This window comes from Chionomys nivalis, chromosome 12 (genome assembly GCF_950005125.1).
Source record: "Chionomys nivalis chromosome 12, mChiNiv1.1, whole genome shotgun sequence".
NCBI lineage: Eukaryota > Metazoa > Chordata > Mammalia > Rodentia > Cricetidae > Chionomys > Chionomys nivalis.
Genome location: NC_080097.1, coordinates 57,990,793 through 58,062,881, shown reverse-complemented (window position 1 = coordinate 58,062,881; position 72,089 = coordinate 57,990,793). Strand labels below are relative to the sequence as shown.

At 40.7% G+C, this 72,089-nt stretch overlaps 1 protein-coding gene across 1 annotated transcript; it reads left to right on the top strand.

Moving 5' to 3' along the window:
- Positions 1–13,146: 13,146 nt before the first annotated feature.
- On the top strand, positions 13,147–41,629 carry LOC130884994 (uncharacterized). The gene is made up of 14 exons (XM_057786347.1): positions 13,147–13,177; positions 15,742–15,778; positions 17,435–17,496; positions 21,653–21,686; positions 23,537–23,598; positions 26,139–26,175; positions 27,932–27,993; positions 30,133–30,166; positions 31,950–32,007; positions 32,587–32,619; positions 33,279–33,422; positions 39,705–40,005; positions 40,190–40,427; positions 41,029–41,629. Exons 1-13 carry the CDS (start codon positions 13,150–13,152, stop codon positions 40,387–40,389), a joined length of 1,092 nt encoding a protein of 363 aa, XP_057642330.1. The 5' UTR covers positions 13,147–13,149; the 3' UTR covers positions 40,390–40,427; positions 41,029–41,629.
- Positions 41,630–72,089: the final 30,460 nt, after the last annotated feature.

The following is a 72,089-nucleotide window of genomic DNA, read 5'->3' as shown; positions in this document are numbered from 1 at the left end:
TCCTTAGGAATGGAATGATTGCAGATGAGGAAAAGCCTTGGACCAGGTATACTTAAGATATGTCTGCAAATGGAGGTGTTTGGGACTCCACTCTAGCTAAGGATGCACAGGGGAGGGCTTCAGAAAAGAACTTGCTACCCCTTGCTACCCCCTCTCGTGTGTGTGTGTGTGTGTGTGTGTGTGTGTGTGTGTGAAAGACAAGGTAGATATGTGGAGGTCAGAGGACACCATCTTGGAGTTGGTTTAATTCTCCTATCATGGATTCCAGGAATGGAATTCAGGTTATCAGGCTTGTATGGAATATGGTTTTAGGTGCTGAGCCATTTCAATGGCCCTTTTCCCATGTTTTCTTTCCATTAAAAAATAAAAACAGAAGTGTTTCTTATATTTCTCTCCTTCCCTAAATAAGCAAATGCTTGTAAAATGCTAGCTAGTAAGGAAAACATAGGGCTGTGCATGCAGCTTGGGGGTAGTGTGAGCTTGCCTCATACATGGGTCCAGAAGAAATCATTGTATATCCCCTGCTCTTTGAATTATTGTTATGTGTTGTATATAACCATATATAGGCCTATAGAGAATTTTCTTCAGAATTTAAGATTTCTTATAACTCAACACTAGAATGACAGCCCAGTGACACAGAGAGCAATAAATGGATCTGAAGAGAAATTTTGTTAGTATTCAGGCACATCCTCACACAACACCTCACACCATCTGCCTGGCTGTATAGCAAATGGTATCCTGTCCCTTTAAGTGACCCTCTGCTCACTCTCAGTCTCTCTAGTGCTCTCCCTCCCTTCCCCCTCTCTCTTTTTCTCTTTTTCCCTCACTGAGGCAAGGAGGTCTCAGCCTCTTTTCCTTCTCCCTCCTCCCTCTCTCTCTCTTTCTCTTTCTCTCTGTCCCTTCCTCCCATCCCTTCCTCCCCACTACACCTCCCCTTTTAATAAAACTTTGCACTCAATCTTCATCTACATGGCATATTTGTCTGTCCCTAACCAGCCGCGGGTTGAACCTCTCCCTCATACCATGGGACCTGGAAAGATTTCCAAATGTCCCACTGCCACACTGGAAGATGTTCAACATCATCAGCTGTCAAGTGTTACAAATCAAATTTCAATGAGATGATACTTGATACCATTAAGATGGTGAAAATATAAAAGATAAGTCAGTCCTGGTTTCACAGCTCTGCAATCCCAGCACTTGGTAGAGGAGTGTGTGTGTGTTTGTGTGTGTGTGTGTGTGTGTGTGTGTGTGTGTGTGGTGTCTATCACATATGAATTTGAAGCTGGACAGCAAAATATGGTCTAAATATTGAAAAGTACATGTTGCATGCTGAGGATATAAGTCTCAGGGAAAGCACTTGTCTAGCATGCACAGGTGCTGGGACACATGTGAGAGTGTGAACATACCAGAGAACAGGAACCTGCTGCTGCATTACTGCTGGAATGTAGATTAAAATGGTGCAGCCACCAGCACCTGAGCATTTATATAAGAAAAAAGGGAGAAACCCCAATTACCTACTGCTTGATGAGTAGGTAAACAAAGGGTGGTGTGTTAATAGAGTGGTCTAGTTTCTAGTCATGGAAAGGGGTAGAGAAAGGATACATCCCATAACATGAATAAATATCACAAACATTACTTTCATTTGAAAGTAGCCAAAGGACTGAAGAATGGGGCACTTCTTTATTAGATGATTTGATTTCTCTTTAATACCCAGAATGAGACACTTGAAACAGAAAGTTAGATTGATAACTAATAGGTGGTAGGGGTCTGGAGAAATGAAGAGTAACTACTAATGAATAAAGAGATTTTTTCTCGAATGAGAAAATTATTTTAAAAGTAAATAGAATGATGGTTGCATAATTTTAAGAACATAGTAAAAAAATACCTACTGGGTTATATACTTTAAAAGAGTGAACTTACTACATAAATGTATTACTTCTCAATATCTACAGATCACATTTCATGTCTATGTATGTTTTGTCTGCATATATGTATGTTCACTGTGTGCATGCCTGGTGCCTGCAAAGAGACAAGAGGGTGTTGGATCCCCTAGATATAAATATCTGTGAGCTTCCTTCCATTTGGGTGTGGTTGTAGGTTGAAGGGTTTGTGCTGAGAGGTATTGAGGACTACTTTTCTCCTCCAGGGGCATGTAGAGTACCTTCCAGGACAGTGATCTGTGGTTAGTAGGTGAATAATGTAGTTAGACACCAGCTCAACTTCTCCATATTCAGTGACAGAAGTGTTACCTCCAGAAACAAGTCCTTAACATCAGCTTGTGTGAGCAACCAAGAGACTTGGCAATAGCCTGTGCTATTTGATGGTTTCCATGGGTACCTTTGGTGAATGACTCAAAAGGCTGTAACCTGTTCTTGGCACTGGAGGTTTAATTTGGTGGCACAAGATATCTAGTTGAAGTCTTCTCTCCCTGTTGTTTTTTATCTCCCTGTGAGTTCCTTTCACATATGTATAGGAAGATTCTAGGATAATCAATGTCCATATAGTTTTTCAAAGGACCTTTAGTATTGATTGTCCCTCTCCATTTTCCTTCCTTTACCTTTCTGTCCCATCCCCTTTTCATTAAACCATCCAATTCTAGTTTTCCTTAATAGCTACATAACACTATAGACTTTTTCCTTTCCTTGAGAGATACTCTCCTCCCTCCTGGTCCCTTACTAGGTTCCATACCTCTGTGGGTATTCAGATTGAAGTTCCCATATCAGAACCATAACATCCTTAAAACAGAAAACATACAATATTTGTCTACATGTACTGAGCACTGTATGTTTTGTCGCTGGAGTCTGATATGGGCATGCACAGAACACACACTTGGTGCACAGCTGCTGAGTACCATTGTGAGGTCATAGCGTATCACTATGCCCCTAGAACTGTGTTGCTAAGAGTGAAGCAGAATTCAGCTCACACTGAACCAAGGATCTGTCCAAGCAGGACGCTTATTTGGTTCAGTGGGGAGTTTTAACCAGATTTTGAACGTTTGTTTACTGTTGGGTTTGGGAGGGTGCGGGTGGTTAAAGGGGAAGGCAGGGAGGGGCAGTAGGGCCAGTAGGGCCAGGAGGGCTGGGAGGGCCGGGAGGTCCCAGAGGGTGGAAGGGGGGCGGGGTTGTCGGGAGGGCCAGGAGGGCCAGGAGGGCCTGTGGAGCCTTGAGCCTCAAAATGCAGGAGGATATGGAATATGATGCCCTAACCATTCGGGCCCCTCAGCGGTCTCGCTGGTATACCCGCCTGTGGCCAGCATGCCTGGGTCATGGGTGCTTGGGTCCAAGACAGCAGCGATTTCCCTTGTACCTTATTGGGTACGATCCTGTGGGGCGGTTCCAAAGGGCGGCCAGTGTGGGTGATGTGGCTTTGGTAGAAAGATTGATCAATGCCAGTGAACACCATGTCAACGAATGCGACAGGAGGGGCAGGTAATGGGGCCTGAGGAGGGGCGAGGGGCAGGAGGGGCAGAAACTGTTGGGGACAGTCAGGGTCTACCAGGGAGAAACATACCTTCCAGATCTGCAGCCTGCGGGGGTGGGGGGGGGCAGATGTCATGCTTAAGGCTCTTCTTTCATGGAGACCTCTGGGTGTGTACCTGCTTTAGGCTCCTAGGCACCTGAAACCTGCACACCTTGGAAGGGCATCTCCGAGGCTTTCTTTAAGAGAAGCAAAACAAAGAACTTCAGTTAGTTTACAAATCCCTTTACATTGTCTCTTTTAGAGCACTTTATTGAGGGCTTTAAAGGAATTTCTCTAAGAAAACCACATACATCTTTTTATGTGTACACTTATAATTTTTTAGGTTTCAGTGTTTTGGCTGCATGTATTTTCAGTGTACCACACAAGCATAGGAAGAGGGTGTTGGATCTCCTGGAACTGGAGTCATGGACAGTTGTGATCTGCTGTGTGGGTGCTAGGAATCAAACCCAGGTCCTCTGCAGGAAAAACTAGAGCTTGTAAATGTCAAGCCATCTCTCCAGCCCTTTAATGTATATGTTTTTAGTGCTGTTATATGCAACACAGAAAATTGTATCATAAGATAAATTTTCACATAAAAAGCCAACTCAAAGCCAAAAAACCCCACAAAGAATTAACAAGAAATCTTATGTCTGTTTCATGCTTGCTGAGGTATTTCATAAGGAAATTTTCAACTTGAACTATAACTCTGTCCCCCGGCCCCTTATATACATGTTGTGTGTGTTTTGGTACATACATGAAGGCTAACGGTTGACATTCTCTTTGAAAATTTCTTTTCATGTCATTAAAAAAATCATATGTGTGTGTGCACCTGTGCCTCACACATGTCAAGTAAGTGTGTGAAGGTCAGAAGAGAACTATCGACAGCTGTGTTCTGCTGTGTTTTGGATTCTGGGGATTGAACATAGGCCATTGGCTCTGCCAGTAGGTGCCCTCACCTGATGAACCACCCTGTGGTTCCTCCACCTCAGCTTTTTAGACAGATTCTCTCACCCAAATCCCCGCTGTGTTTGACTGATTGTCTTGGAGTATACTGATTGACCTAGACTTGCTGGCAAGATAGATTTGGGGATCCTCCTGTATCCACATCTCCAGCACCAGTTTCTCAAGGTGCTGGGGGTTCTGAAGTTGGGGTCTCAGGCTTGCAGGGTGAGTGGTTTTCCAACTGAGTTGTAACAATCACTGCAGCCCTCTTTCCTAGTCCTTGTTTCCTGTTTCTTGCTAGATTATAGGCAGGAAACAATGACCCTCAACAGTAGATTCTCCATAGCTCACATGCTTCTTGATCATGTCTATGGTTGTGAGGTTATTTAGTCTATAGTTATTCAGTCTTCCAAATGACAGCTTCATACAAATATTAGAACAGTAAATTATTGTTTCAAAGTATTTTTGCTTAATAAGTGTATTCTTTTTTTTTATTGAAAAAAAAATTTTCCGCTTCCTCCCTGCCTCCCATTTCCCTCCCCCTCCTCCCGCCCCTCTCCCCCTCCCCCCACTTCTCTTCTCCTCCCTCTCTAGTCCCAGGAGCAGTCAGGGTTCCCTGCCCTGTGGAAAGTCCAAGGTCCTCCCCCCTCCATCCAGATCTAGGAAGGTGAACATCCAAACTGTCTAGGCTCCCACAAAGCCAGAACCTGAAGTAGTATCAAAACCCAGTGCCCTTGTCCTTGGCCTCTCGTCAGCTCTCATTGTCCGCCATGTTCAGAGAGTCCGGTTTTATCCCATGCTTTTTCAGTCACAGTCCAGCTGGCCTTGGTGAGCTCCCAATAGATCGGCCCCCACTGTCTCAGTGGGTGGGTGCACCCCTCGTGGTCCTGACTTCGTTGTACATGTTCTCCCTCCTTCTGCTCCTCATTAGGACCTTGGGAGCTCAGTCCGGTGCTCCAGTGTGGGTCTCTGTATCTATCTCCATCCATCGCTAGATGAAGGTTCTATGGTGATATGCAAGATATTCATCAGTATGGCTATAGGATAGGTTCATTTCAGGTTCCCTATCCTCAGGTTCCCAAGGAACTAACTGGGGACATTGCCCTGGGCATCTGGTAGCCACTCCAAGTTCAAGTCTCTTGCCAACCCTTAGGTGGCTCCCTTAACTAAGGTATGAGTTTCCCTGCTCCCCTATCCAACCTTCCTATATCCCCAATCATCCCGTTTCCCCAAGTTCCCCTCATCCTCTCCTTCACACTTTTCTCTCTCCATCTCCCCTTACCCACATCCCACCCCACCCCACCCCCAAGATTCCAATTTTTTGCCTGGCAATATTGTCTATTTCCCATAGCCAGGAGGATAACTATATGTTTTTCCTTGGGTTTGCCCTCTTGTTTAGCTTCTTTAGGACCACAAATTATAGACTCTGGCCCCCTATCCATGGCTAGAAACCAATTATGAGTGAGTACATCCCATGATCTTCTCTTTGGGTCTGGGTTACCTCACTCAGGATAGTATTTTCCATTTTCATCCATTTGCATGCAAAATTCGAGAAGTCATTGTTTTTTACCGCAGAGTAGTACTCTAATGTGTATATATTCCACACTTTCTTCATCCATTCAAGTGTATTCTTTTAAAACACTGAATTTTCCAGCTGTATTTATCCATTCTGCCAACCTACTTATTCCCTGCACGTAACTTAGATATCTACTGTACAGCATACAAATCTACTAGCTCTCAAGACCCTCTCATTCTTAAGATATTACATTTCTCTGTCCAGTCAGCTTTCCTGACGTTCTATAAATTTAAATATTGAAAACAATGAATGATGCTCAGTTGAATCCCTAGTAATTTTTGTCTTTAAACTTTTTGAAAATCAAAGCAAGGGATCTATGATACCCATGGGTTATCTCCTTCTGTATAGATTTACTAAGTTTTGGTGCTAATTCATGGAGGTATAAGGCAAAGAGCCATTTGCTACCACCCGGTGTCTATATTAACATGGACATTCTGTCTATTGACTGAGGACTATGTTGTTGGCAAATATAGAAACATTAATTCTGGGCATTGAGAAATGAAAAAAAATTAAAGTATTGATGACTGAAATTTTAGGTTTTTCTTTGTTGTTATTGCTATCCTAAATATGTTTACATTTCATAGTCTTAAGAGCTGAAATTTACATAGATACATGTGACCTTTAGAAGTGTCATGGGCCTGTGGATTGTGTCATATTTCATTGGATGTAAGGCACAATGGACTGCATGGTGACCTTTTATTTTGTATGGTAGCAAAGTAAAAAACATTGCCAATTATAGTCATAAAATATCATGAATTATAAGTGGCAGACATCAGCGATGCTAAAGTGTGAAATAAAGAGTAAGGTGGGTGCAGTGGAACTGCCTGCATTCTTACCTACTGGGAGGATTACCTAGTTCAAGGCCAGCTTAGGGAATATAGTTTTAAAATATTGTAAAGATACTTGAGTAAAAACTTTCACATCTGCAGTAGGTATAATTCTGCTATTTCTCTTCATTGAAATATTGTGTTTGTTACCATTAGGAACAAACTGTAATTGAATCCAGCAAACACTGAGCTGTCAGGTGCTGGGAGCATTTGTACGTGCTCTTGAAGATGTGAGTTGAAGCATCACAGCAGCACTGTGTAAGAGAGCTGCAGTGTTGAATCCCCATTCTACAGATGGAGAGATTGATTTGTGGAGCTCATAGGAAGTCTGTGTTGTAACTAGAAACACTCAGTGATTAGAGTAGGATTCAGATCCAATCTGAGTTCAATCTCCTGGGCATTCTCCTGTTATCCAGAGAGGCTGCTCTGAGGAAGGATGAAGCTTGTGATAGAGCACTCGCCTTGAATGGGACAGCCATGCACTATATGCCTAGCACAGAAAGTGAACACCTGAGTAGAGAAATAAGTAAATAAGAAAATTTCCCTTTCTTCTCTTACATCAGAAGGAAATGCACATTGGTGTCTACTTGAGTGTGCCTTTACATAATAATCTGTAATTTCCTAAAATGTCCTCTCAATTTGTAGGAGTGCACTGCACTACGCCTCTGCCCATAATCATCCTAATGTAGTGACATTGCTATCGTCCAACGACTGTACCGATATTAATATGAAGGATGATGAAGGCTGCACACCCTTAATTAAGGTAGCTATCGCAAAACACTTTTGGTATAAAGTGGATTAGAAATCATCCTTGTTTGGTTTTTGTTGCTGTGATGAAACACTGGCCAAAACCATCTCAGGAAAGGAAAGGTTTATTTGGCTTACAATTCCACATCACAGTCCGTCATGAAGGGAAACCAGGTCAGGAGTTCAATCAGGACCTGAGGGAGGAAATGAAACAGAGGTCATGGGGGAATGATGCTTTTCCGTGGCTTTTTCCAAGGCTTGCTCAGATATCTTATACTACACAGGACAACCTTCCCAGTCATGCCACCACCCCTAGGAAGCTGTGCCCTCCCATATCAACCTCAATTAAGAAAGTACTATACAGGCTTCCCAGAGTCCAGTCTGGTGGAGGCAATTCTTCAAGTGAGATTCTTTCTTTCCAGGTGTCTTCAACCTGTGTCAAGTTATCAAAACAAGCAAATGAACAAGCAACCTCCCCCACTACAAAAATGGCCAAACAGTGCTGGTGAAATGCTTTAATATCTAGGTGTGGTGGCACACCTCTGAAACTCTACCACTTGGAAAACTTTGGTGGAGAGGTTATGAATTTAGGAAAGTCTGGTTACTTGAGGAACTTGTCTCAAAAAGAGAGGGATAATAGGCATGACCTAAACAATTGGTCTGATCCAAGGGTAACTATTCAATGGAATTGTTGGAATGCTTATTCAAGTTCTTGATTTCAGTGTCTCTCTCTTTATCCAATACCCACAGGCCACCCAGCGGGACAACATAGAGTGCATCTCTATACTACTCATGCACGGTGCTGATCCCCACATTGTAGATGCCAATGGCGATGCTGCCCTCCACCACGCCATTTGCAGAGGGAACATAACAGTTGTCAGCAAACTGCTGGAGTATAATGTAGATATTGACGCCGAAACAGAGGTAAGAATCATTCAACTTCATTCACAATGTACTTCCAGCAATGACACTCAGATCACTTTCCACCTTCTGAAGCTCAAGCAGTCTCACTGAATCTGTTCAGAGTAAAGCATTTTTTCCAAATCTGTTTTTCATAGTTTGTAGGTAACTTAAAGGAACTCTGCACAGCACATTTTGTTTCAGACTTGGGCTTTACTTTAAAATTCAACAATTAAAGGACTTGGGCCCACACATACTTCACATACACACAAACAATAGAAAAATAATTTTAAGATAAATGTCTGTAGAAAAAACAGAAATCTGTTGCAATTAAGAAGTTACTGATGTGACTTGTCCCTCAGAGATGAGGCTAGAGTGGGAAGGTCACAGGCACACAGGTAAATGTGGAAAATTGATCATTGAAGAAAACGTGCTGAGAAGACATTTTTACTTAACTTTTTCAGATTTTATATGTACATAACAAAGGGGCCAAAATGTGACTCTATCTTAGACAAGGAGCAACTCCATTGTAATCAATGACCTAAGCCTGAATCTAGGACGTTCCCCAGTCAAGTTTAGCCAATTGGCTAAACAGTTCCAAACCTGGCCTCATAAGGCCAGGAGACCAGAGTTGCAGGATCTGGCCGCTAGTGACTATATGTGACAGAAAAATCCCACAATGGATGAAACTGTTACTTATTCTGTCCAATCAACATGCCCCTCGTGTAACTGCTCCCTGAATGCCCAATTATTGAAAAAATATTTAAAGGATTAAAAAGATAGAATTCCCCACATTCACTTTAAAAGGGCCTGTATGTCTTTGTCCGTGGTCCTCATTATCACTTTATATGGGTGATGGACTGTTGCATGCGGGCTGTTTCTGAAGAATAAGCACTCTTTGTTTTTACATACCATTTGAGTCTGAGGTCTTCCTCCAGCATCTTTTGGACCACTACAACAGGAAACGATGTTTGGTTTGGGAGAAAATTTTTAGGTTAGGGAAAATAGTTTTGAAAAACAGGTTGAGAAACTGCTCCAGAGATGCCACTTGAGTTCACTCATTCAACAGAGGCATACCAAATCTATCTCTACGTTTTAGGATTGGGGCAATGGAGGCACATCTCCATGGAGCTAAGAAACTTGGAACTAGCAAGCGTTTGTGGGAAGTTCTGGAAATAGTGGTGTTCACAGGCATTGTTGGACAGGGAAAGATGTTTCAAAGGAAAGGGAAGCCCTGTGTGTGTGAATCTGCAGCAAGGGCTGAAGGAAAATCTATCCTTTTGTGACTCATTTTGTTTTCAAAATCTGTGATACATTTTTCATTTGAGAAGCATGTCAATTTATAAAATGAAATTTTTCCTTTCCAGTATGGGTTGACACCCTATAAACTCGCTTTATTTGAAAATCAACTTAAAATGGCGGAGTTTTTAATTGAGAACGGTGCAGATGCACCTTCAGAGCTTACACCAAATAGGTACCGTTTCTTTTTTACAATCTTAGTGCTGTTCTTGAGGGTGTCATTGCTTAAGTAATGAACACTAAAATGCTAGAGGGAAAATGGCTTCAACTCATAAGCATATATTGAGTAAGACTAGCTCACAGCGAGTGTGAGCTGGAAAAGAGACTGTTCCAACGTAAACAAAGGAACAGTGTGTGCCAGGGCTCAGCTTCCCATTTAAAAACAAGTTATCATTTCTAATCTGATTTGATTGGCAATTTTCTACTTGTTCAGGCAACTTCACATTAATGTTGTTTACTTTGAAAAGTGTCAACTTTATTATCAACACTGAAATGTATAATTTTATCATTTTTAGCCTGTTCCTTATATATTGTCTTCTTATATATGTTCAACTTAAATATTTGTTTTCAAATCATGTTGTCTCTTTGATCACTCACTCTGCTTTAAGTGAATTTGAATAAGCAAATAGTTTAGGGTGTCCATTAATTAGATGATATTACCAGATGCTATTGTTTTTCCCCTGTCCTGTCTGAAATATCTTGACACTGTGTTAGTCAGATATGAATCTGTACACCCAAACTCCTGAAACAGTTAATCTGGATAGGGACACTTGTCCAAAATGAGTACAAAGAACTAAGACTCCATTGAGAAAATGCCTCCATGAGATCTGGTTGTAAGGCATTTTCTTAATTAGTGATTGATGGGTAAGGGCCCAACACATCATGGGAGGTGCTGTTCCAGGGCTCATGGCCCTGAGTTCTATAAGAAAGCAGAATGAGCAAGCCAGTAAGCAACTCCCATCCATGACCTCAGTAAGCTCCTGCCTCCAGCTTCCTTCCCTGTTTGAGTTCCTGACCTGTCTTCCTTTAATGATGGACTATGATGTAGACATATAAGCCAAATGAATCCTTTGGTCCCCAAGTTCATTTTGATCATGGTGTTCTATCACAGAAATAGCAGCTCTAAATAGGACACTTGATATTTAAGACGATTTCAGCATTAAAAATCAAATGATTACCATTTTTGTTCATACATGCAAGTTTAAAGTCAGATGAATTAAAAAGTAAAGCCTGTGTGTTGTGTATTTTTTATTGAAAATACACTTTGTACATACCATATATTCTAACATGGTTTAGCATCCCTCATCTTCATGTACTTGTTTTTGTGTCAGAGGACACGCATGCACTGATATTCCCAACCAAGACACAGTACAACACTGTGTGATGGCTTTGCCTTCCATCTTATTTGAGGCATTTTTTTCTATTTTTATTTGGCACTTATCCACTTACTCCAGGTAAGCAGGCTGGGAAGCCTCTTTGGAATCTTACTACCTCCACTTCCTTTGTACTATAAAAGTGTCAGACTTTTTGTTGACAGTGTCAGACTTTTTGTTAAATTCCAGGTATTCAAATTCTGGGCTACTATGACCATTATGTATACCCACTGAGCCATCTATCTGGGTCTGAAACCCTCAATTTTAAAAAGAAGACTTTGAGTCTAAATTAAAGAGGTGGCTATAAGTGTATTGCTATTAATTATGGAACTAAGGCTTCTGAGTACAGAGCACTTTCAATTAAACCTCTAATCCAGCTAGAGGGCCTGTGTTTCCCTCTAAGAAGAGACATTTGAGGTCATTTATTCTTCCTTTATACACAATAGACAGAAATTTGTAGCTGGTACCTTTGAAGCAAATAAAGTGTGCTTGTGACTTTGACATGGAATAGCACAGTTTTAGGAATTCATGACTAGGAACATGTCTCAGAAATAAAGTACTTATCACACAAACCCAAGATTTCAGAGTTCAACTCCTCAGCACATAGAAAGGGCCTCATGTGCTGTGTGCATCTTTATCTCAGGGAACCTTGAGGGACTTGGGAGATGGAGACAGGAGACTGTCTGGAAAGTTATACTTTAGATAGTCTTGCTTTTTACAGCTGTTAACAAGAAACTCTGCCTCAAAACTAAGTTAGGAGGCAAGGACTGACAGTCAAGGATGTCCTCTGACCTAAAAAACATGCACTAGGATCAACAGACACAAATGCATACACAGATGTGAACAGGAACACATATCAAATATGAAGATGAAAAAGTAAATTTAGATTGTTGATCTAATAAGATTGGGGATCATTATCTGCTCAAAAGACATTGGAAATAGTGGTCAATGTTGAAGGTTTTCTTAGTTTTCTGGAGATCACTTCAGTAGCAGTGCTATTTTGGACAAGGTTCACACCGCAGGTGAAAAGTCCCCATGACAAGTTCCAAGACCGTGATGACAGCCAAAGCAGAAACTAGGAAAATAAAGCTGCTGGTCCAGAGTATCCTGGCAATAGGCCCTGAAGTGCAGCATTCTTAGCTCCGACCTGGGAAGAATATAACTGACAAAGGAGTGTTGCTTTCCTTGAGTTTTGAAGCTGGTCGTGAGTTACAGAGACTCAGGATTACACAAAAAGGCTTATGAACAAAGAAACAGCCAGGCAGTGGTTTCAGCATTCACACATGAAAGAACTGTTAAAACAATTTGAAGGTACCACAACTGTCATGGTTTCTGAGAATGCAGGCAGAAGGATGCTTAGAAGCAAAAAAAAATAAATAACTTTTACATATACTGACCATTGAGAGCATAGTACTCAACAAAATACCTCCAAAGAGTTCTGACTTGTGGGACCATAGGGACATGCAGGCAGATGAGTGGAACAGGAGCACTGACACCATGAGCATATAAATACAAGGTTACCGGAGCATTCAAAGAAAATCATGGAAAAAGCACTGCTATCATTCGTGTGTGCGTGCGAGAGAGAGAGAGAGAGAGAGAGAGAGAGAGAGAGAGAGAGAGAGCGCTAATCAAGAGCTAAATTTTCTCTGTTTCTTCTTATGAGGGAAGGTGGGAAGGACAGCAGTCATTAATCATCACCAACTGTTGAAGAATTAGTTTAGAGTTCTTAGGCTGGGTCTTGATGCCCATGCCTTTAATCCCAGAACTTGGAAAACAGGAGGCACAGAGATCTCTTTCATTTCAAGACCAACATGATGCATATAGTGGGTTTAAGGTCAGCTGGACTGCATAATGAAATCCTGTTTCAAGAAATTATTTGTAAATATCTAATGTAAGATATATTAGGGACTCAAAAATAAAGAATTTAGAAAACATGCTAAGTGTTTTTCTATGAATAATTAAATGATGATCACTTTTAAACATATGTCACAGTGGAGGAGCAGCTGCAGTAGAATCAGAACAATCAATGAAAAAGTATGCCATCTTCAACCAAGGTAAGAACGACTCCAACTGCTCCTACCTTCCCTAAAGAAAATAAGGAAGAGCGAAGATTTTAGATCCCCAAAAAGGAGTTAAGGAAATCCAGTATAAATGCAGTTCTGTGGTTTTCAAATATTCTGAAAAGTCAGAATTAATTAAGAAATTATTTCAAAGAACTTTCAACTGTGAAGATTATTGTCAAAACATTGCTTATTTTATATTAATGCTGATATCTGTACTCCCTTTGAATAAAGGAGAAATCAACTTTACGCACACATATCCTCCATAGTCCCATTGCAGCAAATAGGATTATTAGAAATGCATATTCTCCTTGAGTTTTATGACAAGAGCCTTGTATTTTGTACTGCATAACAATACACAGGTAGGTATCACTAGAATGTAATTATGTCACAAACCAACCTCAGTAATCAATAACTTTCATTAAATAATTTCCTACCTTATGATATAATTAAAATCTTCTGACCTCTTTAATGTGTGTGCAATTTCTCAATTTGTACAGTTTTGTCCTACTGTATAATTGTTTTCTTTAGAAATCTCCCATTTTAGGATGAAAGCTTCGTTCTGTAATGAATTTATGAAGACTTATCAATCCTGACATGTTTTCTTTTTCCCTTCCTTCCTTCCTTCCTTCCTTCCTTCCTTCCTTCCTTCTTTCCTTCCTTCCTTCCTTCTCTTCATTCCTTCTTTTTTGTTTTGGTTTGATTTTCTCAAGTGCTAGACATTGAGCACAAGGCTTTGGGAGCATTCTAGGCAAGCACCCTACCCATTATCCCTAACTTCAGTACTTTTCTCTTTAGTTTTTCTTATAGAACATGGTAAGGGTGAATATCATTTCCATGCTGCAAAACATGATTCAGGAATAAATATTGGAACAAAAAGCAGAGTGTAGAAAATGACATCATTCTGTATTTCAAGGAATTGTCTGCTTCTCCACTGAGTCTGGAGAGACTTTGTGGCAGTGGCAGGAACACCACATAGTGTTTACTTTCAGCAACTGTCACCACAGTGTCTTTTATACCTAAGTTGCCAGTGGCAACCACTCTAGGTAGTGAATCCAAAACCCTCCTCCCTCAAGAGGTAAGATGAAGAGAGTCAATATTATTGTAATGGAGACAGCGTTGTGTCACTTTATTATGAAGTTTGCTGTTCATGGCATTTGTGGTGGTGAGAACTGACTGAGGCCTCCTGCATAATAAGCATAGGCTTTCCTACTGAGCCGCAATCCCAGTCCAGTAGTTGGTTTCTCAAATGAACTTCCTGAGTTGTGGGGAATGCTATGAAAGCACATTAAGTTTCTCTGACTTTAATCAAGACAAAAAATAAATGAAGGTTTTTTTTTTTTTTTCATTTTTGTTTTCCCATGTTTATTTTGGTTTTGTGAGACAGGGTTTTCCTGTGTGTTGACTTTGAGCCTAACCTGAAATTCATTCTGTAGACAAAGCTAGGCTTGAAATTACAGAGATCTGCATGTCTCTGGTATCAAGTGCTGGGATTAAAGGGGTGCACCATCACTGCCCAACTCAAATGTTTATTTCTAAAAGCAAGCTGCAAGTGTCTAGGGAAGTATTCAGTGAGTTTATTGTTTACGTATGTAGACACATACAATGATCCTATGTCAGAAGGAAGCCCATGGAATTTGCTGCTCCAGTCTCACAGCTGCTTCTCTGCTGATCTCTCACCTGAGGTGGAGCTCGGGGTTATTACTACCAAGGGAGGGATCTTTCCAATAATTCATTTCAGGGGAGATGATGCCTGCTTTCATGAGCATCCTTTAAGCTGCATATAAGGCTGGGAACCCAGATGGAACTAAGGATATTCTTCCCTCAACGGGGATGAGGAGAGGAAGCCTGTTGCACTCCCTTGAGCTGTTAGGTAAAATTCTTTGCCCTTCTTCTCTTTTTTTCTGTTAGGTTATACCCTGATACAAAAGACAGAAGCCATACATCTAGTCCCAGTGGTAGCAATTTGCACCATAAAATGAACAATTGTAACTAAAAAGCTGAACAAGATTCCTTGTTTCCCTGAAGAACAAAAATGTGTATAGGCTCATGGATTTGTTTTTCCATTTTGAAATTGTTTTGTGAGACGCAGTCTCATTGTTACGTAGTTCTGGCTGTCTTGGGAATCACAGGGATCCACCTGCCTTTACCCATGTGCTGGGATTAATGTTGTGTGCCACCATCCAGACTCTAGAATTTTTCTCAAGTGTCATTATCCCACAGTCAAAGAAGAACCACAGAAGCTATTTTGTGACACAGTTAATTGATGCTTATACTGGTAAGGATGCTGCTCTCCATCTGTCTGAGAGAGATCATTTAGGATCATTTCAATTGTTTATGGGTGGGTGTTTACCTTTAGGTATTATGCTTATTAAATTTAAGTCTTCTTTGATTTGAAATATAAAGAAAACGAATGAATTCCACATGAAGAAATGTCTTACAAAGGAGTATTTACTCTAGAATAATCAAGATTCATCTCAAAAATTATACTGTATGTCTAATAATTTTATACGTTATAGTTTTCTAGCATTGTAATGAATTAATTTTGATTTTTTCAGAAGAAAATTTCAGCACTGACATAAAGTCTTCTTGCAGGTAAGGTCTAACAATATATAAAGACTAAGGAAACTCAAAGATAACAAGCTAATTATTGGTTGTATTCTCAGATAGATACTGATTTATACACTCAATTTTTGCTTTGTCTTACAATCCCCATAGTATTATCAGTGTATTTTAGCCAGAAATATTGTTGTTTTTAGATCGTGGACATGAGGTGTATACTCAACCATCATTTCCCAAGTACCAATTCTGCGTTTTGGAAAATGAGCCTACTGATGATAACCATACTCACTATGTCCATCTGACATTCCTTGCCTTTCAAAACTTCCTGAAATCAGCTAGTGAACTAGATCTTCATCGCATTTGTCTTTCTGAGAGCTGGCAGGATTTGGGATCATTCTGCATTATCACAGAGTGTTACAAGAAATCAACAAATTGTTTACCTCCTTTGACACCATCTCCACATGCAGAGGCCCTTTTGTTCTGTGTAGGACCCTTTCACAGATGGTGGAAGATCCCATGCCTTCCTCCTACCACAGTGCTTCATCCATCACTTGTCCATTCCTGTGAGCTGTTTTCTACAGTAATGAAGTCTCTGGATCTCAGTACATTATCTGAATATAGAGAGCCAAACTGTGGCATGTTTACTCTTTATGTGTCTATAAAAGGGGCTTTGTCTTCCCCATCAGTAGGACATGAACATAGAGTAGAAGGCCCCTTCTGTCAGTGATCTGCTATCTCAGACAGTGATTTGGTAGAAAATTAAAGGTGGTATGTCAAGCTAGTTCTGTGCTCATCTTAATTGATTACTTCCACAATAGAGGACAATTGTGTTATCATTTGTGGGAACATGTATCATAAAGCATTCTATACACATTAGTAAATTGCTTATTACTAATTATTTATTAATAAATTACTCCAAGTTAAAAGGTTCAAATGCATCACAGTTAATGTCCAAAGTGCAGACTCATAAATTACCGTAGCTACAACTGTTCAAAGACACACCTTGTAAAAACCATGTTCCTTTCTACTAGGAATTCTAAACTGTCTCAAGCTAATAACCTGAAATTATCCACTGAGTTTTATTGCTGTTTGTTTATATTTTTATCTCGTTAATAGCAATGCTCATTTGGCATAGAAACAGGCCGATTATGGTTTCAAGATCCACTCATGAGTGGACTACTAAGGGACAGCTTGAGCATATCCTGGCCATGTATCTTGTCAGAGTGCTAGCAGAAGCAGGAATCTATTCTATGGTCCACAAACAAACCTTGTGAGAGATAACAACACATGCATTGAGAGCCCACAAAATAACCTGAGAGAGAGGGGTTCTGTGATGCTCTATGAGCAGACAATGACATGACAAGTGGAATCGGGGCACTAATTACATTGAGCACAAGAGTAACCATCAGCTACTGCAGGATTAAAAAATGTGTTCTGGAGAAACTAGTGACTTTCTTCGTGTGTGTGTGTGTGTGTGTGTGTGTGTGTGTGTGTGTCTTTCTATGCTTTTAGTGGACCAAATTCTTTTTTCACATGAGAAAAAGTGTTAAGGAAATTGTCACCAAACCTAATCAACTGATTGAAGGGCAATTTAATGGCTGATGGTAAATCTCTAATGTATTTTAGGAAAACATTTGGTAAATGTTTTTATATGAATATTAAAATATTACTTTTTAAAACATGCCACAGTGCAGTAAGACCAGCAAGACAGCTAAAATCCCTATTGAAGAAGTCTTTCCAGATTAAAAGAGGTAAGAGTGATGGTGAATACTTTACTACCACCTCCCTAATTTCAAAAACAGCTTGGTTTTTTCAAAATATGAACAGAGGAAATTATATAGAAATGTAATTCTATCTTCTTTAAATTTGCCTTCAAATGTCCTTTGGATTCAGAATTATTTAAGAAGTAATTTCTGAGAAATTGTCAGTCTCAAACTATATCATCTGAAACATGTTTGTTTATTTAATGTGAGTCTCTGATGTACACAGTATCTTTGTATAAATAAAAAGATCTCTAACTAGTCCCCAGTACGTGTCCTCTATGGTCATGTAACCGCAGGTTGATTTGTTATAAATGGATTTTTTATTAAAACCACATTGTGTTTATGCTACATATTATTATATACATCCATGTCAATGTCAATAAGATGATCATGTTAAAAAACCAAAAATACAGTATTCAATTACTTTAAGTTTTTTGAGGAGTAAATGTTAATAAGTTTTCTGGGTTTTGCTCCTTTCTATAATTTCTCAATTTAGACATATTAGATAATTCACATATGGTATTATGTTTGACTTTAATTATCTGTTATTTAATCTGAATATATTTTGACAAAAATCTTGACCTAAGAAATAATAGGCTTGCTCAACATTTTAAAGAAATAAATGGACTTTGAGTCCTGTAGGCAGTTCGGGGGATTGAACACTGTTGTTATAAACATTCTCCAGTTGCGCATGCCCTATTGACTATATTGCCAGTACCTTTTTCCTTTGGTTTTCTTAGTTAGTTTAAGATATGATGATACTTGGTTTGTATGATGATAGACATAATTTCCATAGCAATTGCCATAATAGGAGGAAGGCTGAGAAAGTGCATCATTCTACAGTCGACAGCACTGATTGGTCCATTGAGAATATGGTATCTATCTAACAAAATTGTTCATTTCTTTTACATTTTCCAATATTGTGTAGTACAGGTTTTGTAGTATGACCTAATGGTTCTCTGAATTTCCTCAATGTCTGTTGTTATGTCCTTCTTTTCATATCTGATTTTGTTAATTTGAATGATGTCTCTCCATCTTTTGATTAGTTTGGATAACGGTGTGTCAATCTTGTTGATTTTTTTTCAAAGAACTAGCTCTTTGTGCCATTGATTCTTTGTATTGTTTTCTGTGTTTCTATTGTGTTGATTTCAGCCCTCTGTTTGATTATTTCCTGTCTTCTACTCCTTCTGGGTGAGTTCTTTATTTGGGGGGGGGTCGGTGTGGAGTGTTCTATAGATGTCTGTTAAGGCCATGTGATTCTTTGAAACTGTTCTCTTGTTTCTCTCTTAAGTTTCTGTCTGGTTGATCTGTCCATTGGATAGAGGGAGTGTTGAAATCTCCTACTATTAGTGTGTGGTGTTTGATGTATGATTTCAGTTTTAGTAATGTTTCTTTTACATATGTGGGTGCTCTTGAATTTGGGGCATATATATTCAGGATAGAGACTTCATCCTGATGAATTGTTCCTGTCATGAGTATAAAGTGTCCTTCACCATGTCTTCTGATTGATTTTAGTTTGAAATAAAGTTTGTTTGATATTACACCCGCTTGTTTCTTAGGTCCATTTGATTGGAAGATCTTTTCCCAACCCTTTACTCTGAGATAGAGTCTGTCTTTGAGGTTGAAGTGTGTTTCTTGTAAATAGCAGAAGATTCTGTTTTCATATCCATTCGCTTAGCCTGTGCCTAAGAGTAGATTGATTTAAGCGATATTAATGACCAGTGGTTGTTAACTCTGGTTCTCTTTCAGTAGTGGTGTTTGTGTGTTTCCCTTCTTTGGGTTATGCTGGTGGGGGGCTACCAGATTTCCATGGTATTGTGGGTGTAGTTAGCTTCCTTGGGTTGAAGTTTTCCTACTAGTACTTTCTGTAAGGCTGAGTTTTTGGATATGTACTGTTTAAATCTGTTTTTGTCATGGAGTATCTTGCTTTATCCATAGATGGTGAGTGAAAGCTTTGCTGAGTATAGTAGCCTGGGCTTGCATCCATAGTTTCCTAGCGTCTACAAAACATCTATCCAGGACCTTCTGGCTTTCATGGTTTCCATTGAGAAGTCAGGTGTAATTCTGATAGGTTTACCTTATATGTTACTTGACCATTTTCCTTTGCACCTTTTAATATTCTTTCATTATTCTGTATGTTCTTTGTTTTGATTATTATATGGCTAGGGAATGCTATTCTTTTGATCCAGTCTATTTGGTCATCTGTAAGCTTCTTGTGTCTTCATAGGAATATCCTTCTTTAGGTTAGGAAAGTTTTCTTCTATAATTTTGTTGAATATGTTTTCTGTGCCTTTGAGCTGGAGTTCTTCTTATTCTTCTACTCCTATTATTCTTAGTGTTGGCCTTTTCATGGTAGCTCAGATTTCCTGAATGTTTTGTGTTAAGAATTTGTTGACCAATGAGTATTTTCTTTATGGTATGTTCAGCACCTGAGATTCTTTCTTTTATCTCTTATATTCCGTTGGTTATACTTGTCTCTGTAGTTCCTGTCATTTACCCAGATTTCCCATATCCACAATTCCCTTGGTGTGTGTTTTCTTTATTACATGTATTTCAGTCTTCAAGTCTTCAACTGTTTCTTTCACTTGTTTGATTGTTTTATCATGTGTATTTTTTGGGTTTCTTTGAGGAATTTATTAATTTCTTCAAATTTGTCTTCTCTTCAATTTCTTTAAGGGAGTTTTTCACTTCCTCTTTATAGATATTCATCATTTTCATAAAGTTACATTCAAACTCGTTTTCTTCTATTTTGCGGTTAGGATGGTCAAGTCTTCCTTTTGTGTGTCCACTGGATTCTCGTGTTACCATTTTGTGTTTTAGGATGTTGGAGGAATTCTTGCATAGGCACCTACCCATCTCTTCCTTCAAATGAGGCCAGCAGTGTCTTGGCATCTTGGTCCATTTTTGCTGTGGCTGTCTCTTAGGTCTCCTCAGTATTGAAGCAAGCTGTGTTTCAGAATTCCATGGAGCTCGCTGGCACTTGTGGCCCCTCAGTATTGGAACAAACTGTGTTTTAGGGTTCCACGGAGATTGCAGGTGAACAGGCACCACCTTGGATTTTCATTGTGGTAAAGAGGGTTGATGGAGGTCTCCCACATGCTAAGCCTCATTGGCAATCCATTTGTTGTTGGGACCAACACTCTGCTTCAGCCATAGGCAATGCCAAGGAAGTTATATTACAGTTTATATACTGTGAATAAAATAAACAAGAACTTGTTTTATTCCTTTTCAGAGGGCGGGCTTTTAGCATGCAGTGGGAGCTTGATACATTGTCTGTGGGAACTCTGATGTTTCCTGTAAGGTACTACTACCATGGAATTGCTGCTTGGTCCCCACGTTTCTTCCATACTTTTCGCCCTAGAGATACAGTTCAGGCTGAGTAACTACTGCAGGGGGCTTTGCAATAGCTCTGACCATGGGAGGTGACAGCTGCTAATGCTGAACTTCTTTGCACTGCCCATTAGCGAAGGAACAGAAGCTAGAACTGAGGGCCTTCTGCAGCTTCCTCAGAAGCACTTGAGGAGAGTACACACCTTGACCCCTCTCTGGAGCTTTGCCAACCTATCAGTTTGAAATTCTTTGCAGGAGCCATTGTCCTTGGTCTGCTTGTGGGTTTTTTTTTGTTTTTTGTTTGTTTTTTCATTTTGCTATGCTGCAAAGGGCAGTCACAATAGACTTAGCTTCCTTGTGTCTGGAATTTTCATCTTCAATGGAATAAGGTCAACTCAAACCTTAGATAAACTCTTTTCACTTCCATACAAGATGAGTATACTCACTTACAATTCTCCTGCCACCACTAGTCCAGAGACAAAAGCCACAGCAGCAACACTGTGCTACTACTTTAATACTTCAGCTTGTGATATTGATTCTGGTTAAGATGTCTTATAGTGCTCAAGATCATAGGTGTTTTGTACACCAATTTATTATAAGTAGTAACTTTTGATAAGTTTGTCTCTATTTGAAACATACAAAGAAGTCTCAATTAAGAGTTATCCATATATTTGTTGTCTATAAATCAATATTCACTTTAAATTTTATCCACATTTGGGGACAAAGTATATGTAGAAAAAAATATTGGCCTTGGCATTTAATGCTCTTATATTTTACAGTTGATTATAATATATTTTGTTTTTCGACTTTATAGGTAGTCGAAGACTAAAAGACCAGATCTCACTCAGGTAAGAATGTCTGGATTTTAAAATACATTGAGCATGTAGCGAATATAAAGTTTAGAAGCTGCCACCATGTTTTTCTCTGCGTAAGACAGTTTCAGCTTCTTGATTATTTGCTAATCAAAACTGAACATTTATCTATGGAGAAGCATATAGTTTTAAATAACTGATTATTTATCTGATACAGCATGAAATGCTATTAGGGCTCCCTATCTGTGGAGGTGATTCAGCGGGTAAAGTGCTGGCTGTGCATATGGGAGAATGGGAGATGGATTCCCAGGGTCTATATGAGGCCTGTTGGTCTTGTGCACTTCTAAAATTCTGGTGAGCTTATGGTGAGATTGCAGGTGGAGACAGAGCATCCCCTGACATTTCCTGGATTGCTTGCCTGAGGCTTGCATTCATGAGTGAGAGACCCAGCTGGTAAACTATGCTTAAGGTTAGGGTCAACTCCCAAGTCTATATTCCAATCACCACACCTACACACTGGCATGTATGTACCTTAAATCACACATACATAGAAATACACAGCATATAACATATTTTGCACATATATGTAAAAGGATCCATTTTCAAGTCATTAATCTTTTTCACTAATTTGTTTGGCTGAGTTGTCTGTGGGAAGAGTGTGAATAATATGGCAAGGTTCAAAACTCTCCAAGGCTTTGCTAAAGATCACCTCAGAATGGCCTTATAGACGTGCTTCTGTCCAGCAGGTTAATAGCTCCCTTAATGAGTTCCCCAACTGTGGTGAATCACCAGGTAGGTGAAGTTAGAAAAGCAAACTGGTTGGTCCAGAGCTTACCAACCAGAAGCCCTGAAATTTGGATCTCTTAGCTGTAGTTTGGATGGAGTAGAGCTGAGGGTACTGTATTGCTCTGCAGTGCCCTGTAAATACTCAAGACGTGTGCAGGAAGTAATGGCCGTTGAGTATAAAGAGGATCATCATAGATCCAGGTGGTTTTGGTGCATGCTTTTAATCCTAGCACTCAGGAAAGCAGAGGCAGGCGTATCTGTGAGTTCAATACAAGCCTGTTTTACAAGAACCAGTTCCAGGACAGGCTTCAAAACTACAGAGAAACTCTATCTCAAAAAACAAAAAAAAAAAAAAGGAAAAAAAAGAATTTCATCATGTGTTGTGCACAGACTACCAATAAAGCAGCTTCAAATCACCAAAATATGGTGAATTGTGATATTGTTGGCAGCTTGATGTTTAAATGTTTAGATTTTTAGATGTTTGATGTTTAGATCAAAATGTTGCTCCCAAAGCAATTTCTTGGGGAGAGTGAGTGACTAAATGTAATGCCTAAAAAGTTTCTTGACAGAAAAGAGGACAAGGTGCTTTAGGTTTAGGGGAAGAAATGAAATAGAAGCATTAAGTACTTAGAGCACAAAATGATCAGTTACTGCAACCATCAGAACAAAGTGTGTGGAAAAACCATCCCATTCCTCTGTCTTGTGTGCTTGGATGTGTGTGTTGTGTGTGTTATTTTAATCCAGAGCTAAATTTTGTATGTTCTTCTCCATGATGAAAGGTGGAAAGGAGAGCAGTCATTAATCATCACCAACTGTTGAAGAATGAATTCAGAATTATTTGGCTCGGCCTCTTTGCCCATGCCTTTAATCGCAGAATGTGGGAGGCAGGAGGCATAGATCTCTTTGATTTCAAGACAAACATGAAACACATAGTGTATAAAAAGTTATCTGGAATACATAATGAGATCCTGTTTCCAAAAATGTTTTTGTAAATATGTAATGTAAGATGTATTAGGGACTCAAAAATAAAGAATTTATAAACATGCTAAGTGTTTTTATATGGATAGTTAAATGATGATCACTTTCAACATATGTCACAGTGAAGGAACAATGACAAGAGAGCCAGAGAAGAGAAAGAAAAAGTGTGTCACCATCAACAAAGGTAAGAATTACTCCATCTGTCCTACCTTCCCTGAAGAAGAAGGAATAAGGAAGAGTAAAGATTTTAGATCCCAAAAAGGAGTTAAGGAAAACAAGTATAAATCAAGCACTTTCAAGTGTGAAGAATTTTTGTCAAAACATTGTTTATTTCATTTTCATGCTGATATCTGTACAGCCTTTGAATAAATGAGAAAACATCTTTACACAGCGCATGTCTTCCATAGTCACATTGCAGCAAATAGGATTGTCAGAAATGCAGATTTTCCCTGAGTTTTATGACAAATGCCTTGTATTTTGTACTGCATATCGCTACAAATCTCACTGCCACTAAAATGAAATTATGTCACAAAACCTTAATCTATTATTTTCATTAACTAATTTCCCTACCTTATGATGTTACTAAATCATCAGAGTTCTTAAATGTCTGTGAAAGTTCTCAGTTTGGAATGTGTTGGCATACTATATAATTGTTTTCTTTAGAAATCTCCTACTTTAGGGTGGAAGTGTTTCTTTTCCAGTGGATGCATTGATTTTAGGAAGACTTAACAATCCTTATATATTTTCCTTTTCTTTCTTTTCCTTCTTCCTTTTTCTTGGTCCCTGCCTCCCCTCCCTCCCTCCCTCCCTCCCTCCCTCCCTCCCTTCTTTCTTTCTTTCTTTCTTTCTTTCTTTCTTTCTTTCTTTCTTTCTTTCTTTCTTTCTTTCTTTCTTTCCTCTGAAGTGCTAGAGGTTGAACATAAGGCTTTGGGAGCATTTTAGGCAAGCACCTTACCCATTATATCTGCCTTCTGTTTTTGTTAAATAGAATATGGTAAGGGTGTATATCATTTCCATGCTGCAAAGCATGATTCAAGAATAAAAATTGAAACAAGGAGCTGGAGAGATGGCTCAGAAGTTAAGAGCACAGGCAGCACTTTCAGAGGTCCTGAGTTCAATTCCCAGCAACCACATGGTGGCTCACAACTATCTGTAATGAGATCTGGTGCCCTCTTCTGGCCTGCAGGAATATATGAGGACAAAACACTGTAGATATAAGAAATCTTTTTAAAAAATTGAAACAAAAAGCAAAGTGAAGAAAACGACATCATTCGGTATTTCATAGAATTATCTGCTTCTCCACTGAGTCTGGAGAGACTTTGTGGCAGTGGCAGGAACACCACGTAGTGTTTACTTTCAGCAACTGTCACCACAGTGTCTTTTATACCTAAGTTGCCAGTGGCAACCACTCTAGGTAGTGAATCCAAAACCCTCCTCCCTCAAGAGGTAAGATGAAGAGAGTCAATATTATTGTAATGGAGACAGCGTTGTGTCACTTTATTATGAAGTTTGCTGTTCATGGCATTTGTGGTGGTGAGAACTGACTGAGGCTTCCTGCATAACAAGCATAGGCTTTCCTACTGAGCCGCAATCCCAGTCCAGTAGTTGGTGGCTCAAATGAACTTCCTGAGACATGGGGGAATGCTAAAAAGGCACACTAAGTTTCCTTGACTTTCAACAAGACAAAAATAAATGATTTCATTTCTTTTTTGGTTTATGTTTATTTTAAGGTTATTGAGACAGGGTTTTTCTGTGTGTAGATTGGAGCCTGCCCTTTAATGTATTCTCTACAGAAGCTTGCCTTCTTGCCTCAAACTCCCATGGAGCCTCCTGCCTCTGTCTTCAAGCACTGGGATTAAAGGTGTGAGCAACTACTGCCTGCCTCCAATGTTTCATTTCTAAAAGCAAACTGCAAGTGTCCAGGGAACAATTCAGTGAGTTTATTGTTTATGTATGTAAACATGTACAATGATCCTATGTCAGAAGGTAGCCCATGGAATTTGCTGCTCCAGTCTCACAGCTGCTTCTCTGATGCTCTTGCACCTGAGGTAGAACTCGGGTTTATTACTACCAAGGGAGGGATCTTTTCAATAATTCATTTCAGGGGAGATGATGCCTGATATCATGAGCATTCTCTAAGCTGCATATAAGGCTGGGAACCCAGATGGAACTAAGGATATTCTTCCCTCAAAGGGGATGAGGAGAGGAAGCTTGATGCCTGCCCTATCTTGAGCTGTTATGTGAAGGTCTTTGTCCTTCTTCTCTTTCTTTCTGCCAAGTTTTATCCTGATACAAAAGACAGAAGCCATACATCTAGTCCCAGTGGTAGCAATTTGCACCATAAAATGAACAATTTTAACTAAAAGGCTCAACAAGGTTCTTTGTTTCCTTGAAGAACAAAAATGTGTATAGGCCCATGGATTTTTTTTTCCATTTTGAATCTGTTGTTTTGTTTGTGAGACACAGTTTTATTGTTATGTAGTTCTGGCTGTCTTGGGAATCACAGGGTGATTGTTTATTTTTAGGTATTGTGCTTGATAAGTTTAAGTCTTGTTTGATTTGAAATAAACAAAATGGATCAATTCTACATATACGAATTTCCTACAAAAAGAGTATTTACTCTATAATAGTCTATATTAGTCTCAAAAATGGATACTATGTATCTAATCATTTTATATGTTATCTTTCTCTAGCATTGTAATAAATTCATTTTGATTTTTTTAGAAGTACATTACAATACCAATAAGAAGCCTTTTTGCAGGTAAGGTCTAAGAATACAATAATACTAAGGAAATTCAGAGATAACAAGCCAATTATTGGTTGTATTCTCAGATAGATACTGATTTATACACTCAATTTTTGCTTTGTCTTACAATGCCCATCGTATTATCAATGTATTTTAGCCAGAAATATTGTTGATTTTAGATCGTGGACATGAGGTGTATACTCAACCATCATTTCCCAAGTACCAATTTTGCGTCTTGGAAAATGAGCCTACTGATGATAACGGCACTCACTATGTTCATCTGACATTCCTTGCCTTTTCAATTTTTTTCTGAAATCAGCTAGTGAACTAGATCTTCATCGCATTTGTCTTTCTGAGAGCTGACAGGATTTGGGACCATTCTGCGTTATCACAGAGTGTTCCAAGAAGCCAACAAATTACTTTCTTCATTTGACACCATCTCCACATGTAGAGGCCCTTTTATTCTGTGTAGGACCCTTTTATAGATGGTGGAAGATCCCATGCCTTCCTCCTACCACAGTGCTCCATCCATCACTTGTCCATTCCTGTGAGCTGTTTTCTACAGTAATGAAGTCTCTGGATCTCAGTACATTATCTGAATGTAGAGAGTCAAACTGTGGCATGTTTACTCTTTATGTGTCTATAAAAGGGGCTTTGTCTTCCCCATCAGTAGGACATGAACATAGAGTAGAAGGCCCCTTCTGTCAGTGATCTGCTATCTCAGACCCTGATTTGGCAGAAAATTAAAGGTGGTATGTCAAGCTAGTTCTGTGCTCATCTTAATTGATTACTTCCACAATAGAGGACAATTGTGTTATCATTTGTGGGAACATGTATCATAAAGCATTCGATACACATTAGTAAATTGTTTATTACTAATTATTTATTAATAAATTACTCCAAGTTAAAAGGTTCAAATGCATCACAGTTAATGTCCAAAGTGCAGACTCATAAATTACCGTAGCTACAACTGTTCAAAGACACACCTTGTAAAAACCATGTTCCTTTCTACTAGGAGTTCTAAATTGTCTCAAGCTGAAATTATCCACTGAGTTTTATTGCTGTTTGTTCATATTTTTATCTCGATAAGTTAATAGCAATGCTCATTTGGCATAGAAACAGACCGATTATGGTTTCAAGATCCACTCATGAATGGACTACTAAGGGACAGCCTGAGCATTTCCTAGGCCATGGTATCTTGTCAGAGTGCTAGCAGAAGCAGGAATCTATTTTATGGTCCACAAACAAACCTTGTGAGAGATAACAACACATGCATTGAGAGCCCACAAAGTAACCTGAGAGAGAGGGGGGTTCTGTGATGCTCTAGGAGCAGACGATGACATGACAAGTGGAATCAGGGTACTAATTACATTGAGCAGAAGAGTGACCATCAGTTACTACAATATTAAAATATGTGCTGGAGAGAAACTACTGTCTTTGGTGTTCTCTCTCTCTCTGTCTCTCTTATCTCTCTCTCCTCTCTCTCTCTCTCTCTCTCTCTCTCTCTCTCTCTCTCTCTCTCTCTCTCTCTCTCTCGTGTGTTTTATGCTTTCCGTGAACTAATTTCTGTGGACTAAATTCTTTCCTTTCTTTCACTTGGGAAAAGTTTAAAAGAAAGTGTCACCAAACCTAATCAACTGATTGAAGGACAAGTTAATGCTTGACTGTAAATCTCTAATGTATGTTAGGAAATCAAACAGCAAATAATCAAAGCATTCGGTCAATGTTCTTGTATGAATATTAAAATATTAATTTTTAAAATATGCCACAGGGGCATACGACCACCTGAAGAGCTGAAACCAATACTTAAGAAGTCTCTTCAGATCAGTGGAGGTAAGAGTAATCATGAATACTTTGCTGCTACTTCCCTAGTTTCAATAGCAACTTAATTCATTCAAAAAAGGAACAAAGTAAATGAGATATAAACATAATTTCATTTTTTAAAATTTGCTTTCTAATGCTCTTCACATTCAAAATTATTTCAGAAATGATTTTCTGAGAAATTTCAGTATCAAACTATCTTACCTGAACCATGTTTGTTTATTTAACATGAGCCTCTGATGCACACAGTATGTTTGTATAAATAAAAGGACCTCTAACTAGTCCACAGTATGTGTCCTCTAGAGTTATGTGACAGCAGTTTTGCTTGTTATAAAATGAATTTTTCTTTCATTTTTATAATAAATATATTACCTTTATGCTACTTATATATTACTGTCAATAAAATTTTATCATGTAAAAATCAGAAATACAGTATTCAATTACTTTCATTAAGGATTTTGAGAACTAAATTAACTACATTTTTATGGGTTTTGTTCCTTTCTATGATTACTCTATTTAGACAATTAGACAATTCACATATGGTTTTATGTTTATCTTTAATTATCTGCTATTTAATCTGACTATTTTTTGGCATAAGAAATAATAGGCTTGCTCAACGTTTTACAAAAGTGGACTTTGAGTCCTGTAGGCAGTGCTGTGGATTGAACATTGCCATTCTAAGATTCTAGCTAGCGCTCGCCCTAATGGCTATACCGCCAGCACCTTTTTCCTTTGGTTTTATTGGTGTAGGATATGGTGATACTTGGTTTACATGCTGATAGACATAATTTCCAGGACAATTTGCCACAGTAGGAGGAAGGCTGAGAAAAGAGCATCATTCTGCAGGGGACAGCACTGACTGGTCCATTGAGTCTGGATAAGATTCTAAGAGTGGGAGGAACACTACAGCGTTTGGGCTTTCAGCTGTCACCACAGTGTCTTTCACACCTACCTTGCCTATGGAGAGCACAGCATCAAGTGAATAGGAGTACATGGAGTGCAGAGGAATCTGAAAGACTTTATTGAAAAGAGTCAGTATTATTGTAATGTGGGTGACTGTCCTTTACATTATTTCCACACTAAATTTCCTTTGTGGTGACGATGGTTGATGGAGGTCTCCAACATGCTAAGCCTCATTGGCAGTCCATTTGTTGGTGGGACAAATGCTCTGCCTCAGCCATCGCCAATGCCAAGGAGGTTATACTGCAGTTTCCATACTGTGAATGAAATAAGCAAATATTTGCTTTATTCCTTTGTGAAGGGCGGGCTGTTAGCATGCAGTGAAAGCTGCTCACTGAAGTTGTGTATGTGTGGACACAAACGTTTCCTGTGAGGTACTACTCCCGTGGAATTGCTGCTTGGTCCCCACATTTCTTCCATGCTTCTCACCCTAGAGATACAGTTCAGGGTGCATAACTACTGCAGGGGGCTTTCCCATAGCTCTTACCATGGGAGGTGATAGCAGCTAGTGCTGATCTTCTTTGCACTGCCCATTAGCGAGGGACCAGAAGCTAGAACTGAGGGGCTTCTGCATCTTCCTCAGAAGCACTTGAGGAGAGTACACACAATGCCCTCTCTCTGTGTGTAGCTTTGCCACCCTGGCATCTGGAAATTCTTTGCCCTTGGTCTACCTGTGTTTCTTAACTTTTGCTATGCTGCAAAGAGCGGTCCTCACAGACTTAGCTTCCTTGTGTCTGGAATTTTCATCTTCAACGAAATAAGTTAAACTTAATCTTTAGAGAGGCTTTTTTCACTTCCATGTAAGATGATATGCTCACTTGCAATTCTCCTAACACCACTAGTCCAGAGACAAATCCAGCAGTAGCAACACTGCTACCAATTAACACTTCAGCTTGTGATATTGATTCTGGTTAAGATGTCAGTTTCTCTGTTTGATAATGCTCATGATCATAGGTGTTTTGTACACCAATTTATTATTAGTATCAACTTTTGATAAAATTGTCTCTGTATTTTAAACCTACAAAGAAGTGTAAATTAAGAGTTATCCTTGTATTTATTGTCTATAAATCAGTATTCATCTTGAAAGCTACACAGATACAAAATATATGTAGTAACGAAGCATTGGCCTTGGCATTCAATGCTCTTTTTTCTACAGTTGCTTATAACATATTTTGCCTTTCTACTCTGTAGATAATGGAAGAAATCAAGACCAAATCTCACTCAGGTAAATATGTCTGGATTTTAAATACAGTATGTAGAGAATATAAAATTCAGAAGTTGCCACCATGTTTTCCTCTGTGTAAGACAATTTTAGCTTCTTGATTATTTGCTACTGAAAGCTGAATTATGCCTCAGATACAGCGTGCAATGCTGTTAGGACTCCCTGTCTGTGGAGGTGATTCAGCAGATAAAGTGCTGGCTGTGCATATGGGAGAATGGGAGATGGACGCCCAGGGTCCACATGAGGCCTGTTGGTCTTATGCGCTTCTAAAATCCTGGTGAGCTTTGGTGAGATTGCAGGTGGAGACAGAGCATGCTCTGACATTTTCCGGATGGCTTGCCTGGATTGCTTGCCTGGGGATTGCATTCATGAATGAGATTCAGCCATATAACTAAGGCTGAGGGTGAGGGTCAACACCCAAGTCTGTACTCCAATCACCACACCTACACACTGGCATGTATATATCTGAAATCACACATACTTACAAATACACTGCACATAACATGCCATGTACATAGATATAAAAATATTAGTTTTCAGGCTATTAATCCTGTTTACTAGTATGTTTGGGGCAAGGTGTCTGCTGGGAAGAGTGTGGGCAAAATTCTCCCAAACTTTGCTGAGAGGATCACCTCAGAATGGCCTTATAGACATGCTTCTGTTCAGCAGGTTTATTTCCCTCTTAATGAGTTCCACCTCTGTGGTGAATCCCTAGGTAGGTGGAAGTTAGAAAAAGAAAGTGTTTGTTCCAGAGTTTGCCAATCAGAAACCCTGAAATTAGGAACTTTTAGCTGTAGTTCAGAAGAAGCAAAGTTGAGGGGACAATGTTGCTATCCAGTGTCCTATAAAATGACTCAGAAATACCCTTGAGTATAAAGAGTTTCAACATATGCATGTGGACACACTATCAAAACATAACTTCGAGGCCCCAAAATATGGTGACTTCTGAGATTGATGGCAACTTAATTCTTAGACATAGAGTATATTTCATGTTTTCCCAAAGCAACTCCTTGGGAGAGAGTGCTATGAAATGAAATGCCTAATTTTTTTTGTTTTTTTTTTTTTTACAAAAAACAGGCTATGGTGCTTTAGGTTTAGGGGAACAAATGAAATAGGAGCATTAAGTGCTCAAAACAATCAGTTACTGCAACCATCATAACAAGTGTGTGCAAAACTCGCCATTCCCCCCTCCTATGTGATGGGATGTGTGTGTGTGTTGCATGTGTGTGTGTTGCATGTGTGTGTGTTGCATGTGTGCATATGCCTGTGCCTGTTGCATGCTTTGCATATTTCTCTGTGCAGACATGAAGGAAAGAGGAGGATATTGGTGTCTTGCATCATTCTCTAACTTATCCACTTGACATAAGATCTCTGACTGACCCTGGAGCTGGTCTGGCAGCCAATAAGCCCAAATGGTAGCCTGTCTCTTCCACCCACAGTACTGGGGTTACATGTGCATGTACCATGCCCAGTTTTTTATGTGGATGCTGAGGATTCAAACTCAGGTTGATCTGTGTTGGCAGCAAACATTCTTACTGACTGACCCATCTCCCAAACCACTGGCTTTTTAAATTTTTATTTTTAAATACAACTATGAGTGAGTCTTCACTGAATGTTACATAGATTGAGACAAGTTGAAACTGCCAAAGCAAAAACTTTTTAAAACGGGGGTCAATGTTGAATTACATAAATGCAAAAATGTCACTTAGTGCACAGATAACAAACTTTTCAAGAGAGATGCTCTAAGGACCAAACTCACCTCTCACTGCATGTTTTGATTCTAAAGGCTCTCTGAAAGACCTCATGTTACAACAGAGGACATGGCCACCACCTCTGCTATTAAGGTAAAATTCTCCTTTGTGAAATTTGTTTTCTTATGAATTTTGTTAAAATGCAGCAGTAGTCTACGTATCCAGTTTTATATGGAAATTTGGTCAGAGAAAAGTGTTTGGTATCAGTGAACCATCTCTTCTATAAATTCCAGTGAGCAGTAAGTCCTTGCAGATAGCGGTGGCCCGATAAGAGAATGAACTGGAAACACAGGGAGTGGAAGATTGAGTGCAGTTCTCATATATTAGAAGATGCCTGGTGCTTGATCAAGGATGGTTTGCAGAAATAGATACACATTAGACTGATTTTAAAAAACTGTGGTAATACATCTGAATACATTTTAAAGGGTCCAGTTATTGTAGTGATCCAGGCATCACCCAGGTGCCTTTTCTCTCAGGATAATTGCAGGCAGGTTTTCTCTTCCTTTGAATATTTCTATTTCAGGACCACAGATAAGACCATCTCCTCTGTCTGTCTCTTTTCTTCTGTATTTACATCAGCAAGAAATTCTGGAAATGTAGCTATTTGTAATCTGTTCAACCAAGTTTTCATTATGAAGAGATTACAGTGTGTTTTCTATTTGATTCCACCAGGAGGATATTGACAACTCTTCCTCCAGGTACACGGTAAGTATTTTTCCCCAATTAGCCAGCAGTGTAGATGTGAAGATTCAATTACTATATAGTAACACTTTGGTTTCCTGATATTTGCTCTGTATTTGACAATAATATACACTCTGATTCTTTGTTTCATGTTCACATATTTAAAATATTTTAGGGTTATACTTAGCATTTATGTGTTCCTAGTAAAGTGACCTCATCACTGTGAGCTGCAGGAGGTTAGGAATCCTGTTTGTAACCTGGAGCCTTAGAGTAAGGGCTGTGTGAATCAGAAGTTGAATATTAATGACTTTTGAACGGAACTCAGCAGAAAAATGGGTTTCTATAAAGCAGTTTCACAGATTCTATGATATGGAGGACACTAGTAAGTGAGAGTTTATTTGTAAGTTGAAAATAATATACATTTTGCCTCCCAAACGTAGAAGAGAAACACTGATGAAAGGGGGGCTATTAAAATTAATAATCATCTCAAATAAGATTCAGAAAGTTTAAAATATAGTGAGTTCAGTTTAGTCTCAATCACAGGGAAAGGCCAAATTTCTCAATTCATGATTTTCTCAATCTACCTAGTAAGGAATAAAGTAGTTTTGATATTGTGCACCCCAAATCAAGAGTTCATTTCCTAATCAAACTAGGAAAATTGATCCTCTGTCTTTTCATTGCAGATCATACAGAAACAAATTTTGTATTACAAGAAGATCACTGCAATGAAGAAACTGGACCAAGCAGGTCTTAGCAAATCAGTGCTAGACCTAAGTACTCTGGGAGAGGCACTTCCTGAATTCTCTAGAAAGAAATCATTCTTCATGGTAATTCCTATTAATTTAAAAAGTAACATATTTGTCTGTGAGGAGAATGTTGACTTTGTGTTTCTATGTCTGTATAGTTGCAAATCATGTCAGAGAAGACAAAGCCTTGAACATACTTTTCACCCTCATCATTCTCTCCTTCCTATGAATACTCATGCTAGCCTGTCCCCTTCTAAGACAGTAGTTCTCAATGTTCCTTATGCGTGAACATTTAACACAATTTCTCATGTGATGATCCTACCCATAAAATGATTTTTGCTGCTCCTTCATAACTGTAATTTTGCTAATGTGATGAATCATAATGTCGATATCTATGTTTCCAGAAGGCCTTAGATGATCTCTATAAAAAGGTCCTATGATCCCCAAATGGGTTCACAGGTTGGGAATCCCTGTTCTAAGGTATAAGTGATAGCAAATTAGACTATGGAAACAAAAATCAGAAAGTGAGTAACTTTTATCACAGTTGTGGAGGACTCATAAAACACAGAGAATAAAAAATAAAGACTCCTTGAGTCATAACTGTCAACATGAGTGCACATAACATACATACAATGTTTTAAACTGATTTATTTTATGTGTATAAATATTTTGCATGCATTCTCTCCATTCACTTTGTGTGTGTGCTGCCCACAGACACCCAAGACAGCATTTGATCTCCTGGAATTGGTGTTCCAGATGGTTGTCAGCATATGTGTGGGCTGGAATCTAGTCCAGGTCTCTGCAAGAGGAACAAGTGTCATAAACTACTGAGCCATCTTTCCAGTCCCCAGAATTAATCCATTTGATACACAAATAGAATATATCATCAGTGGAAATGAGTAGTCAGTCTCAGGATGTTTACTACCCTCCTAGCCCTAGGCCACTTTGACACATTGAAATCCAGAGAACACAGAGGCAGCACAAAGAGCAATGGGAGGCTGGGCATGTTGGTGCACACCTTTAATCCCTGTAATCACTAAGCAGAGGCTGGCTGTTCTCTGTCAGTTCAAGGACACCCTGGTCTCTATTTATTTGAAGGATGAGGGGAGGCAAGGAACATGTGCACCAAGCAGAAGGGTGGAGGTCAAAGGATAATGTATATAGGAGTAAGTTTTCTCATTTCAGGCTCAGGTATCAAATTCAAGTTGTCAGTCATACTGGCAAGTGCCTTCATCCATTTAGCCATCACACTGGCTCTCTGATTTAAAATTGGACTGAAATGTTGTAGCACTCACACACACCACCACCACCACCAGCACCACCAGCACTACCACCACCACCAAACAAGAGAAAAAGAGTGACAGAGAGAGAAAGGATATCATATGTTTGAATACTTTGTTACAATTTAGGAGATTGGTTAACCTTTGGGATGGCATATGGTCTGGTTAGCAGAAGGTTGTCTGTGGTGGGTCTTAGTGTTTATCACTACTTCTGGAATCAGTTCTGAGTTGTCTCCTTCCCTGTCTACCAGCATGTGAGAAGCAATAGACCCTTGCCACAGACAAAGCTTCCCTGTTTCCTTTCCCTACTTCAACTGCTGCAGGGAAAGTCAATCAGTTAGAGCAGGGAAGGCAAACAGTAGTTCCCTGTAGCCATGAGCCTTTTTCCCTTGCATAAATAATCTCTGTCAGATATTTTGTCACAGCAACTATAAAAGTAATTGCCTTCTTTGTTTTTATTTATTTATTTTACCTTTTCTTTTATTCTTTAAGACAATCTTTTTTTTTATTTTACATACCAATCCCAATTCCCTCTCCCTCCCTTCTGCCTGCTCCTCCAACTCTCCACCACCCCACTCCACACTACCCCACTCCTCATTCATTCCTCATAGAAGATGAGGTCTCCCACGGGGAGTCAACAAAGTCTGTCATATCCTTTGAGGGAGGACTAAGGCCATCCTCCCTGTATCTAGGCTGAGCAAAGTATCCCTCCATGGGTAATGGGTTCCAAAAAGCCAGTTCACACACTAGGGGTAAATAAATCCTGACCCACTGCCAGTGGACCCACAAAACTGACCAAACCATATGACTGTCACCCACATTCAGAGGGCCTAGTTTGGTCCTGTGCCAGTTCCCTAGTTGTCAGTCAAGAGCCAGTGAGCTCCCACAAGTTTGGGTCAGCTGTTTCTGCAGGTTTTTTTTTTTTCTATAATCGACCTCAGATTTTATCACAAAGCAAATCTCAACAGATTAAAGATAGTGGAAACAACCCCGTGTCTTATTGGATCACCTATGGGTTAAAGTTAGAATTCAACAACACTAATTGCAAAAATTCCACATACTCATGGAAACTGAACAGTTCTCAACAGAATTATCCCTGGATCAAGGAAAAATAAAGGAAGCCTTCCTAGAATTTAATAAAAATGAATGCATGACATACCCAATTCTTTGGGATGCTTTGAAAGCAGTACTAACAGGAAAATTCATAGCCCTAAGTGCCTATATAAAGAACCTGGAGAAATCTCACACTAGCATCTTAACAGCACACCTGAAAGCTCTAGAACAACAACAACAACAAAAAAAAGAGTTTCACTCAGGAGGAGTAGATACCAGAAAATTATCAATTTGAGGACTAAAATCAATAAAATAGAAACAAAGTAAATGAAACAAAGAGTCAATGGGACAAAGAGATGGGGTTTTGAGAAAATCAGCAAGATAGACAAACCCTTATTCAAACTAATCAAAAGAAAGAGAGACCAAAATCAGAAATAAAAGGGGACATAGCATCAGACACTGAGGAAATCCAGAGAATTATCAGGTCATATTTCAAAAATCTGTATTGGAGAAAAGTGGAAAATATAAAGGAAATGGACAATTTTCTTTTGTGTTTTAAACCTTCAGAAGGTATAAAGCAAGCAGGAGAGCTCGCTCTGTTTGTACCCCCTACTTAACCAAGTGCCAGTTTCCATTACAAATGGCTAACAACTAGCTAGTTACCTTGAACCATCTAAATTCAGCATTAGGAGAGACAAGGGCAGACTTGACATAATTATGACACTTAATAAAACCATTAGTAACTGTAATTTTAATATATTCAGAACCAAACTCCAAAGTTCTTTCTTTTAAGCCTAATCCAACTTGGTTTCTAAATTAATATTAGCTATTATGTATGGGGTCAAAGTGAGTAATTGGTCAAGGGAGGTCTTAGCAGGGAGACAGATCTCAAGTGATTTTAATAAACAGACATTCAATTGCCAGACATCTTCCAAGATTTCAGTGAAAAATCATTAGCATATAAATTGACATGATTAATACAAATGTAAATTTTAGACTAATGTTGAAATTTTAGGCTGATACAGAAAGTAAATGGTAATGTGATGAGTGTGGCGACCATGGAGTGTTCCCCTTGGTGTGAGGGGACCAACATCTTGGATATGCAAAGGATTAGAATACAAACCACAATATACAAAGCACAATATCACTAATAGAAATGAGATCTTAGCATATTCTTGAGGCAAATAAAGCGAAAGGGCAGTTGTTTCTATCCTTCAAAGATGTGATTGAAATAAAAAGAGACATCACTTTTATGATGTTAGATTTGCATAAAATCATATTAACACATGCGTTTCCAGAACCCATTACCTGGTGATTGCAGTGTAATGAGTATAAAATCACCACCTGATCTAGATAATGTCAGTTCCCCATACTAGCAGAATACTAAGCAGAAGTCTTCATGAAGAGCTACAGTCAGACACGCTGATAAATGACACAGGCTTCAAAGGCACAAAGATGATGCTTAGCTTAGGAGAAAGAAAAAGCTCACATCACAATGAGATGGAGAAAACATCTTCATTCTGAACTGATAAAAACCAATCTCTACCTCTATCTCTGTTTTTCTCTCCTCTCTCTCTCGCACACACTTCTTTTCATTAAAAGGCTACAACACAGAGAGAGAGAGACACACACTCATATGCCAGCAGTTCAGAGCCCTTACATTGCAATCCTGTTGATAGGAGTTCCATCCCAGAGAACCAAACAAACAACAAGTGTCTCACATATGTAATCTCAACACCCCTAAATCCAGATTGGAGGCTGAGAGAGTAGAACAGCTCTGAAACCTACAAACCAGCCAGACTGGAACACACAGAGGCACAGAAACATTGAGAGACCCTGTCTCACGCAGTGAAACAGAGAGCTGCCTCCTGAAGGTTATCCTCTGCGCTTCACACACACACACACACATGCATGCATGCACGTATACTCACACGCACTAGCATAGCACAAACAGGCATATTAATTCAAGCACACAAGCAAACACACACTCCAGTAGTAATTTTTAGGATGATACAAAATTGATTATTCAGATAATAAATGGTGTCTATATATTCATTGTCACTCCTGTTGTGTAACTAACATATAAGGAAAATATCTTCAGGGTCTTCTCAGTCATCTTTAGTGTTTCTATTCTCCATGTGACATGTGTCCTGGAAAACTATACTTGTACCATGTGGCCCTTTCATTCCCTTTTTATAACTGGCTTAAGCATATTTAGTTAATGATGAAGCAATGAGTGAAATATATGGCGTGTGAAAATGTGTCTGAGGCTCACAAACCTCGAACTTTGATGTGTTCACGCTCATCATTCTCAAGGAAACCAATGAACTGAACATTTTCACATGATGCCCTTGAGCAGTTTGGACACACATGTAGTATGTGTACTTCCTCATCTGTTTTCCTTTACAAACAATGCTTCTCAAGCTATTTTGTTTACTATCTCCACGTTATGTTACATTGTTTGATCATGTTGGGTAAGCTTTGGAACGTTTGAGTTTTTCACATAAGTAGCACAAAGTCTCCTCAAACCTGGTACAGAAAGATAAACATAGACTGCTAAGTTAGGAGTCTCCCTGAGATGTCATGAATGATTAAGGCCTAACATCATTATTTGTAATTGGAATAAAAGTTGGGGAAGCTCCTCTTCTGACAAACAGCATCAAATGCATTTTCAAAACTGGCACTTCCTAGATGTATCTGATTAAATCAGGTGGTGCTCTATGTATCCTATCTAAGCAAACATTATGGAATTGTCTCAACTCTTTTGGCATAATCCACTGCAAAATACCCCTTCAGCCTTTCAAATGCATCCTTCGGGTTCTGTCCATGTCATTGGAAGATGGTTATATTATTTTCTATTGCTGTAATAAAACACCCTGCCCATGGGGGATGGAGAGATGGCTCAGTGGTTAAGAGCACTGCTTGCTCTTCCAAAGGTCCTGAGTTCAATTCCCAGCAACCACATGGTGGCTCACTACCATCTATGAAGGGATTTGGTGCCCTCTTCTGGACTGCAGGGCTAGATGCATGATACTAACAATACCGTATACATAATAAATAAATAAATCTTTAAAAGAATTAAAAAAAAAACACCATGCCGAAAGCAACATCTAGAAGAAAGTGTTTATTCAGAGTGTGACACATGGTTCCAATGGGATACATACAATTTCATCACCACCATGATTCAGGCTGGCAGGCATGGTGCTGTAGCAGCAGCTGAGAGTTACATTTAACTCTATACAAGAAACCAAGAGCTCACTAGAAATGGCACCAATCCTTTGAAACCCAAGACCACACAACTCCTCCAACAAGGCCACACCTCCTAACCTTCCCCCCAAATAGTTCCACTGCCCGGAAACCGACATTCAAATATTTGAACCCATGAGTCCGTTCTCATTCAAGCCACCACAGAGATGCTGGAACAGGCTATTACATTCATCAGCCATATATAAAAACAGTCATAGCTAAGGAGTAAGAATTTGGATGGCATCTCCCAGAACCCTCACTTCAGCTCCATAGTTCCCATCTGCTGTGGATGGTGGCACACTTTATTCATGCATTTCAAAAGTCACCCTCACTATTCAGTTATCCCAGGAACCTAATGGGCAATTGTGAAAGCCATGGGGAAAGCAGGAGTGTGGTGCAGAAGAGAGAGGTTCTTTTTGTTTCCAAAGCCCCTGATTGTCACATTCTCTTATGGAATGTAAAGTCCTTGTCATAAAGACAGGAGAGGACACATTGTGTCTTTTTTTCCATCTTCCCGTTATAGAGAGGTAGCAAAGAACCGTAGAAAAGAAGGCATAAAGCTGAGAAGGTCCCCTTTTAAGATTCTCAAACTCTGGGCCTTTGACTAAACCAGAAAGGAAGCAAAAGTTTCAGGATATCAGCGGTTATAGTGATAAAATTAGCCTGAGAAAACAAACATTTGGGGACTCTAAATCAAGACCCTGACATGAACAGATAAGTTCTAAAATGAACAAAAATAAGTGAACTTTTCAATGAAATCTAACATCTCAAAATTTCCTTAAAGGTTGAAACAAAGAAGGGAGAAGGTGTCCTTCCTCCACCTAATGTGCATGACATCGTGCCCCAGCCTCCTGCCCATGCTGATGCGACATCAACTTCTCATGTTAGTGAAAAAGGTGACAATCGTCAGTCACCTGAGGAAACTACTGTTAAGAACACCAGCGTTAGTGAAAGAGGTGACAGTCGTCAGTCACCTGAGGAAACAGCTGTTAACAACACCAGCGTTAGTGAAAGAGGTGACAATCGTCAGTCACCTGAAGAAACTACTGTTAACAACATCAGCGTGGATCACACACGTTCTCTAGGTACTTATACTGGGCATGCAAGGGGGAGAACACATGCTGTCCCTTAGCTTGCTCCTGGTAGACACACTGGTGACACCATGGACCCTGTGCAACATTCTGACCCCGTTCTTGACACCTGCTTAGAAGAGAACACAGTGTCTTAGCTTCGCTACTGACCAGAAATCTGCTCTTGTTTGTATCCCAGGTGACGCATTGCACCCTCAGAATGCTAATATGCGGGTTCTTGCTTCAAGTCCCGCTCACCGCACCAGCTATGCAGCGAATACCCCCACCAAGGTTTTTTCAATTTGGGCAGCAACCACATCATTGCTCCTCCTAACATCGTCATTATGGTTGCTGAAGTTGGTGGCTTTGATGATGCCGTGGGTATGGAACCTAATTTAGAAATCCTGCACAGTTAAAGTTACAAGGAGCTTAACAAGGTAAGTTAGACCATAACAATGGCTTAAAATTGATAAATATTTCTGTGCGAGAAATCCAATTCTCTTTGGCTCTAATATGCGTGATGATAAATAAATATCATACTTTGTATAGGACTCTTTAGATATTACCTATAACTATAAAAAATGATTATCTTTTCTAGTCATACTGAAAATGCATCACATAAAATTAACAAAATCAGTTTAGTCCAACCAAACTGATCAAGTAAAGTTGGTAAGCACACAGTTGCCTCCCATGCTGGAATGAGGAAATGATTTTTACTCTTAATGTGAAACTTGTATTTTCTGAATGGCTAAGCAGGGAAATGTAACTGTTAGATATTAGTTTTTATTTTTCTGTGTCCATACACTGTGACTTATGTGGACAGCATCGTTTTGGAAACAAACACCCCAAAAGAAACAACCTCTGAGAATAAAACCAATGAAACAAGACTCCACATTCTCACCATTCTCAAACACAATGATATTCATGGTGACACGACACTGCATAGGATTCTCCGGGTGATGCCTCTGTTACTGCTTATCTTGACGATGCCACCCATGATGTTCTGAAACTACTGATAATTCTTGCTTTTCTTTTTAGTTTCTGCTGAAGAACCTATGAGGATCTCCTGTCATCATCAAGTAACAAACTGTCAGAAACATTTTTTGAGGTTTTCTTTCATTTTATTGTTTGAAGAATATTTTCAGTTTACTCTTTGACATTTTAATGTATGTAATTTAGTTTCTGCTGAAGAACCTATGAGGATCTCCTGTCATCAAGTAACAAACTGTCAGAACATTTTTTGAGGTTTTCTTTCATTTTATTGTTTGAAGAATATTTTCAGTTTACTCTTTGACATTTTAATGTATGTAATTTAGTTTCTGCTGAAGAACCTATGAGGATCTCCTGTCATCAAGTAACAAACTGTCAGAAACATTTTTTGAGGTTTTCTTTCATTTTATTGTTTGAAGAATATTTTCAGTTTACTCTTTGACATTTTAATGTATGTAATTCAGATCATCCATGTTGCTCATATCTTCCCCATCTCTGTCCTCTGCCTCCATCCCATCCCCTAACTTGTCCTCATCCCATTTTTGTGTCATTTATCTTAAGGAGTGTGACTTCCAGTAGGATCCCCACAGCCAAGTGCATGTGGACATTATCAGTTGGACTGAGTGTGGTATTAAAATAGGGAGGGAGACATAACATCCATCTTTCACTACTTTTGCAGATAAATTACATATAGTGTTTTGTTCCTTGAATTACTGGCCAGGCATTAAATCATTATATCTTATCTTATTCTACAGACCTTATTATGCTTTCAGAACATGTAAAGCTAAACTTTCATTCACCAATTAAACATGTATTGTACATGCATCCCCAGAGAGATGGCACAACTCAAGGGGATACTCAATTCAATAGGAATTTGACTTTTCTAGTGGAACAGACTGATAAATTCTGAAAGATAAAAAAAATACTTTGCTACTTGGACTTTCTCCCTTAGTCCTTGATCGGAGGTCTCCTAGTTGTGCAGAATTCTAAGGAGATTAAGGAGCTGTAATGGAGAGCTGAAAGCAGCAAAGGGTCAAAAGTATTTCCAAGAGGTCAATAAATTTATTATTCTGCCATCTGATAAAATATTGAAATAAATTTCTGCCTAGAATGAATTTCATGAGATTTGTAGAAAATGAATAGAGTTGTTCATTTGTAACAAAAGATGACAAATATTAGATGCCGAGTTTGCCACATCTTTATGAATACAAATATAGATATGTATGGGTTCCTTGGCACCCTATTGTTCAACATTCTGGAATGAAAAATTCCATTGAGAATTGTTGAGGCTAAGAGGCCCAGCTAGGGCTAGAATATAAAAATCAACATGGCAAATGTATGTGGGGGTTTATTTATGTATATATGTACAATTAAAATACATGGTCCTTTAAATGAGCTCAATTTTATTCAGAATGCATGATTTTAAAACTGTGTTTTTGAAGAAGCATGTGGAATATACTGCAGGGGAGGAAAGAATACTATCAAAATATATCATAAAAATAAATTATAATGTATTTCTGGTAGCATATAGTAATCTAGTTCCCTCTTAGTTCACCGCCTTTTGTAGTATTCTAAAAAACCTATTAACCTGTTGTACATTATTTTGAAAGATTAAAGATATTAGAACCTTTAAAAATGATGTTATTATGATGTTATTACATTGACTTTCAAGTGATAATCTGTCAGAAATATTTTATAAAATTTAGAAATTTTCCTCATTTGGACCTTGGGAGCTCAGTCCAGTGCTCCAATGTGGGTCTCTGTCTCTATCTTCATCCATCACCACATTCATCAGTGTGGCTATAGGATAGGGCCAGTTCAGGCGGCCTCTCCTCAGCTGCTCAAGGAACAAGCTGGGGACATCTCCTTGGATACTTGGGAACCTCTCTAGAGTCCAGTCTCTTGCCAACTCTAAAATGGCTCCCTTAATTAAGATATATAATTCCCTGCTCCCATATCCTCTCTTCCTCCATCCCAACCATCCCATTCCCCCAAGTTCTCCCCATCCTTTCCTTCTCACTTCTCTCTCCCCCTCTCCCCTTACCCCCACCTCAGCCCCATCCCCAAGCTCTCAAATTTTGCCTGGCTATCTTGTCTACTTCCAATATCCAGGGGGATAACTACAGGTTTTTCTTTGGGTTCACCTTCTATTTAGCTTCTCTAGGATCACGAAGTATAGGCTCAATGTCCTTTATTTATGGCTAGAATCCACTAATGAGTGAGGACATACCATATTCATCTTTTTGGGTCTGGGTTACCTCACTCAGGATAGTGTTTTCTATTTCCATCCATTTGCATGCAAAATTCAAGATGTCATTGTTTTTTACCGCTGAGGAGAGAGAACATGAGCAAGGAAGTCAGGACCGCCAGGGGTGTGCCCACCCACTGTGACAGTGGGGCTGATCTAATGGGAGCTCACTAGCCAGACTGGGACTGATGGAGCATGTGATCAAACCAGACTCTCTGAACATGGCTGACAAGGAGGGCTGACTGAGAAGCCAAGGACAATGGCACTGGGTTTTGATTCTACTGCATGTACTGGCTTCGTGGGAGCCTAGTCTGTTTGGATGCTCACCTTCCTAGACCTGGATGGAGGTGGGAGGACCTTGGACTTCCCACCGGGCGGGGAACCCTGCCTGCTGTTTGGACTGGAGAGGGATGGGGAGGGGGGAATGAGGGGAAGGGGAGGGAAATAGGAGGGGATGAGGTGAAAATTTTTAATAATAATACTAATTAATAAAATAAAATTCGTACTTACTCTCAGAAAAAAATTTAGAAATTTTAATGTTAAATATTTCTCTGAAAATTGATACAGTATATATTGAATTTTAGTAGCTTGTCACTAAAATGTACTATGAAAATACTTTAAACTGTTTCTTTGTATTGTACAAGCTGATGGCATGACCTCTTGGTGACATGTTTAAGGAGCAAGCTTCTATTATAGCTATCAGAGATAGAACAGACAGCGGCATATCAAGTCACCCAGAGCAGAAATAGATGTTGGCTGAACATAGTCAACTGCACCTGCCTATGATAGAAGCAGAAGCAGAGCAGAGAGGCAGATGGAGAGAAACAGAAGAGGAGACACAGTGTGAGAGAGGGAGAGGAGCGTAGAGACAGGAGGAGACAGAGAGAGAGGTTTAGAAAGAGAATGAGAAGCTGGGATAGGGATGCTTCTGAACTAGAGGGAGTTTAGGGTAGGGGAGCAGGGTAGAAGACCTAGCACACGAGCATGGACTCTGACATGTACAGCGGGTACTGGTGCTGCTGAAGGAGCCTGGAGGCTAGTCTGTACCTTATTATAGTAATAGCCAACACAGGTAGTCAATTTTTCCTACTGCCAGTGATAAGAGAAATGACCCCTTTGAGAAGAGGAAGTAGCTTCACAAGTTTTTAAGGAATGTTGGATTTATCTACCCTCCAGAAATCCTCCAAAAGTCAAGGTTGGGCCCATTTCTGGGTATCTGGGCCTGCAATTGCAGTTTTGGAAACTGGAGTTCAATGAATTTTAGTGGATTTTCCAAGGCACAAACCAGTCATGTTGAGGTTTCCATTCTCACACTGCTCTCACATGAGTAAAAACACCACCCGAACTACTCTATTGGCCTTCACATCCATAGAGGTAAACTGTGGCTGCTTACCTGCATTCCCTCTTTACTTTTTATGACATTCCATCACCAGCACATATGAAGTGAGCAAAGTCACTCACTGAGGGTGGGGCCTTATGAGTCCCTTCCTGTGTATGATTATCATTGTGTCCTGGACACCATTTCACAGAAACAATCTACAACCTCTGCCTCTCTCTTCCAAAGTGGTCCCTGAGCCTTGCAGCGTGTTATGGTTCAGATGTCCTGCTGAGGTCTGAGAGCTGCACAGTTATGTATTCTCTAGACTTTGGCCAGGTGTGAGTCTGTGCAGTCAGCAGAGCCCACTTCCTAAAGAAGCCTCTCTCATTAGGGATCACAGTTGCTCGAATGTATAGGTGTCAGAGAGAGTACATAGAAGGCAGCTTGATGCCATGTAATTTTAACAAAACAACAACAGAGGGCCTGTTGTGTGGATTCACCACATCAGTGATTAGCTCAGAGTCACCAATACTGCATCAGCATGGCAGTAACAAAATAAAAGCACTTCCACTGGGAGTCATTTCCAGGTTTGAATTTTCTCCATGTTCCCTGTCTTACCTCCTCTGTCTGTTGCATGAATCCAAATCTGTGCCTTTCTGAAGAAGTGTGCCTGTCCCTTTGTCTGTTTTTTTTTGTGTGTGTGTGTCTGAGTCTGTGTCTGTCCCTATGTCTGTCTGTCCCTACATGTGTCCCTATGTGTGAATTTGTGTGTCTGCCCCTTTTCTTGCTCTCTCTTTTATTGAATTCCCCATAAGAATCACATGGGGAAGGAGTTGGGTACTTTACAGAAATCATTCATAGAATCTTACAAGGGATTAAGGTAATGAGCGCAACTGAACCCAATTCACCCAGACAGGAAAAAAAAATTACAAATACCATGATTGCCCAGTAATGCTGCTGTGCTCAACAGTTTTGGTGGATACTCATTTAGAAGTGTTTTCAACCTCTATGTTTGCTCTTTTATACAAATGATATACATGAATTGTTCTGGATCAGGGGCACAGAAGAAGACATAATTTAACATTACAATTAAATATTACTTTAGTTTGTTAAAGGCGGCTATTATGAAGACCAAGGAAAGTGGTGGTAACTGTTTTTCTCTTAAAAGTTGGCTAAACAATCATTTGAGTACACAGTAGGAGAGCAGCCTTATGTCTTAAGTGACCTCAAAATATGTTCTGAACTCTGGCTGTGATGTCAAGCAAATGTTCCAGTCTCTAAAGTAAGACATATTTCCATATTACATCACCATGGCCTCAGTCATTGAGCTCTTAACCAAGTTTACAGAACCAGCCAAGAGTTCCCTACTGTGTGGTAGACCTAAAATCAAATCACAAATTTCATTGTTCCTATAAGAGTGAACACACAGAGAATATCTTGGCAGGAAAGTTGTCACACACAGGGTCTACAGGTGGGTAGAATCATTGCCAACTTCCCTCTTCCAGTAGCTTGCATAGAAGTTCTAGTACTGTGAAAGCTAGCCAGCATGGATACAACATGACTTCTAAATGTCCTATATCCCAAGGGCGTAGAGTGTTCAGAAGAGTCCTACATCTAATTCTCATGTGTAAATGAGGACATTGGCAAGAGCTTGTAATGTTTGACAGGAGCCCCCTTACTTTACAGCTCAGAGGGAACTATCCCATAGTATTGGGGTCTTTGTTTAGTCAACTTAATCTTCTGGGAGGAACGTTATCCGTGCATGCAGGGCTCCTTCATTCAGTTGTTTTACTTAGGCTTCCAAGGATGCAGCTTCATTCATTTGGCTTGCTGGCAAACCATGGTCCATGTGTGGAGGTCAGAGGATCATTTTCTGGGTCATTTTCTTACCTTTTACTATGTGACTTCCCAACATCAAACTTAACATTATATGGTTGCCGTCAAGCACCTTAACATGCTAAACTTAAACAACTTAAAATGTAATATTTGTCCAAAAGGATGTTTTCCTCCATGCATACTTTTGGTTAACCCTTTCCCCAACACCACACTTCTTCCATCCCTGGTTAAACCTTTCCACTTGCAAGGATTCCCTTACCCCCGTCCACAGTGCATTTCTTCTGCCCTCCCACTTCCCTCAAGGCCTGTTCTCCTCTAAGGATCCATTTCATGCTTTCTGGCTTTAACAGGTATTCTGAATTAAATTCATTAATCTGAGAATTCAAAGCTTGGAACCACATGTAAAACAGAAGGGACACAGAAACATTCAGTCCATACAAAGAACCAGGGACATCATTGGCAGTGTGGCAGCTCCCTAATTACCAAGGCATCTGGGGAAAGCTTAAATTCAAGGGCACACCCTCATCTCATTTGACCTAGGACAATGCTACCCACAAAGGATCCAGGACCACAGCATGGCATGAAGCAAGACAAGGACCCATTTTAATGACCAAACAACATGGCTATGCCTTAATACAAAGAATGTATAGGGTGCTTCAGACCTTATCCTGACATCAGATGATTTTTTTTCCAAATCAGATACTATATTACTTGAAAATTTTTTTGGATAACTAAGCTGTGAAGAACAAAGAAACGTTGGAGCATCAGAGGAAAGAAGGTGTTAAAATGGGCTGGAAAAATAATAACATCATGCATGAGAGAATCAGGAGGGAAACATCAAGAGTAAAGATAGAGTTAGAATGAGAGATGGAGAAAGCAGGGAGGGTAACAAAGGGGCATCATGAAAGTACCATGAGAGAATAAAGAAGGAATCCATCAGAATAGGTCTGAGTGTACATTTCCTAAGCCCTAGATAAAAAAGTTTCAGTTTGTGCTACACTGTGGACTTTCCCTTCAGTGCTGTCAGCAGCCTGGAAGCTGGTTCTTTCAGACTGTTACAGGCATCTTGCAGTGCACGCGCCACGCTTGCTGTATACAAGTGTCAGTCTCACACAGGATATGCACCATGAGCGCTGCTGCAGTTGTGTCAGCCTCCTGCAGTGCATGCAACGGAAGTGCTGGGCTACTGGTTTGCACTTGGGGCAGTGCATTCACAGTGAGTGGTGGGATATAGACATGAACTTCTGACAGTACCTGCCCCATGAGTGATAGGTTAGCTGTGTGAGTCTCCATCCACACATAAACCATTAGTTCTTCAGTCTCACTCAGTAATTCACATTATTGCTGGAGTTTAGGCATGATCCTCCCCCAGCACATGCACCGTGAGTACTGTGAGACTCATCTAAGTCTCCCACAGTACATTCACATTCAGTGCTGGTTTCCACCCATAAGCCCACAATAATTCATGAACAATGAATTCTTAGTTTTAAGTAAGAGCTTCCAGCAGGACATGAACCATGAGTGCTAGATACAACCATGATCCCAGCACATTAAAGGGAAGCTCATGCTTAAAATCCAGCACTCATTGTAAATGTTATGTGTGAGACTCAAACCAGTAACTGAGCACAAGTCATGTGTGTACCGCAAGAGTCTCGTGCCTATATCCAAGCCTTCATGGTACAAGCACTATTGTGGGCTCATGGTTGTATCCCAACACTCAATGTGCATGTACTGTGGAGGGCTGACACGTTTCCAACCATGCATGGTGGTGTACTGTGACAGGGTCATACATATATCCCAGCATGTACTGGAGTGCTCTTATGGCTAACACTCAGCATTAATCGTGCATTTACAATGGGAACTGGACAGCTGTATTGCAGCACTCGTGATCTACTGTATGAGGCTCAAACCATTAATCCATCATTCTTACTGAACATAGTGTAGTGGACTTGTGTTCTCAACCATGTTCTCATTGTGAATATACTGTGCCATAATGAACTCCAGACTCAAGCTGTATGCACTGTGGGTGGATCATGCCAATAACCTGCGTCCATTGTGCATATACAATGGTAGGCTTACAGCTATAACCCAGAACTGATAGTGTATGTACTTTTGGATGGGATTCCCTATTACCCAACATTCATGGTATATGTTCTGCTGTGGGCACTAGGCTGTAACCCAGCTCTCATGGTACATACTGTGGGAGATATGTATCTCACCTCTCATGGTGCATGGACTGTGGTGGGCTCATGGCTGTCACACATATTTGATTATGCATATAATGTGGAAGGCTGACAACTGTATCTCAGAAGCACTTGTGTGGGAAGTACAAGCTGATGTAACCCAAGACTCATTGTTATTGTACTATGGATGCTGACACCTATATCCCAGAACTCCTTTGGAGGGTTCTGGGTGACCACCAATAAGTAACCCAGCGCTCAGAGTGCATACACTGTGGGAAGCTGATGAGTGTTTTCTAGCAATCACATTGCAGATACTCTGGGAGGCTGGAATGTGTATCCCACCTCTCATGGTGCATGTACTGCAATGGGCTCATGCCTATAGCACTAGTGGTGCAGGAACTCTAGACAAATTTCCAAACTACATATGTATATGACTCCATTAGATACATATTTTCCCTCCCTAAACTAATAGCCCAAGGACTTATTGAAAAATGAAATAATGATGGTATGAAAAATGCATTAATAAAATGTGTAAACAATACATTTTCATATTTCAGTTTATAACACATTTATGATACTGCATGTTTAACAAAAAAACATTAATAAAATTATTCCTAATATTTTGACAAACTCATAGATCAGTGTCTTGTTTCGATATTATCTGAGAAGCTTCCTTCTGCAGCACGTAAGAGCAAGTACACTGACCCACAGCCAGACATTGTACAGAGAGTAAGAGACTTTGAACCACTTTTCCATCAGGGGGATGTACCCATGAAATTCATGTCCTTGGGGGTCAGGGAACTCTATAAAATAGAAGGTGGCAAATAGTGTTGGAGCCTGACAGTATGGAGCACACCAAGAGAAGAAGGCCCTCAGAATCAACAGGAGCAAAGCTCTTTTTTTTTTTTATTCTTTTTTAATTAAAATTTCCAACTGCTCCCCGTTTCCCATTTCCCTCCCCTCCTCCCACACATTGCCCCCTCCCCCCACTCCCCTCCCCCATCCCCACTCCTCTTCTCCTCCCCCCAGTCCATTCCCCCTCCCTCTCGATACTGAAGAGCAGTCCAAATTCCCTGCCCAGAACATGACCAAGGAAATCAAGCTCTTTTTTTTTATTGAAAAAAAAATTTTTCCCACTTCCTCCTCGCCTCCCATTTCCCTCCCACTCCTCCCGCCCCTCTCCCCCTCCCCCCACTCCTCTTCTCCTCCCTCTCCAGTCCCAAGAGCAGTCAGGGTTCCCTACCCTGTGGAAAGTCCAAGGTCTACCCCCCTCCATCCAGGCCTAGAAAGGTGACCATCCAAACTGTCTAGGCTCCCACAAAGCCGGAACATGAAGTAGGATCAAAACCCTGTGCCATTCTCCTTGGCCTCTCGTCAGCTCTCATTGTCCGCCATGTTCAGAGAGTCCGGTTTTATCCCATGCTTTTTCAGTAACAGTCCAGCTGGCCTTGGTGAGCTCCCAATAGATCGGCCCCACTGTCTCAGTGGGTGGGTGCACCCCTCATGATCCAGACTTCCTTGTTCATGTTCTCCCTCCTTCTGCTCCTCATTAGGACCTTGGGAGCTCAGTCCGGTGCTCCAGTGTGGGTCCCTGTCTCTATCTTCATCCATCGCTAGATGAAGGTTCTATGGTGATATGCAAGATATTCATTAGTATGGTTATAGGATAGGTTCATTTCAGGTTCCCTATCCTCAGGTGCCCCCAAGGAACTAACTGGGGACATTGCCCTGGGCACCTGGTAGCCATTCCAAGTTCAAGGAGCAAAGCTCTTATGAACTCACAGTGACTAAGGCAGCATGGATATGGTCTGCAGGGTTTGCCTGCACCAGGTCTTCTGTATACCTTATGGATCCAGTTTAATAATTTTATGGGATTGCTGAGTGTGTGATTGAGTGAATCGCTGATTCCTACGCCCTCTCTTGGACTCTTTTCCTACAGTTGGTTTGTCTTGCCCAACTCTGATGCAATAGTTTTTGTTATTTTACATTTTATTATGTTATACGTTTTAGAAAAATGAATGGATTATTAATGAATGAACACTTCAGACACTATGATAAAAGTTAACAAAAGAATTGCCAGTTATGCTAGCTCAGACAAGGATAATCACTTTTCTTTTATAGTGTTACACTGGATACCCATCCAGGACAGGCCTCACTTTCCAGAATAACTGACCAACACATAATGGACTCCACATTTTGTGTATATATGCTTTAATTTGGTTACAGTTTGGTGGAGTTTTTGTTTGCTTATTTTCTTTTCCTTTTTGGGTCTGATTTTATTTTATAGTATTGGTTTTGGAGGGTTTTGTTGTTTAAATGTTGTTTGTTTTTGTAAACATTTTAACCTGTTTGGAAAGCAACATGAACAAGGTTATTTTGTAAACTGGCAAGGCAAAACACTTGACACATAAAGAGAGAAATGTAGTACAGCCCCTCACTTTTGAAAGGTTAGTTTTCTGCTAATATGATTGTTATTATTTACTGTAATTCCTTCAGATCAATAGATAAAATTGAAAAATAGAGGTTATTTCTTTAATTTTTCAAGCAAAAAAAAAGATATATTTACTCCACTTACCTAAATCTTTTGTTTTAAAATGTACTCAGTCATAAGGGGCTTTTAAACATGAAGCAAAGAAAAACCAGCCTACAATTCACAATCCCAGAGAATCTAAACAACAAAGATGTTCCTAAGACAAACACAAATGGATCTAAATAGGATGGAGAAAAAGACAAGATCCCCTAGTACATTGGGAGCATGGGGGTCACAGGAGAGTGTAGCAGGGTAGAGGAGAAGATGAGAGGGAAGAAGAGCAAAATGTATAGTGCAATATAAACAATAAAAGAGAAAAATAACAAAAAATATAGCAACACACTATGTTGACTTCCCATGGGAAGTCTTATACACTCTGAGGAGCCAATGGATGTGAAGGAGGGAAGATGGGAAAGCAGGAGGGAAGGGAGTGGGAACTGGGTTTGGTATGCTAAATCAGAAAAGATTGTTCTAAAAAACAAAACGAAGAATTTTGAAGAAATAAGAAAATGAAATATGATCACATGCCAGGCAGTAGTGGAGAACACATTTAATCCCAGCACTTGGGAGGCAGAGGCAGGCAGATCTCTGTGAGTTTGAGATCAGGCTAGTCTAAAGATCAAGTTCCAGCATAGCCACACCTGTTATACAGAAATATCCTGTCTCAACACCCTACCCACTTCACCGTCCCCCGGCAGAAAAAAAAAACCCAAAACTGAAAAATAGACACACATAAAAAAAATAGCATTTTATTTCATTCTGACTAGGTATATAGTTTATGTCTTGATTTATATCAAATCCCTTTTACATAATACAAAATACAATATCAACAAGGAGCAATTCAAAACATTAATTTTGTTGGTTATCATTCTCACTAGTGGAGAGTCAATTGTGTATAAAAATTAATAATTAAGTATAAAACAGATATGTCTTTTACATGTATTTTACATTATAACCCAAAATAACCATATTTTGCAAAGTTCCTTTCCAACACAATGCTATTTTAATACTTTTGACCTGATTGTACTCAGTAGGATTTGTATTGAGTCATATTATACCTTCTCTACACCATCATTTACATTATCACCCAATGTCTTCAATTCTAAACAAAGTGGAGATTTTCTACAAAGCACACTAGATAAAATGAGAAGCGGCAATCTTTAATAGTTAGCTGCTTCTATCTATTCCATTAAAAATTACTGCTACTCTTTGAAACCATGATCTTTACAAAATCTATTGGTACCATCCAGAGCATAGGCAAATAAACACATGCCTTCCCACAGTTTTCTTTGTAGACATTTACTGCAGCCATGTGGCACCAGCCTGAGTTTGCATCTTTATTTGTTTTCACTGGGAATCTATGAAAAGAGGAGTGCTGTAGGAAGTCTTACAGCCAGTGGTTACCTGCCCACTGGGGCATGGCCTCTTAAACTACATATCCGGGTGTAGAACATGCATCTGACCTCTTTTCTGGCTTCGGGATTCGGTTTCTGATCTCCATTAAACAAGAGGATTCTGATTTGTGAGTCTACCCCTAAAAAAAAAAAACCATCTCTTTCTCAATTCTGAGCTAGTGTGGGATTTCTTTTAAGTGTTCTTCTACATTTGGCACCTATGTGGATTCAGACTCCATGCCTACCTGGTGGACGGTGTAATTGCCTAGCCGGTCCATGGCACAGACATTCTCCCAAGTCTGCCTGCTTCTCTTGCTTTTATCTAAGCAGTTTTTTGTAGAACCCAAGCCACAGCGAAGTTTACTGCTTGTGGCAATTGGAAAATTTTCCAACCATATGCACAACTGCCCCAATCCTTTGCATGGTTCCTTGTAGTGTGGTGACTTGTGCAGCTTCCAGTTTCTGCTTCCTGCCCGTGAGCTCTGGTTTTCTTGCTCTGTGTATGGAATTGATTTAATTGCTTTTAATTTGTCAAGCAAAGCATATTTCTCAGTACTTAACCAGTACCAAGGCAGAAAACTACAGAAGCTTAGAAACTAAGTGGTCCAGGACCATTCCTATCACCACTGGTTGCATTGCTTCTAGTCGCAACTTTGCAACCACGACATCTGCTGCACAATAAAGATTACAGTTTACCAGATCACATAACAGGAAATTAATGAATCAATATGGAATACTACATTAATACTGAAACTTTTGTAACTTTTTGTTAATAGTATGGATTGTATTATGCGAGGCTTACATGGTTATGGTGATATTTCAATTTATTGGGTATTGGGACTCAGTTTTCTTCTGCAAATGCTATCATTAAGAAAGAATATGGCACTTTTAGGAATGATACAGTCTTTACAGACTAATAATGAACAGTTAGATGACAGGATTAATACCATCAAAAATCAAAAGTTGCCTGAAAAAATTAATACTATTAAAAAGGATAACATTAATTTGACAGACAAAATTGAATATTTCAGGGTACTAAGAATTTATCTGAAAGAATTCATACTGTTGAATTAGACAATTAAAATTTTTTAATACTGTTGAATTATACAATTAAAATTTTTTAAAATGTTATGATATGTTAGCAGATAGATGATCTCTCCAGGATGGCAATCTGCACGCTGTTCAAGAAATGTCCAAGGATGAGATGTTATCTTTAAATGAGAAACTTTTGACCTTCGAATCACATGTGAAAAATGTGGACCAGAGGTTAGGTGCCTCCATGAAATCACTAGTAAACTATATAGGCCAGGAGATTCAGGCTTTACAAAAGATAATAATAAAAAGATTTTAAATACTTGAGGAAATTATTGGAGCTGAAGAACAGGGAAAGAAAGCACAAGGACAGGATTCAACATTGCCAGTAGCTGTCAGAGATGACTTACCCAGGGTTTTAGCTTCATACCTGTAATCTACTCTGACAATGCACCAAGTTCTAAAGGCCCAAAAGGATGCAAAGAAGGTACATGGATATGTATAGGAATGAATGATCTAAAAGAAATTAAGCAAGCTGTTGTAACTTATGGTTTGCATTCTGCATTTGTTAGGGAGATCATAAAGACATGGTCTTCTAGCATTAAAGCGACAGCACATAATAGGATTCAGTTAGTTTCAACAGTCCTGGATGATGAGTCTCAATTAATGTTTGAAATTTATTTCAGGGAAGGGACAAAAATTTTGGAACAACAGGGAAAAGCAAAAGACCTTGTGACTTCCCAACATCAAATTCTTGGTGAAGACCCTTAGCTCGTCCAGAGGATCAAGCTCTTTTCAATGAATAAATCTTGACCTTATGCCACAAAGCAGCTTTGAATGTTTGGGACAGAATTCAAGAACTAAGGAAAATTTTGAATCATACCAGGGTTAAACAGGGCTAGAGAGAAACCTTTATTGACTTTTTGCAAAGATTATTTAAGGCTTTACAATTCAGAGTGAGAGACCCCGAAGCTAGACATGTACTAATTGAATCCTTGGTATTTGAAAATGACAACTTATAATGTAAGAAGATACTTGGGCTGTTCTTCCACGACTGACTACCACAGGGTGAGAGAGGCCCTGGGGAGAAAACCAGGGAAAGACGTGAGCCCCTCCAATGGCTGGACTCCTGAGGACTGACCAGACTGGGCTGCCAGGATGGGCTAGCTGTGTCTCCTCTTCCATGTCTGGCCTGTGCGCCCTGGTTCTCAACTCGCCTCCACAGGGCCTGTTAACTAGGAAAGCTGTGCCCACTCTTCCATATCTTCCCTTACCTGGCTCTTCAAGGACTGCCAGGCCAGGGAAGCTGTGCCCTCCTCTCTCACTGCTGGCCTCCCCGGGACAGGGCAGGTCTTAGGGGTCCAGGACAGAAAAGCTACACACCCTCCTCCATGGATGGTCACCCAGAGCCTGGCTATGGCCTGGGTAGCCAAGACATTGAAGCTGTAACTCCTCATCCATGACTGGCCTTCCCAGGCCCTCCAGTTTGGGGAAAGTACACCTGCCCACATTTTCAGCTGGCCTCACAAGGTCATGCCATGTCCTGTCAAGTCAGGTTGTAGGCATTGTAACCCTTCTTCCATGGATGGCCTCTTTAGGGCCAGACATGCCCTGGGAAGGCAGGCTGGGACCACTGAACTCTCCTTTCCCATGCCTGGGCTCTGCAGGGATGGACACGCCTTGGAGAGCAGGCCAGGGACACTGCACCCCTGTCATTTGTGACTTGCCTGTTCATGGCCAAACAGGCACTGTGGAGCAAGTTGGGGGAGTATGTGTCCCCATCTTCCATATATGACCACTCCAGGTTGCACAGATTCTGGAGGGGAGTCTGTGACCCCATGTTCATGACTCCGACTGCAGGACCAGATAGTTCCTATAGTGTCATGCTGGGGAAGCTTTGCCACCCTCTTCCACAGCAATTCTCCGCTCTACAGGCTGGCACCTGGTGTGCCAAGCCAAGGTGTGCTCTCTTTTCTACTGATGACCTCCTGTGGGCATGTCCAGTTCAAGTGAGCCTGGCTGGGGAAGCTGTGAATCTTTCATGGCTGGATTCTGCAGGACTGGACATGACCTGGAAAATCAACCTGGGTAAGAAACTCATGATTTAAATGCTATCGTCGAATTGTTTGATCATGCTCTGGAGTGCCAAGCTATGAAAACTTTGATCACTCCTCCATAGCTTGCCTGTTCCTTCTCTTTCATGGCTGGCTTGACCAGAGCTTGGGCGTCTGTGTTATCTCTTCTACAGAGAGTCGCCCAATAGTCTGCCCGGTCAGGGATGCTGTGTCTCCTCTTCAATGGCTGTCCTCCCCAAGTTCATCAATGCCCTGAGAAGTAGATCATGGAAGCTGTGCCCTCTCTTAATGGCTGACCTCTAGCCCCTCTTGCATGACTGGACTCCCAGGTCAGTAAATTTAAAGGAACCAGGTCAGAAAAACTGTGCCCCCTTTTCCATTTCTGGAGTCCCCAAGGCCAGCAATGCCCTCAGGAGACAGACTGGGGAAACTGAATCCCCTATTGCCTGACAGGCCTCCCCAGGGCTAGCTATGCACTGATGAACCAGCTTGGGGAATCTGTGCCCCTTTATCCATAGCTGGGCTCTGCAGGATCAGAAAGTCCATGGGGAGCCACGCCAAGGTAGTTGTGCTCCCTCTTCCGTGAATGGCCTGTACCTCCCTTTCCACAACTGCCCTCCCTAGGGTCTGTGAATCTGGGGAATATGTTACCTGTCTTTCTCAGAGTGCAACTTTAGGTTCTGCCATTCAGAAAAGCTGGGTTCCCTCTTTCGCGGCTGGCCCCCGCAGTACAGAACAATCTCTGGGGAGCCAGACTAGGGATGCTATGGTTTCCTGTATCACAGTTGTTCTCTCCAGGGCCGGCAATGCACTGGGGTGCCAGGCCCAGGAAGCTATGCCTCCTATTCCTTAGCTGGCCTCCCAAGAGCAGGCCATTTTGGAGTCAGACTGGTGTACAGCACCCCAATTTCTACTGCTGGACTCCACAGGACAATCTCTGCCCTGGGCCTGTGAGGCCATGTAAGATGTGTCCCCAACTTCAAAGGATGGTATCCAGGGGACAGGCCATGCTCTGGGGAGCCAAGTTGTGAAAGCTGCTCCCCATTCCAAAGCTGGCATCTCATGGCCCGCATGCCCTGGATTCCAGTCCATGGGACCTAGAACCCCTTTTCCACAGTTGTTCTCCAGACTGCCAGACAGATCCTTGAGAACCAGGCAGGGGAACCTGTGCCCCATTTACCATGACTGGCTTCCACAGGGCCAACATGTCCTGTGGACCCAGTACATATGAATCTGCAACCTCTAACTCATGATTGGCCTCTGTGAGCAACACAGGAACTGGGGAGCCATAGCAGGGAACCTGTGCCCTGCTCCACCATGGCTTTTCTCTGCAAAGTCAGACAGGACCTGGGGAGTCAGTCCAGGGAAACTGTGACCCCCTTTAACAATGCTTGGATCTGCAGAGCTTTACAGACCCTGGTGACACAGGCCTTGGAATCTGAGCCCCCTTTTCCACTGGTGGTTCCATCTGGGCCAGTCAAGCCAAAGGAAATCAGGCCAGGGATGCTGTGCCCCTACCTTTCATGGCTGGCATCCTCAGGGCCAGAAAGACCCTGTGGAGCCAGGCAAGGGAACCTACTTCCCCTTTCTCAGCTGGTCACCAGCTGGCCAGAGAGTCCCTGGGGAAATATGCTGGGGAGGCTCTTCCTCCCTTGTCCACAGATGATTTCTCCAGGACAGTACAGGCCCTTGGCTGTCAGGCCAGGGAAGCTCTGCCTCCTCTTCCATGGCTGATCTGTGCCCTCTTCTTTCATGACTGACCTCCTCTGGGCCTGACAGTCTGGGGAACCTGTGCCCACTCTTCCACATCTGTCCCAGGGATGACCAGGACATTGGGAGTCAAGACAGGGAATTCGCCTCATCTCTTCCATGGCTGGCCTCTCCAGGACTGGCCAATACCTGTGGTGGTGTCTTGTGTGAAAGCTCTGCCCCATTTTCCATGCCTGGTCTGTGACTCCTCCACAGGGCCTGACAGCCTGGGGGAGTCACACCCTGTATTCACAACTGGCTTTCCAGGACAGAACATGGATTGTGGTGCCAGGCAAGGCAAGCTGTGCTCCTTCCTACATGACAGAAATCCCAGTGGCCGGCCATAGAATGGGAAGCCAGGTCATGGAAGCTGTGCCCCTCTTCCATGGATTACCTGTGCCCCTCTTCCATGACTGGCCTCCCCAGGTCCTACCTTGCCCTGCAGTGTTCAGGCTTGGGAAGCCTCATCCTTCCTTCTACAGCTGTCCAGTGCAGGGCCAGACAAGACATGGGATTCCAGTCCCCGTATAGTATGAACACCTCCTTCAGAACTGGTTTCCGTATGGCCAGATTCAGCAGGGCCAGTCAAGGGGTCTGCACCCACATCTTTATGATTGACCTCAACAGGACTAAACAGGCCCTGCAGAGACAGTAGGGGGACGCTGCACCCCTATCTTCCATGGTTGGTCACAACAGGTACTGTAGAGCTAGGCCTGGCTTGCTGTGCCCCTATCTTCCACGTATGATAAACTCAGTGCTGAACCACCCCTTAAGAGAAATGCTGGAGAAGCTGTGCCACCAATCATCCACAGCTGGTCTCCACAGTAAAGGACAGGCCCTGGGGTGGCATTCCTGGGTGTCTCTGCCCTTGACAATAATCTGTGCCACCTTTTCCCAGTGACTGACAGGCCAAGTAAGTTGTTCCCCTTCTTCAAGTCCTGGCTTACCCTGGACTGGAGAGTATTTGGAGAGCCAGGCTAGGGATGTGGCACACTGCTTTTCCATGACAGACTTCTCTTGCCTGACCATCTCATGGGGAATCAGGCTGGTGGAGCTGCCCCAACCTCTCCCACGACTGTACTTCTCAGGGCCAGCCATTCTCTGGGATATAGAGTTGGAAAATTGTGCACTCTCTTTCACAGATGACTTTGCCAGGTCTGGTCATGCCCAGAAGATCCAGGCTGCAGAAGATGCGCCCACTATTCCACGATTGGCCTCTCGACTGATGGCAATGTGCTAGTGAGCCAGGCTGGGGATGCTCTCTTCCCCCTTCCAAGGTTGGACTCGGCAGACATGGACAGGTTGTTGGGAGTCTGGCTAGGAATACTGTTCTACCTCTTACAAAGTTGGCCAAGATCAATAAAATAAACCGTGTGCTTTCAATGATGTAGGGAAAGGTAACACTTATCCACTGCTGATGGGAGTGCTACCTTCTCTAGCCACTATGAAAATCAGTGTGGTGGTTTTTCAGGAAGCTAGAAATTAATCTCCCTCAAGATCTAGCTAAACCATTTTTAGATATATACCAAAATACAGAAATATTTGCTGATTCATGTTCATTGCTGCTCTATTCATAATAGCTGAAAACAGGAAGCAACCTAGATGTCAACAAACTGATGAATGTATAATGGAAATGTGATGCATTTAGACAATGAAATATTATTCAGCTCTTAAAAATCATAGAATTCTCAGGTAAATGGATAAAGCTAGAAAACATCATCTCAGCTGAGGTAAAATAGATCCTAAAAGACATTGTATGATTTCTTTCATATGTAGATGTTAGCTTTTAAGCTTTCAATATATGTGTTATTTTACAAATAACTACAGAGTTTGGATACCAAGTAAAGGACTGGGGGAAGGAGAGAGTCCCTGAAAGAATAAAAGATAGAATATGTTGGTGTGGAGAGACAGGGATACTAGGAGAATTAAAATGGGAGCAGATGGGAGAAAAAGGTAAAGGAGGGGCTATGGGGAGGACAACTAACACTAAAGGACGTTTGAGAAACCAACGTGGAAACCTACTACTGTAGAAGATTCCTAAATCACTTACATGTTTGAAAGGAACCTAAATGGAGTTACAAAGTACAGTGGATACAACTGGACATCTTATGCCACCAAGTAAAACCTCCAATGCCTGGGAATAGGTGATACCTTGTTGAGCTGTTGGCCAAAGAGGCCCCATGGAAACCCTCAAACATCACAGGTTATTTCCAATGCTACTGATCACTTTCCATAAATCGATAATAAGGCTCTATTGTCGAAGGTAACATTTACTTCTCTCGTCAATGAAAGGAAGAGCTGAGCTAGTGCCTAATTAGAAGCTTCACCTTTATTGATCAGCTATTTTAGTTCTAGAAGGTACTCTGCTTGATACCATAAGAGAAAGGTAATCGCCAATATTACCGAGCTACAAACCTGTGACTTACAGAAGTGACCTGCCTGTATGACACACTAGCTTAATAGTGGCACGAATTTTATGGGAGCAACCAATAACTTTGTGATTTCCTGAGATGGAACTCATACCTACACTGCAAAGTGGCCAAGAGCCTCACACTGATATGTCACGGTCTTAGAGGACGCCTACTATTATTCTGATAGAGGAACATACCAAAAAAATGTCTCTTAATGGCAGCTGTCTATACCCACAGATCAGTCTTGCCCAATCCACATCAGAGAAGCTTCTTCTTCTAGTAGATGGGAAACCCCCAAGTGACAGACATTGGAGCATTGAGTCCTAAATGGGATGTTTTGATTGAACCCCTTCCCACAAGGCTCAGGGAAGTGTGAGGAGAGGAGGCAGAAAACCTGTAAGAACCCGAGATGATGGATGAATCCAAGGAAACAGTGACTTCCAGGCAGAGAAGGACTGATGTACATGTGAACTCATGTAGACTGTGGCAGCAAACACAAGATTTTCACAGGTTCAATCCTGTAGTCCCAGCACAGAGAGGGGGAAGTGTTCATATAATTCTTTGAAAATTTTGTATATTCATATAATGTATTTTGGACATATTCACCCACACTATCCCTCTCAACTTCTTCTTTTTAAAAAAATATAGTTAATACATATATATATATACATATACGTGCATGTGTGTATATATATACACACATATATGTACACATATGCACACACACTATATATATATATTTCACTGTGCTCAATTTCTAATGCCAGTATATGAACAGGAGTTGGGCATTCACTGAGACATGGCTGATCAAGGGGGTTCCAATTCTCAAAGTGACTCTCTTTCCCCAGGAGAGATCAACTGTCAACAGCTCCTCAGAAGCCCCGCCCCAGTAGGGGCGTTCACTGGGGGGGGGGCTTAGCTGTCTACTCAAGGTCCACAAGCAGAGCCTGCGCGGGTGGGCGGAGGCTGTTGCAGGGGGAGTCAAGGAGGCCCCTGTTAAGCTTCTGGGCTCCTTCACCACCTGGGAGCCTCGACCTCTCCCCAGCCGCCACCAAGGAACTGCCGCCTATTGTAGGTCACCGCCTAGGCGCGGAGCTGTTCGGACTTGGCCGCAAGCGAGCCCTGGGAGCCGACCCACCAGTCAGGGCTCAACTTAGTTGAGGGAAGTCTGGGCTTCTGAGGAGCGGTCGCGAGCAATGGCCTCTCTGCTTTGGTTGCCCGCGGCTATGCGCGACATACAGGACCCGGGTCAGGCGAGAGCAACCCAAGTGGTGGACCTTCTCCCTAGCCTCCATGGATCCGCGTTCTCCTGCTACCAGCTTCAGTGGCTCCTGCTTGGACTTTCCTCTGATGGACAGGTGCTCCGCGGGGACATTGCAGGAAAGAGCTCCCTGGTACAGCGGATCAGTCAGGTAAGCACTGCGTGCCCTGGCACTCTTAGGGCATTTTCCCACGCTTTCTCTGGGGGAGGGGGCGTGACCTATGCTCAGAAAACTGCATTCAGATCCTCAGCTGGGGCCCTAGAGTAGAGGCTAACAATTTCAGACTCAGGACATTGCTGCTTTTGGTAAATTGGACTCTCAGGATGCATGAAACAATTGATGTAGAAAACCCTGTTTTCTTCTAGTTGAGAAACTGTGTACCCCCATTCCCACCCCATCTTGCCTCTGAAAATCTCGTTTACATTAAGTTTCTAGACTCTACTGTGAATTCAGGAATTCTCAATGAAAATTGGATTGAGCAACATTTTATTATTCGGTCTTTGCTTTTCCACTCCACAAAGAAGCTACTTTGGGATATCATTGCCAAAGTGATGTGTCTTTTTGGGTTACTACCGTCACCCCCTTATCATCCCCTCTTATTTTCCAAAGTCATTTACTCATTTCTTTAAATCTTTGGATTGCCCCGGTCTGGAGAAGTGCTCCAGTTTTTTTAAAGATCATTGTCTGGAAAGACGTTCCCATGAGTTCAGGTAACTGTGAGATAATTCGGTGTCATTTTGTACACCTGTATTTCTTGGGACTTTCCTAACTGCATTGAGCACGTTCCTTCTTAAGTCTGGGGTGGATCCATTCCCCTGCATTTCCGTGGCTGGATTTATGCTCTGGTTATGATTCTGTTTAAATTCCCAAGTGGAACTAGCTTAAGTGTCCTGTCATTTGTATTGAAGCATGATCGCCATGCCATTTCATGTTAATTTCAGTTGCATCTCTTTGTCTTATAAAGTTAAAGTTTTCTCTCAAAAATAGTGCAAATGATATTTTGCTTTATTTTCTATGTGAATAACGTAGAGAAGAGTGACTTGGGTTTTCTGGTTTGTTTGGCTTTTATTGACTTGAAATTCAGCTCTGTTTACCTGATGAAACCAAGGAAAAATATTCTTAAGTCCCAGGAATCCAGGACTCACAATCTTTGTGCTTAGTTTTCCTTTCCTGGGTGGGTGTGGTGCAGGAAAGGAGGTTGGCAGAAGTTGGAACTTATTAGGGAGTCACATAATACAAACATAATTGCCTACAAAATCGGGTGACCAGGACTCCAGTTGCTTTCCTTCCCTGGACTGTGATAACATGTGACAACACATAACTTTGTGTCAGGGTTCCTTAGAATTTAACTTGCTTCACTAAATGGAGACAGTATGCAGTATAAATGGTCTTTCCTAGTCTTTTTCCTCTTAAGGACTCTGATGGGCTGTATTTTGCTATGTACTGACTTTAATAGAAAAGTATCTACACATGGTTGGCACTGAGCTTTTGTTTGATTTCGGTGAAGTGATTAATTATCAGCTACTGATAGTGTACACGGGAGAGACTTAGTAGTTCTTGGGCCTTGAATGGGATGGTATTTACCTCGCACATCTGTGGTGAAACTTAGATTAGGAAAATTTGCTAAGGCTTCTCTCTGTTTTGAGATAGGATCTCACTATGTAACCCAGGCTGGTCTTGAACTCACAGAGATCTACCTGCCTTCTGCATGCTGGAACTAAAGGCCTAGCTTCCCTCTTTCTCTTTGTTTTAGTGTTTGTCTTGTAGTGTAGGCCGGCTCTGAACTCAGGGCTTCCTTGCCTCAGTTTCTTTAGGGTTCTCCTGCCTGAGATGGACACTGGTTAGAATCTTGCAGGTAGGCCACAGTCACATGGCGATACACATTAATGAAGACGGGTTAAACTAATATGTAAGAGTTAGCCAAAAAGAAGTTAGCACTAATGGGCCAGGCAGTGTTTGAATGAATACAGCTTCTGTGTGATTATTTCGGGTGTAAGCTAGTCGAGCAGCTGGGACAAACAAAGGGACCCCTCCTCGTTAGTTATTACTGACAAGGACGAACATCCTTATGGAAGTGATTGTCATTGTGCTGTGTGTTCTGCCTAGCTTACGACACTGTGGGAGAGAGAAGGAAGCTGTTAGTAGGAAGACATTTATTTCATGCACACGTCCTCAAGTATATAGATTCTAGTCCATATCTATGTTGATCAGTTCATTGTATATAGATCAGACATAATCTTTATCAGTCTTTGCTGGGAGGTTGGAATGGTTGATCAGTACTGAAACACTGTGATTGAATTCTGCATTGGGAAATGGGGTGCTTTGTTTTACCTCTTCAGAGCTGCGTCTTGGGACATTTGTATGATATGGATGGTAAGTGAAACAAAGAAGAAGGTGTCAGGGATTTACTCTTTACACCATGATGTAGGCTTCTTGTAGGAATTTTTATTTGCTGATCATAAGCCTGCTCTTGATCTTAGAATCAGTTCCTGCCACCACAAATAATGAATTATTTATAAAAGGTATGGGATTTTTTAGGTTGGTCTGCTCTTGATCTTAGAATCAGTTCCTGCCACCACAAATAATGAATTATTTATCAAAGGTATGGAATTTTTTAGGTTGGTACACTACAATCAACTGCCCTTTTTAACTTGAGGTGTCAACATAGGGGGAAAGCCTTTCCTAGAAGTTAAGCATCAAGGTTTGTAGAACCCCAAGTTGGTACTCTCTTGTGATCTCTACTAAAGGACATTGCCATTTTTACTGTTTGATCTTGAGCAAGCCACTTTATCTTTCTTAGACTTTGTATCTTTGCTTATTAGTCCCACTTCCACCCCCATTCTCCACTATTCACCCTGTCAGCTAAATGCTACTGTTGTGAGAAACAGGCCAGAAAGCCCCATACTGTGTGCTGGTGCAGTTTCATTGATCAGCTCCTGGTATGGACAAAATGGAAATGCTAGCCCTCAAGGGAATATGTGTCACTCGCTTCACTGTTATTTTCCCCCGTGGAAAGCAGCTAAGCCAGTATAAGACATCTGTCCTTCCTCTTGCTTGGGAAAGCTGTCCTTTTTTCATATTCTGTTTGGGTCTTCTCATATTATCTCTTTGAATATTTATCAGGGAGTTTTTTTTAAACTAACTTTTGGTTCAGAATGCTTGATAGATACAAATCACAGTGGATGCAGCACTGACTTCGGAGCTGGGGCCTGATGTCAGGTGAAGCAGTGGTAAACAGTGAGCAGTGTCTGGATATTTAAAGCAGACTACGGAGGAAATCAGTGTAGCTGCTGTTCTTTCCCGTCATTTTCACACTTATCATTTAAAATTAGTTCACTCAGTTGTCTTCTGTGCTAGGTGCCCTCTATTTTACCTGCTTTAGTCATTTCATTCTCAACCCCTCCCTCCTGTGGGTGGAGACCAATGAAGAATCCTGAGAATGAAATTATTAATCAATTTTTAGAATAAGGAAAAATTACCTTGTAGGCTTTATTGTGATATTAGTTGATTATTATGACTCAGAGGTCAGGCTTCTCCATATCATTGATGCTGTCATATGAAAATTTCAACTTCATTTTAAAAACAAATCAAGTTTGTTGAGGTATTACAGAATGCAATAAATACACCCATTTTAAGAATATAAAATTTAGTTAGTCATGATAAATGATACTTGCCTGTAACTCAACAGGGTCAAAACAACATTTTTACCACTTTCAGAACTGATGGGCCTGTCACCTTCTAGGCTATTCTTTTTAATGCTTATCTGCTGCTTAGTCTACCATAGGCAACCCCTAGAGTACTCTGTATTTTTGATACTGTAGTGCTATCTTCTCTGGCCTGCTGCCTGTTTTTGTAAATAAGGGTTTGGTGAGATGCATCCACAACCATATTGTCTATGGCTGCTTTGGCGCTATAGACTTCTACACAGGTAAGTTGTTGAGCCTTTATCATACCTAACAAGACCCAGTTATTTACATCTAATGTAAACAATACTATATTTTCAGCATGTTCTTTTAGCTTTCATTCAAAAATGTATGGAGGGGCTGGGTAATGGGTCAGTGGGTAAAATGCTCAATGCGGTAAGCTTGAGGACTAGGCATGACACCATGTGTCTGTAATCTGAGGGCTGGAAGGTGGAGACCAGAGAATCCCTGAGGCTCCTAGCCAGCTAGTCTAGCCAGTCTGTGAGCTCCATGTTCTCTGAGTGACTGTCTCAAAGACTAAGGAGGAGAGTGATAGGAGGAGGACAACTGACACCCACCTGTCCTCCCTAGGTACACACATGAGCACACAGCCTGCATCATAATGCACACACCACACACAGGAAAGTCAAGCTTCACTCAGACATTGTTACTATGTCTCTTTAGTCTCCTACTTCTTTCATTCTCTAAAATTATATCCTTTATATTTATTCAAATTTGTTGACTTTAGCGTATAATATCTTACAGATTTTGACAAATATGTATATTCATCTAACCATTGCTTAAATTGGAATAATTCTTTTGTTTTCCCAGGTTGGGCTGTATCTTTTGTAGTCATCCAGGTTTTAATTCCTAATTCACAGAAACCATTAATCTGCTTTCTACCTTCATATGGCTTTTTTTTTGGTTTGCTTATTGTTTGTTTGCTTTTGTTGTTGTTAATCCTTTTTAGGAACCTTTAGGTCTAGAGATGTATGGCAGTTTGTGTGTATCTAGTACGTACAAAAGCCTATGTTCTATCCCTAGTAGCAGATAACCCTGTATGTGGTGGTTGATGTCTATCATCCCTGCACTTGGGGTCGGGTAGAAGAGGTGGATGCTAGAAGATCACACTTTTTTTTTTAATTGAAAAAAATTTCCACCTCCTCCCAGCCTCCCATTTCCCTTCCCCTCCTCCCACTCTTCTCCCCCTCCCCCCACTCCTCTCCACCTCCCTCTCCTATCTGAAGAGCAGTCAGGGTTCCCTGCCCTGTGGGAAGTCCAAGGTCCTCCCCCCTCCATCCAGGTCTAGGAAGGTGAACATAGAAACTGTCTAGGCTCCCACAAAGCCAGAACATGAAGTAGGATCAAAACCTAGTGCCATTGTCCTTGGCTTCTCATCAGCCCTCATTGTCCGCCATGTTCAGAGAGTCCGGTTTTATCCCATGCTTTTTCAGTCCCAGTCCAGCTGGCCTTGGTGAGCTCTCTGCTTCTTTGTTCTTTGTGTATAGGAGGGCTACTGATTTTTGGAGTTGATTTGTATCCAGCCACATTACTAAAGGAGTTAATCAGCTGTAGGAGTTCTTTGGTAGAATTTTTGGGGTCGCTTATGTATACTATCATATCATCTGCAAAGAATAAAAGTTTGAATTCTTCCTTTCTAATTTGAATCCTCTTGATCTCCATATGTTGTCTTATTGTTATTGCTAGAACTTCAAGCACTATATTGAAGAGATGTGGAGAGAGTGGACAGTTGTCTTGTTCCCGATTTTAGTGGAATATCTTTAAGTATCTCTCCATTTAATTTGATGTTATCTGTCGGCTTGCTGTATATTGCTTTTATTATATTTAGGTATGAAACTTGTGTCCCTAATCTCTAAGACCTTTATCATAATGGGGTGTTGAATTTTGTCAAATGCTTTTTCAGCATCTAATGAAATGATCATATTTTTTCTTTTAGTTTATTTATATGATAAATTACATTGATAGATTTTCTTTTTTATTAATTAATTTATTTAATTATTAAAGATTTCTGCCTCTTCCCCGCCACCACCTCCCATTCCCCCCCATCAAGTATTCCTCCCTCCTCAGCCCAAAGAGCAAGCAGGTTTCCCTGCCCTGTGGGAGGTCCAAGAACCACCCACCTCCATCCAGGTCTATTAAGGTAAGCATCCAAACTACCTGGGCTCCCACAAAGCCATTACATGCAATAGGATCAAGAACCCATTGCCATTGTTCTTCAGTTCTCAGTAGTCCTCATTGTCCGTTATGTTCAGCGAGACCGGTTTTGTCCCATGCTTTTTCAGACCCCGGCCAGCTGGCCTTGGTGAGTTCCCGATAGAACATCCCCATTGCCTCAGTGTGTGGGTGCACCCCTCGCGGTCCTGAGTTCCTTGCTAGTGCTCTCTCTCCTTCTGCTCCTCCTTTGGATCGTGAGACTTCAGTCCAGTGCTCCAATGTTGGTCTCTGTCTCTGTCTTCTTTCATCGTCTGATGAAGGTTAATATTCAGGAGGATGCTTATATGTTTTTCTTTGGGTTCACCTTCTTATTTAGCTTCTCTAGAATCACGAATTATAGTCTCACTGTCCTTTATTTATGGCTAGAAACCAAATATGAGTGAGTACATCCCATGTTCCTCTTTTTGGGTCTGGCTTACCTCACTCAGGATAGTGTTTTCTATTTCCGTCCATTTGTATGCAAAATTCAAGAAGTCATTGTTTTTTACTGCTGAGTAGTACTCTAATATGTATATATTCCATACTTTCTTCATCCATTCTTCCATTGAAGGACATCTAGGTTGTTTCCAGGTTCTGGCTATTACAAACAATGCTGTTATGAACATAGTTGAGCATATACTTTTGTTGTATGTTTGGGCATCTCTTGGGTATATTCCCAATAGTGGTATTGCTGGGTCGAGTGGTAGGTTGAACCCGACTTTCCTGAGAAACTGCCACACTGCTTTCCAAAGTGGTTGCACAAGTTTGCATTCCCACCAGCAATGGATGAGAGTGCCCCTTTCTCCACAACCTCTCCAGCAGAGGCTATCATTGGTGTTTTTGATTTTAGCCATTCTGACAGGTGTAAGATGGTATCTTAATGTTGTCTTGATTTGCATTTCCCTGATTGCTAAGGAAGTTGAGCATGATCTTAAGTGTCTTTTGGCCATTTGAACTTCTTCTGTTGAAAAGTCTCTGTTCAGCTCAGTGCCCCATTTTATAATTGGATTGATTAACCTTTTACGGTCTAATTTCTTGAGTTCTTTATATATTTTGGATATCAGACCTTTGTCTGTTGCGGGGTTGGTGAAGATCTTCTCCCAGTCAGTGGGTTGCCTTTCTGTCTTAGTGACAGTGTCCTTTGCTTTACAGAAGCTTCTCAGTCTCAGGAGGTCCCATTTATTCAATGATGTCCTTAGTGTTTGTGCTGCTGGGGTTATACGTAGGAAGTGTTTTCCTGTGCCCTTGTGTTGTAGAGTACTTCCCACTTTTTCTTGTTTTTTTTTTTTTTTTTTTTTTTGGTTTTTTCGAGACAGGGTTTCTCTGTGGCTTTGGAGCCTTTCCTGGAACTAGGTCTGTAGACCAGGCTGGTCTCGAACTCACAGAGATCCGCCTGCCTCTGCCTCCCGAGTGCTGGGATTAAAGGCGTGCGCCACCACCGCCCGGCCGCCACTTTCTCTTCTATCAGGTTCAGTGTGTTTGGACTGATATTGAGGTCTTTAATCCATTTGGACTTGAGTTTTGTGCATGGTGATAGATATGGATCTATTTTCATTCTTCTACAGATTGACATCCAGTTTTGCCAGCACAATTTGTTGAAGATGCTCTCTTTTTTCCATTGTATACTTTTAGCTCCTTTATCGAAAATCAGGTGTTCATAGGTTTGTGGGCTAAAGTCAGGGTCTTCTATTCGATTCCATTGGTCAACTTCTCTGTTTTTATGCCAGTACCAAGCAGTTTTCAATACCGTAGCTCTGTAATAGAATTTGAAGTCAGGGATGGTAATGCCTCCAGACGATCCTTTATTGTATAAGATTGTTTTGGCTATCCTGGGTTTTTTGTTTTTCCATATAAAGTTGATTATTTTCTTCTCCAGATCTGTGAAGAATTTTGATGGGATTATGATGGGGATTGCATTGAATCTATAGATTGCTTTTGGTAGAATTGCCATTTTTACTATGTTGATCCTCCCAATCCAAGAGCAAGGGAGGTCCTTCCATTTTCTGGTGTCCTCTTCAATTTTTTCTTTAAAGACTTAAAGTTCTTGCCAAATAGATCTTTCACTTCCTTGGTCAGAGTTACCCCAAGATATTTTATGCTATTTGTGGCTATCGTGAAAGGTGATGCTTCTCTGATTTCCCTCTCTGCTTCCTTATCCTTAGTGTATAGGAAGGTAACTGATTTTTTGGAGTTGATTTTGTAACCTGCCACATTACCAAAGGTGTTTATCAGCTGTAGGAGTTCTTTGGTAGAGTTTTTGGGGTCGCTTATGTATACTATCATATCATCTGCAAATAATGAACGCTTAACTTCTTCCTTTCCAATATGGATCCCCTTGATCCCCTTATGTTGTCTTATTGCTATTGCTAGAACTTCAAGCACTATATTGAAGAGGTATGGAGAGAGTGGACATCCTTGTCGTGTTCCTGATTTTAGTGGGATGGCTTTGAGTTTTTCTCCGTTTAATTTAATGTTAGCTGTAGGCTTGCTGTAAATAGCTTTTATTATATTTATGTATGACCCTTGTATCCCTAATCTCTCCAAGACCTTTATCATAAAGGGGTGTTGAATTTTGTCGAATGCTTTTTCAGCATTTGATAGATTTTCATATGTTGAACCAGCCCTGCATCTCTGGAATGAAGCCTACTTGATCATAATGGATGACTTTTTTGATGTGTTCTTGGATTCGGTTTGCCAGTATTTTATTGAGAATTTTTGCATCCATGTTCATGAGTGATATAGGCCTGTAATTCTCTTTCTTGGTTGCGTCTTTGTGTGGTTTTGGTATCAGGGTAACTGTAGCTTCATAAAAAGAGTTTGGCAATGACTCTTCTGTTTCTATTATATGAAACACATTAAGGAGTATGGGTATCAGCTCTTCTTGGAAGTTCTGGGAGAATTCTCTATTAAAACCAACTGTTCCTGGGCTTTTTTTTTTTTTTTTGAAGTTTTTGATGACAGTTTCTATTTCCTCGCAACTTATAGGTCTATTTAAATTGTTCACCTGGTCTTTATTTAATTTTGGTTTATGGTACTTATCTAAAAAAATGTCCATTTCTTTCACATTTTCCAATTTTGTAGTAATGCAGGCTTTTTAGTAAGACGTATGTTTCTCTGAATTTCCTCAGTGTCTGTTGTTATGTCCCTCTTTTGATTTCTGATCTTGTTAATCTGAATGTTCTCTCTCTGCCTTTTGATTAGTTTGGATAGGGGTTTGTCAATCTTGTTGATTTTCTCAAAGAACTACCTCTTTGTCTCATTGTTTCTTTGGATTGTTTTCTATGTTTCTATTTTGTTGATTTCAGTCCTCAGTTTGATTATTTCCAGTCTTCTACTCCTCCTGGGTGAGTCTGCTTCTTTTTTTTCTAGAGCTTTCAGCTGTTCTCTTAAGTCTCTAATGTGAGCTTTCTCTGTTTTTTTGTTTGTTTGTTCATTCATTTGTTTTTTTTTTTTTTAATGTGAGCACTTAGTGCTACGAACTTTCCTCTTAGCACTGCTTTCATAGTGTCACATAGGTTTGTGTCTTTATTTTCGTTGAATTCAAGGAAGACTTTAATTTCTTTCTTTATTTTCCTTGACCCAAGTGTGGTTCAGTAGTTGACTGTTCCATTTCAATGAGTTTGTAGGCTTTATGGGGGTAGAATTGTTTAATTCTAACTTTATTCCATGGTGATCTGATAAGACACAGGTGGTTACTAAAATTTTTTTTTGTATCTGTGGATGTTTGCTTTGTTACCAATTATGTGATCGATTTTTGAGAAGGTTCCATGAGATGCTGAGAAGAAGGTATATTCTTTCCTATTTGGGTGGAATGTTCTATAGGTGTTTGTTAAGTCAATTTGATTCATTACCTCTGTAAGTTTTCTTATTCCTCTGTTAGGTTTCTCTCTGGTTGACCTTTCTATTGGTGTGAGAGGAGTGTTGAAATCTCCTGCTGTTAAGGTGTGAGATTTGATGTATGCTTTGAGTTCTATTAAGGACCAGTAAAAGAAACCATAAATTCAAAGCCATCTTTGCCCCTGACCAACTAAACTATCCAATTCCTAAGCAAAAAGCTAAATAGGACCAGTAAGAGAAACGAAGTTTGACCATAAAGGCAAAGCTTCTCTACCCCTTCAGTTAAAGGTGCCCTTAATCCCTCCCTGGAAGAGGCAGCCACTCTCCTGGACTCCTCCTTCTCAAATAAATGTCTTTCTCAAAAGAGTCTTGGGTGACGACCTTCATTTGCCTGGGCAGACTAGAAGAACCAAGGTTGGATTATCTTAAGGGACTGAGCTAAAAAAAAACCTTGAGTCACTCCCTAAGGGATCTCACAGCAAGGACAAGCTGAACCCAAGTACCTTGCTATCATGCTCCTTTTGGGGGCTGAGCAAGGCCTGGCAGAAAAAAATAGCAACTTTTCACTGGAGACAGGAGATTGCTACATTCCTGCAGGGGCTAAAGGAGAGTGTTAGCAAAGAAGAAGCATCATGGGCCACAGAAGAAGAATATAGCTCTGCTACAATGTTCCCTTAAGGGTACAGAGCTGAATTCAGCTGTAGAAGCTCTCCAGGAGAAGAACAGGATCACTATATCCTGTGGGGAGACCATCCCTCACCACACCACAGCTTCTGTTAGCCTGGCTTCCCAATAATCAGGACACCTTTTCTCCAGGGTTGAGCTGTTGTATTGAAAATCTAACCTCCAGGGTTGAGCTGTCCTACTGAGAGTCTAGCATCCATGACTGTCCTATTGCAGCTCTGACCACTAGGGCTAAGCTGTCCTATTGCATCTCTAAATGTATCCCGAATTTCTGATAAGTCAGGATATCTCTGTAATACTGCAGCTGTAACACATTACCCTACATATACAATCTCAGCATAAAGAGCTGACCAAGGAATATAGGTGTACAACTTAATTCCCAGTACTGGAAGCCAGGGGTATGTAGATCTCTTTGAATTCAAAGCCTGCCTGGTTTACAAAATGAGTTGCAGAATAATCAGAACTGTTGCATAGAGCAACCCTGCCTCAAATAACCAAAAGAAGAAAAGAGAAGGAGAGACAGGAAGAGGATATAATAGGAGAACATAGGAGATAAAAGGAGAGGAGAGGAGGAGAGGAGAGGAGAGGAGAGGAAAAGGGATGACTAGCCCAAGCCTCTCTGAGATGCTATAACCATATGATAGAGACAGTGA

Excerpts from the sequence above, each read along its gene's own strand:
- LOC130884994 (XM_057786347.1), top strand. The coding sequence starts at position 13,150 with ATGAAAAAGTATGCCATCTTCAACCAAG. Across the intron at positions 17,497-21,652 it reads GTCTTTCCAGATTAAAAGAG|GTAGTCGAAGACTAAAAGAC; the intron begins GTAAGAGTGATG and ends TCGACTTTATAG. Across the intron at positions 21,687-23,536 it reads AAAGACCAGATCTCACTCAG|TGAAGGAACAATGACAAGAG; the intron begins GTAAGAATGTCT and ends CATATGTCACAG.